Source organism: Megalobrama amblycephala, linkage group LG9 (assembly GCF_018812025.1).
Source record: "Megalobrama amblycephala isolate DHTTF-2021 linkage group LG9, ASM1881202v1, whole genome shotgun sequence".
Classification (NCBI taxonomy): Eukaryota; Metazoa; Chordata; class Actinopteri; order Cypriniformes; family Xenocyprididae; genus Megalobrama; species Megalobrama amblycephala.
Window position 1 is genome coordinate 18,469,397 of NC_063052.1, and position 72,089 is coordinate 18,541,485.

General features: G+C 35.2%; 5 protein-coding genes across 6 annotated transcripts; 3 read left to right on the forward strand and 2 right to left on the reverse strand.

Annotated features, from left to right (window-relative positions):
* Positions 1–2,319: 2,319 nt before the first annotated feature.
* Positions 2,320–5,667, forward strand: zgc:175136 (uncharacterized protein LOC100136863 homolog). The gene is made up of 5 exons (XM_048201988.1): positions 2,320–2,396; positions 2,506–2,558; positions 2,642–4,537; positions 4,631–4,787; positions 5,455–5,667. The coding sequence occupies exons 1-4, from the start codon at positions 2,374–2,376 to the stop codon at positions 4,759–4,761; spliced, it is 2,103 nt and encodes a 700-aa protein (XP_048057945.1). The 5' UTR covers positions 2,320–2,373; the 3' UTR covers positions 4,762–4,787; positions 5,455–5,667.
* A 634-nt stretch (positions 5,668–6,301) lies between these two features.
* kdf1b (keratinocyte differentiation factor 1b) lies at positions 6,302–13,946 on the forward strand. 2 transcript variants are annotated; one of them, XM_048201989.1, is made up of 4 exons: positions 6,302–6,446; positions 7,322–8,257; positions 8,888–8,956; positions 12,639–13,946. In XM_048201989.1, exons 1-4 carry the CDS (start codon positions 6,437–6,439, stop codon positions 12,716–12,718), a joined length of 1,095 nt encoding a protein of 364 aa, XP_048057946.1. In that variant the 5' UTR covers positions 6,302–6,436; the 3' UTR covers positions 12,719–13,946. The 2 variants fall into 2 exon arrangements, with proteins under 2 accessions (XP_048057946.1, XP_048057947.1); XM_048201990.1 differs by having other exon boundaries at positions 6,367–6,631.
* A 4,464-nt stretch (positions 13,947–18,410) lies between these two features.
* On the reverse strand, positions 18,411–20,037 carry nr0b2b (nuclear receptor subfamily 0, group B, member 2b). Its single transcript, XM_048200951.1, has 2 exons — positions 19,485–20,037; positions 18,411–18,781 (listed from the first exon to the last, which is right to left on the reverse strand). Exons 1-2 carry the CDS (start codon positions 19,975–19,977, stop codon positions 18,528–18,530), a joined length of 747 nt encoding a protein of 248 aa, XP_048056908.1. The 5' UTR covers positions 19,978–20,037; the 3' UTR covers positions 18,411–18,527.
* A 3,781-nt stretch (positions 20,038–23,818) lies between these two features.
* Positions 23,819–31,629, forward strand: nudc (nudC nuclear distribution protein). Its single transcript, XM_048201991.1, has 9 exons — positions 23,819–24,010; positions 24,449–24,526; positions 26,220–26,432; positions 26,611–26,697; positions 26,811–26,924; positions 29,560–29,754; positions 29,872–29,955; positions 30,143–30,261; positions 31,363–31,629. The coding sequence occupies exons 1-9, from the start codon at positions 23,936–23,938 to the stop codon at positions 31,412–31,414; spliced, it is 1,017 nt and encodes a 338-aa protein (XP_048057948.1). The 5' UTR covers positions 23,819–23,935; the 3' UTR covers positions 31,415–31,629.
* Positions 31,630–45,629: 14,000 nt separating this feature from the next.
* Positions 45,630–49,175, reverse strand: tbxta (T-box transcription factor Ta). Its single transcript, XM_048201992.1, has 8 exons — positions 48,720–49,175; positions 48,153–48,417; positions 47,829–47,963; positions 47,657–47,718; positions 47,490–47,551; positions 47,217–47,390; positions 46,659–46,782; positions 45,630–46,551 (listed from the first exon to the last, which is right to left on the reverse strand). Exons 1-8 carry the CDS (start codon positions 48,902–48,904, stop codon positions 46,287–46,289), a joined length of 1,272 nt encoding a protein of 423 aa, XP_048057949.1. The 5' UTR covers positions 48,905–49,175; the 3' UTR covers positions 45,630–46,286.
* Between the last annotated feature and the right edge of the window lie 22,914 nt (positions 49,176–72,089).

The window sequence follows — 72,089 nt, forward strand, 5'->3', positions numbered from 1 at the left end:
TCTGCAGGACTGTGGCTCTCCAGGACCGATGTTGGCCACCCCTGCTATAGACTATAGACTATATAGACTATAGACTATAGTTTGAATTGATCCCTTTTCTTTGCATGACACATTGACATTACAGTAGAGAATGGCTCTTTCTGCAATTTCCTGAACATTATATAAGCATTTGTTTCATGTGTCATTGAAAGGAAAGAGAGGTTTTCAGGAGCACCCGTAAACATCAACTACTAGGTTTACTAGGTTGGCTATAATGTTGATATTACTTTTAACACAAAATGATAAATTCTTAGCAGACTGTCCCTTTTTTCCATGAAATGACAGTAGTATCATAGTTTACAGTTTATTACAGTAGCTTTTTACTGTGAGAATTTAGTGAAAATCTCTAAAGAGAATGATGAGAAATAAAAAAAAATAAATAAATAAAAAATCCCTGGACGTATATTTGCTAATGAGATTGAGAAAAATATGTTTAGTACGATTTATTTTAGGGTGACATATGACCTAAACATGCTTAAAGATTAACTCATATATTGTCTGAAATCCAGATCTGTATAGCGAGGGTGGTGCAGAATGTAAGATTGATGAGAAAATACAATATCTAGTCCACGTTTCATAATAAGAATCCTTGAATGTCCGATGATGAATAGATTCACACTACACCTCACAATGGGACATTCTCTCCTGTATGTCACTGCTTGCTAAGGAGAATCTGCTGACGATGGAATTTGCCAAGTGTGGCTGGCCATTACTGGAGCTTATTCTCGAAAATTCCTTCGTAAATGCAGACTAAAACAAAGGATTCAGAGCAGGACTGATGGAGTGTGTTTTCCTGGATACATGTTTTCTGATTAATGAGGCTCATTGCAGTTGAAAAAAAAAAAAAAAACATTTTCATTTCTATTCATTTTTCCCCATACTGAGTCACTTTATTTGTGCCACTATGATGATTTCTGATGATGCTTGCAAAAAAAAAAAAAACTTGCTGCTTTACTAAACTTTATATGTCATTTTTCATTTGTTTCTAAACAGCTTAACAGAAATCAGGCATTCATTTCATTGATTCCTTTCAACAGAAAGCTGAAATCTGAAAGTGCCATATATTAACAGCCACCAAGTTACCTTCGTCCATTTTAACGTAAACTTGACTCTTAATCACAGCTCCATGTAAAGGTCACACAGTCGCATCACTATCAATAATGGCAGGTGAAGAGCTCATGTGGGATTCTGTTAATATATAGGAAATTATCCGTTCCAACATTCCCTCTTCACCCCTGGTTGGAGGAATAAATGAGGGACAATGTAAAGGATGAAATGACATGCCAAAGAAAAGTAGGACGGTGTGACAGATCTCCTCACCTCTTCAAGTACCTGGTATCAGGAGACGAATGCTTCTCCTTCCTGCTGACTGCAGGAGAATGACAGTAATGATCCCTATCTATCAAATGTGCACTGGTGGGAATGGGAAATTGTCAGAGCGGTGCGTGTATGCGTGTGAGTATGAGGGAAGGCTATGTATTAGACTGCATTAATGGCTTTCATACCTCCTTAAGGAATGAAACCTCATACTGTGAACACATGTCAGTGCTTCAGCTTGATGCATTAAAAGCCTCTTCCTCGAAAGCACTCGCTTCAGAATATACTGGATGTGGATCCTGACCATTACTGTATATTATACACAATGAATATTTTGCAGTCTGAACTTTGACACAAAATGTCTGTAGTTGTCCATATAAATATGATAAATGACATCAACTATGCCTTCTCCACCAAGTTCAGCTCATGGAAAATGCCTGTATTGTATTTTATTGATGTGAGCTCATAGTGATGAAAATCTAATCATGGTCAGATGAGGTTGTGCAGCAGTTTAGAAAGCATATATTCATCACACAGTCTAGAAAATGTTTTTTCAGTCATAGAAAACCTATAAATAGCAGATAAATGTATGTTTTCAAGGTCTGAAAAGGTCATTAAAATGAATATTTTTTTATTTGTGCAACTTTTTTTCTTGTAAAACCTGTTTGCAAGTTGAACTGATTTGCAAATGAGTATGAATGATTTATTAATGATTTTCTAAAATCCTTATCCAGTGATCAGAAATAACTGTTAACCATGTAAATACATTAAAGTGAATTGTGAACAAATAAATGTGGTCAGCAATTTCCTCCTGATCTGACCCTTAAACATGATTTATAAACAGAGAATTTTTTTATAAAGTGATGTGATTATTGTTAACAGCTGCAACTTGCAGGTATCTTGATTGCTGATTGGCTAAAGGTGAGGAGTGAAGTCTATAAGAGGATTCCTATTGAGGTTTGTGTTAGAAGCTTTCAAGTGGGATTGTAACAAAAATTGTGGGTGTCTTATTCAACAATGGGTTCTAGATACTGCTTAAGGTGAGCACTAAACTGACTGAAATGAAAGTTTTTTTGGTGGTTGTTGTTTGCTCAGAAGCTGAACCTGTACATTGCTCAACCAAATGGTTGACTTCTTGCTTGTTTTCAGAATTCTTTTTGCCTTGTTTCCTGCTTATGTAACCTGTTGGGGGAATTATGAAGGTAAGCCTATAACATGCTTCTGATATGTATCTGAAACATTGCTGTCTCTGGCTTTTTGTGTACTTTTTATTTGTTTCTAACAGGGAGCATGCCAACAGCTAATATGCAAAGAGCTTCATCTCACACTTTCCCAGTGATTCGCCATGAGGTTAAACAAATAGGAAGTTGGAATGACCCTGCCTACAGTTCTGTTCACCTGCCCCACAGTCAAGGCACCCATGGAAGTTATAATTATCATAAGGGGAGAGTGTTTGCGGGCTCAAATATAAAATCAGATTCAAAAGCTTGTGAGACTCAAGCTATACGTGACAATCAAGAAAATATTAACTTTAAGCCTTCTGCTTCTGTTCCAACATATTGCTTGTCAGGTTTTGGTCAACCCTCTGCTCAATATGAGTCTCGTACGGCTGCTGATGCCTTAAGTGTCCAGCCTAGTAGCCAACTGGCTTCTACTTCATCTCAGAGTGGGTCCACCTTGATAAGAAACCTAAAGGTACCCAACCCCTTAAAACACTCTAGAGGTGAATCTAGTAATGAGGTGGCTAAAACTTCTGGATCTAGCAACGTCTTTGCAGTGAAGCCTCCTAAAAACACATTTGGCCATATGGAGTTCAACTCTGAAGTTTCTAGAGACCCGCATGCAAGAGACCCAAATCTTGGATCAACTTCTATCTTAAGTCGGATGTCCCATCCACGTAGTTCATCTAAATGGAGCCAAAGCACTAACAAAGTCCAGACAGCCAGTAGCAGTTATGGCCCATTGCTGAAGGAAATGTCTATGTATTCGAGTATGATTCCAAGAAAACCCTCTAGTAGTGGACTTCAGTACACTGAGGTCAAGCCTTCGGTTGTTAGCTCAGGTCCAATCATTGTTGTTAAAGGTGGAGGAAGTGCTCAAGGTCATGGGGGCTATAGTGGGCATCCCGATTCTGTAAAATCACTTGGAGTTCCCAGTCATGTTGATTCCTATCAGGCCAGTCAGACTTCTAGAGATACTAGATTGACTACCAGTAGTCAGGGCCAGTCATGGAATGAACCTCTTCACTACTCCATGATTGGTACTCAATACAGTCCCAGTCCTGAGCTAAGAAAGCCTTCCAAAAATGACTGTAGGGACAGTGTGGATGAATCTTCAATTGTCAGCTCTGGTGGGATTCTTCTCAAAGCCCCAGAAAGTACTCATAGAAATAAGTTACCAGCTCACTATGAAGCTACTCACCCCAAATTCCAGCAGGCCTACAATGTCCACGGTCAGCCTAGTCAAATCTATAAGCCCATGTATCCCTCTCGAAGTGGGGCTCAACACGATGTTGCAAAGTCCTCAACTGCCAGTTCTGGAAAAATCCTGATAATGCAAGGTCCTACCAATTTTCAAAGTAGAACAGAATCCAATAAACCCAAAGTTCTTCCTAGCTTTCCAGAGCATAGGATAACATTTGCCTCTGGTCAGACTGCTCCTCAAAACCAGCCTTTTGAAGCAGCCAGAAATTTCAGAAATGTCTGGCCAGCCACTAGCACTTCCCGGACTAGGTATCAGACCTTCTCTTCTGTGAAGGGACCCTCATACAAACCAAATTCTAGGCCCTCAAAACCTTTTAGAAGTGAATTAGGATTCAGTGCCAATAACCCCACTACTGCTGGAGCTAATGAGATCAATACAGTCCGTGTTAGGCTTAATAAAGCACCCACAAGCAGCTTTGGTAACTTTCAGAACCAATGGGCTTCTGGTGATGTTAGCAGTGGTGCTTTCCAAAGGTCCTTAACTCGAAGTTACCTGGGCCAGAGGCCAGGTCAAAATGTACAAAAACCTGTTTGTTCTTCAGCTCCTCAATATCATGGTTCCAAAGCAGTCCAGAGCCAATTCACTGCAACTCAAGGAAATACAGATTACACTAGGCACATTACTGCCATTCCAAGTGAGTTCGGCCAAGGTGCCATCCGAAGGCTTTCTCCTACACTTTCCAGCAACTACAGACAAGGTTTGCTCTAAAGTGCACCACAATCAATCTCATTGCATGTTTTAAATATGATTTTCAGTCAGAAAATAACATTATTTGGTCCTTCTGCAACAGCTGAACAAAACCAGCCTCAAGTTAACAGATTGGATTCCTCTGCTCCTGAATGTGTGGTGGCCCAAAATAGCCCTGCAGGTCTTGGTCAGCAGGGCCTAGTCACATTCCAGGGAGTTAACCTCCCCATCTAGAATCAATTCTCAACATCTGTTATAAAGTGAGTACAACTGCTTCATTTATATCTACACAGATCTATATTTTTGGTGTTTAGCAGGAAATGATCTGCCCTCTGAAAGCAGTACTGAAGAGTCCAAAAGTGGGATGGTTATTTCAGCATTTACAGCATCCCAGCAATCTGTCTTCGCTTTACATAGTGGGCAGCCTCATTTCCTAAGTGTAATTCAGAATGTTTATTGCCATGTTCAGAATAGCATTGTAGTTTACATCAAACTATGCAGTATGTACTGACCACTTTTTTTTTTTTTTTTTTCTTAAGTTGTGTACCTGTGTATAATGTGACAAACATTTCAAACAGCTATACTCAACACTTTCATATAACAACTGGATGTCACAATTTAAACGTCACAATTTCAATTTAGTCCAGTAGCAGGCCTATTTGAAGTTTTCATACTTAATACCAATTTTAATACCGTACAATACTGATACAATATACAGTATGAGGCATACTAAAATATACTTGACTGGCAGCTGTGGTAGGTCATCGGGTGTTCAGTGTGTACAGAAAATGTGTACGGCAGAAATTGGTATACATTTTTAAACCTGGTCTACAGCATTGAAGCCTGTGAAAATAAGTTGCTTATTTTAATTGCATACTTGCATGATTCTCAAATGCCACCCATTAATTTTTTTTCAAATTCTTGCAGCCTTGATTAGGTGTGCGTTGAGGAGGCTGTCAGTCATCAGGCTCTGGTCTCTGCAAGGACTATAGGATGCTCTGACTGATCCAGTCCATTGCTGTTCAGTGATCATAGAAACTGTGGACACAGGGAACTGTCTTGGCAATTTGCAGCTCTATTCCTGATGCACCACCCTTTCAAAAACCGTACACCATGTTAATAAACTTTGAACCCACAAAATCAGTTTTATGATTTTTCTTTCTGTCCCCTAGGGGGCAGTTTCACAGCACAATTCACAATATATTAATAATTACATTTTTAAAAAAACAAGGCAACAGGCTCAAACCACTATGTCCACCTACTCCCTGCATGCCAGAATTTATCAAAGAAATAGCAGTAGGAATAAATGAATGTTTGTACCTATTCCTAACAGAGATCCTCAGGGTAAAAGCTGAAACTTAGAATAGAGTGGATGGGAGGTAACTGTTAAAGACTGAGCTTTTCTAACTACCTGGTGATTTATACAGCTCAGTATAGGAAGACTCTGCTGAACTCCTAAAATCTTACTGCTAGTGTTAACAAATCCTGTCACACTTTGGTAGCTACAAATAATGCAGAAACAGAAGTAAAGTATCTTGTGTGGTGAAATGTGCTGCAGAAATATGAGTAGTTATGCTATGAACCTGGTCCTAAACAAAAAAATGTCATCTTCTCCACTGTTACCGAGGAGCATTGACGCCATCTGTTGGTTAAACATCTCAGCGCTTCGTTCACTCACTTCATCCTATTAAAATATAGATTAACTATCCATAGCAATTCAAAATATCAAATGTTAAAACTTCTTGTTTTATCAAAATATAGGCCTACGTGTACGCTTGGTTGCAAACGTCTTCTGATATGATTTACAGTCAATGAAACAATTGGTTAGACTCTTCAAATTACGTCACCAGTGTCCATGTCCTGATGTACCTGTAGAATCAGGTAGCCCTCTAGATCTGCCTGTGTGTTTATGGAAGCAGGTACGACGAGCATTCCGGTCAAATCATTCTCCAGTTTTTTGCTTTTTAATACATTTTGAGGACAACTGAATGAGCCGCGGCGGTATTTTTGTGGACTAATAGTGAAATCTAAGTCGAACAACCTTTTTTAGCTCTCCGGACTTCCGGAAGAATCTCGTCAGATTTCGACTTTTTCCCCATATGGCGTGAGTAGAGAAACAAACAAAGTTTTTATTATTATTAATATTACTCCTGCTCTGTTAGTGTTTTCCACAGTCGTATACTAGTTAACTAGTTAATTCCTAAAGTATCGTTCGTTTGACTAGATTTTTTTATGTAAACTGTGGCATGTTTGTTTGGGGACAGTGAACTTTGTAGCTTTTCCGAAATTGTAAACAATCAATGGCGGCCTAGATATGAAAGAATATTAAAGTGCATGAATGTAATTTACAATGCATCACAATTTTTTTTTTATTGTCTAATTTAAAACTCTGATCTAAAACTGTAGAAAACATTTAAGTTGGAAATAATTATTTATTTACTTAGATTTATTGGAATAAAAATCAGTAGTCTACAGTAAAATTAAATGTATTTTATATAATTTTTTTTACTGTATATGTTATTTCACTTTCATAAGGCTTTAGATGACAAATACAATTTAGATGATTATATTGTTTTGATGGTGTTGAGGTGAAAGTTTTACTTTCACTCTCTTATTAACAATGACAACAGCCAAGAAAGCAAACACAAAACGGCTCTTAAACTGGTTGGTTTACATCACAAGGAAAATTTGGGACAACATGGTGCAGTTTTGTTACTGAGACTGACCGAAAGTGTAAGTTAAAACCTTCACCTCCTCCTAGTTTTCTCCTATTAAGTCTCTTTTTCTTTAACAGACCCTGAGGCCTCAGTCCAGCATCAGGTAACTGCAAAAGCAGCCACCAGAGGACGGTCTAGGCCGAGTGTTGTCCCTATGGAGAGCACCCCGTCCTGGACCAGTGGTCCCATTGATGAAGGGCCATACCGAGAACGCTCTGTCGATCCAGTGGAGATTGAGATCCAGCACTTTGGAGTGAGACACAAAGTCAACAAGGATGCCAATGGCAATACGACTGGGCCAGAGACTGTTAGCTTTCTCCCTGCCAAAGAAGAGCCCGTTTCAGGGACGTGTATGTGCGGACCCTGCTCGTCTGTGGGTAGCTGCAGGAAGCTTTTTTGTAGCGTGTTGACTTGTGGACTGTACCGCGTATGTCGGCGCTTACCTTGTCTCGTTTCGAGCGAGAGCTCAGCCACCAATGCGCAGGTGGAGAACCCGTCAAGACCTCCACAGGTTGAGAATGGCTTCTATCCCGACGTCTTTATTCGTGGTGTCAAGGTGGACACATCTGTCATAGAAGATGATGAGGAGTGTGTGTCATATTCCACTTCTAAAATCGATATGGACAGTCCAGTCTACTTCAGTAGCTTACCGGAAGATGACTTTATCAGTGGCAAGGAGACAGAAGATGTGGACAAACTCATCACCCAGAAGCTTATGGAGGTCTTCTCTGAGTTTGAGATCAACGAGCTGGCCAAGTGCACCTCGGACTCAATGTTCCTGCGGCGTTCCCGGGAGATCAGTCAGCTGATCTCGGATATCGTGCAGGAGCACAACATGGAGGAGCAGGAGGCCGAGTGCAGGCTGGTGCGAGAGATTATTCGCATCAGTACGCGCAAGAGTAAGAAAAGGCCGCAAATTCGTCCGCAAGAGCTACAGCGAGACAGCGGCAATGACACCTGGAACAGCAAAAAGAACAGCCAAAAGAGCAGCTATAATTCTATGAGTGATGGAAGTGAGTGACAACAACATTTCTCTTTTCCTCAACATCTAGTCCTGAACTTTGCAAAATTCTCATTCTCATTGCCTCTTGCAAATGTTAGTCACCATGAAACCAAAATGGACAATTCTTGTGTTTTATAAAATATTGCAGTTTTTGTTATAAATTATTTATCTGTGTACATCATTATTTTTTATTATTATTATTAATGTGCCCTTGTAATCTTTCGTCAAAATAATTTCAAAATAATAATCAATATCTCTTCTCTGAAGATGTGTTTACTGGTGTGAGGGTGGGACATGAGATCACAGCAATAGCAAACCACAACCATCCAATCAATTCCAGATTGGACAACTAGACAAAATCAAGTCCCACCCTACATTTTGTTGTTTGAGAAGCTGTTTCAATTAAATATACATCATGAAAAGGAAGAAAAGACTATAGCAACTTCTGTTTCATGCCATCAATTACACACTCTCACCCAGTCTTTCCAAACCTGTATGATTTTTCTTACGTGGAACACAAAAGGCTCTTTTCTATACAATGAAAAGTGAATGAATGATGAATGATTGAAATCACTGCATGCCATATGTTGCATATAATGGTTTCTGAATATGTAAATAAATCATTTTATTCTCTCTTTAGAGTTGCAGATTTCAATGGAGAGGTCTGATGACATAGAAGCAAGGAAGTTGCGCAACAACAGTAACCAGTGTAAGTAGTGAATTTGATTTTATGAACTGTTTACACAGACTTTTCTCAACACAAAAACCTGCAAATGATTACGGCAATATGAAAATATCTCTAGGACGCATTTCACTCCAGATCAATTTTAAAGACTGCTTAAATTCCCATGATGTATAAATGATAAATAATAAATAAATATACAAAGGTAGGCCTATTACAATAATACAGTAGCGTTCAAAAGTTGTTGATATTTTGTTGTTGTTGTTTTTAAAACTATTAATATGTTTATTAAGTAAATATGCTTTAAATTAATAAAAAGTGACAGTATAGAGATTTAAATGTTACAAAAGCTTTCTATTTCTAGAAATCCTGGGGGGAAAATGTACCACTGTTTTTACAAAAATATTAAGCAGCACAACTATTTTCAATATTGATAATAATAAGAAATGTTTCTTGATCTGCAAATCATCATATTAGAATGATTTCTGAAGGATCATGTGACACTGAAGAATGGAGTAATGATGCTGAATATTCAGCTTTGTCATCACAGGAATCAATTTCATTTAAAAATATATTTACATGGAAAACTAATATTTTAAGTTGTAATATTTCACAATATTACTGTTTTGCTATCAAATAATGTTGAGCATGAAAAACGTCATTAGAAAAACAATACCAGCCCCAAACTTTTGAAGTAGTAGTGCACATTACAATGTTAATAATATATTATTGTTGTTGTTTTTTCACATTACAGTAACGTGAATGAGATTTTATTTACTTATTTACTTTTATTTATTTTTATTAGTGAGAGAATTTAAATGAAATATCATGAAAATAATACTTCAATGTGAAAAATCAGTGGTCTTAAACTAGGTTTTTTATATGCAAGTTATATAATTTCTCTTCTTTCTATTGAATTTGGCGAGCAATATGACCTGAACATTCATGAGACTCTCCCACAGTTTGTTTTGCATAAAACTAAGCAAAGACCTTAGTTTAACCTCATGCTAATTTAGTTAGCAGCTGAAGCTGGTTCTGTGTGTTAGCGTAGCAGTGCTGCAGGCCTCTCTCTGCCTGAATTAAAGGCTGTTGAGTGCCTGCATCAGCTCTGGGAGAATGAGAGGGGTGTGTGGCCGAGAGTTTGAGGGGTTTGTGATGTAACCAACCACATTGTCACAAACAATGCTCTCTTGTCTGGAAGCCATCTGATCGGTTACACTCCTCTGAATTTGAATGTCTCTCTTTTCCTCATCAGTGGTGGTTTACCCCTCCCTTTCACATTGCTTGATGTTGTTTTCATGTTCTGCATTATTGGCAAGCGACAGCTGGATTTTTTTTTTGCCTTTATTCCATTATATAAACGTTTGTGGGAACATGAAGTTAAGAACATAACTTTCTGAGAGCACACATTTATTACTTCAGCATTTGTAGGTTCATGTCATCGTTTTTTTGTTTAACTGTTATTATTTTTCTCTGTGTTCCACTTATGTTTTCCTCTTCTTTTTTTTTTTTTTTTTTTGCCAGACAGTCATAATCACATAATCATAGTCACCTTCAAAAATAAACTGGCTGGGTTTTTTGTTGTTGTTGTTGTTGTTGTTTTTTGCTGCTGTGCTTTTAAAACTATGTAAATATCCTCTTCTCATGTGAAATGAGATGCAAATGCAGTGAGAAGTAAGCTTATTCACAGACTGTGGGTTTTCTGTCAGGTCAACCCTTCAATAAACTTTACTAATTTTTTTTTAAAAAGAGTATTTATGGAAATAATACACTTACAGAAAAGATTATACTTAAGTGTGAACTGAATGTTTTTTGGACACACTATATTTACAATTAAATGAAAATGTATTATAGTTTAAAGTAATAAATGCAATTAGTTGAACATGTATGTGTATGTAATTTCATAGCTACTTGTATTGTCTTTGAAATATTATTAATGCACTGACAAGCATTTATAGTAAACTACAGTGGCATGAAAAAGTATGTGAACCCCTTGCAGAATCTGTGAAAATGAGAATTATTTTAATAAAATAAGAGGGATAATAAAAAATGCATGTTATTTTTTGTTTAGTACTGTCCTGAGTAAGATATTTTACATAAAAGATGTTTGCATTTAGTTCACAAGATAAAAAAAATAGCTGAATTTATTAAAATAACCCCATTCATAAGTATGTGAACCACTGATTCTCAATACTGTGTGTGGTTACCTGATGATCCACGACTGTTTTTATGTTTTGTGATGGTTGTTCATGAGTCTCTTGTTTGTCCTGAGCAGTTAAACTGAGCTCTGTTCTTCAGAAAAATCCTCCAGCTCCTGCAGATTCATCAGTTTTCAAGCATTTTTGCATATTTGAACCCTTTCCAGCAGTGACTGTAGGATTTTGAGGTCTGTGTTTTCATATTGAGGACAACTGAGGGACTCAAACTCAACTATTAAAAAAGGTTCAAACATTCACTGATGCTCCAGAAGGAAACACGATGCATTAAGAGTCGGGGGGTGAAAACTTTTGAACAGGAAGATGTCACAATTTTTCTTATTTTGTTTAAATATAATTGTTTTTCATTTAGTACAGAAGATACTTGCATGTTTCCCGGCAGAAAAATTAAGTACAATTTACCTTGATATTTGAATTCAAAAGTTTTCACCCCTCGGCTCTTAATGCATCGTGTTTCCTTCTGGAGCATCAGTGAATGTTTGAACCTTTTTTAATAGTTGAGTTTGAGTCCCTCAATTGTCCTCAGTATGAAAAGATGAATCTCAAAATCCTACAGTCACTGCTGGAAAGGGTTCAAATATGCAAAAATGCTTGAAACTGATGAATCCGCAGGACCTGGAGGAATTTTCTGAAGAACAGAGCTCAGTTTAACTGCTCAGGACAAACAAGAGACTCATGAACAACCATCACAAAACAAAAAAACGTAGATCATCATGTAACCACACACAGTATTGAGAATCAGTGGTTCACATACTTATGAATGGGGTTATTTTAATAAATTCCGCTATTGTTTTGTCTTGTGAACTAAATGCAAACATCTTTTATGTAAAATATCTTACTCAGGACAGTACTAAACAAAAAATAACATGCATTTTTTATTATCCCTCTTATTTTATTAAAATAATTCTCATTTTCACAGATTCTGCAAGGGGTTCACATACTTTTTCATGCCACTGTACATTATACCTTGTGTGTGATGTATTTAAATATATTTTAATTACTTGTATGTAATTAACTTTAAATGTAATATTGAACAACACACTACAGTTAAACTTATAATCAAGTATTATTACGTGTGCTTTAGTATGTTAGTCAACACATCAAAATGTGTACATCTTTAAAGCATGACAAAAGATTATAAAAGGGTCATTTATTCACCATCAAGTAGTTCCAAACCTGTATGAATTTCTTTGTTCTGCTGAACACAAAGGAAGATATTTGGAAGAATGTCAGTAACCAAGCAGTAGCTACCATAGTATTATGTGTTCAGCAGAACAAAGAAATTTATACAGGTTTGGAACTACTTGCAGGTGAGTAAATTTTCAAAAGAATTTTCATTTTCACAAGAGAAATTTTAAAAGTTACATGGATTTAAAAGATCAATGATAAGTCTATTTTTCATGATACTACTCCTATAAAGAGTAGATCAAATTGCATGTTTATTTGCTTTAATTTAAATAAAGCCTTTTCTCTTTCTCTCTCATTCCATACAGCATTCTCTCCAAGTTTCCAGGAAACTGGTGTGCCGATCACGTCGGACACTCCTTTAATACCCAGAAGCACACAGGCGTGAGAGTTTCTCTTTAGATCATTTATCTTTTTCATTTCCAAACATCCTTAAACAATGAATACTTAATCTCTGTGAAGAATACGTCCTCTGGCTTGGAATCAGTGGATGATTTTGAAGTATACCCCTGAAAATTGTGATTTCATGGGCAGTTTTTTTTTTAACATATCTGAAGATGTAGTTGTATTTATGCTTCTGTTTCACATTTTTGTTCTTTGGTCTCTTGTGATGGATGTGTGAAGTATTTCAATGTTGCTGTCCAGAAGACAAAAGCCAACAAATGAATTTGCTTGACTTCCTGAGAATGAAGAATGGAAAACAGTCTGACCTCTTTATAGCCAACAGATGGACATAAACTGTAGCATGATTTAACTTTCCACTCAGTTCTGCCTTTTAAAGGGTACGTTTGTTCAAAGATTCTGTCATAATTTATTCGCCCTCATGCCAGTTTTCCTTCTTTCATGAAACACATCTCCGAGTTGACAAAAAGCAATGGTGTTGTAGATGAAGAAAAAAAGGCTTTTGAAGACTTGTAAGATAGCAAATGAGTCATATGAGTCCCCAAATATTGGACAGAATATTCTTCAAGAATTCACCTTTTGTGCTGCACTGAAGAAAGGAAGGGTGTGCAGCAACATGAGGGTTAATAAATAATGACATTTTCCATCTTTATTAATAGTGAACTATTGCTTTATTGATAAGTTGATGAATGTATTAGTCAATGCGCTTCAGTGAAAGTTTGGCTGTGTGAAGTTTGTTGTACCAAACAAAATGCTTTGAGCCGGAATGAATGTTAAAGAGTGGTAAATGGACCTGCTTATTTAAATGTACAAAGAAACAATATGCACTTCACTTGCCATACGCAGTCTAGCATAGCGTTTAATTGATTGCTTGTTTAAATTTAAATGTATATTTTAATGTGAATTTCACTGTTGCAAGAGTAATTTGTTAGGAAAAAATCATTCTCTTATGTAAGACCCTTAAGGTTGCTTTAACATGGATTTTTTAAGAAATTGATTTCTTGGTACATAGGATGCTTGTTTTGCTCAAAGAACTGGTAAAAGTTGTATGCTAACTAAATTAAAATATTTTGCATGTGCCTTCAGTGAAGACAGCTGACATCATCAGAATTGAGTAAATGCATTGTGTTCAACACAGAAATCAGTTGTACTAACATTCACACACTACTGTAATGCATGTAAAGTATGCAAATAAAAAAAAATCCCTTATGCAAGACTGCGCAACAAGTGATGCCGGAAACGCGCTGTTATAGTGCAAGAACTCATTTAAACTATGGTTCATAGGACGCAATGTCACATTCAATTTGGAAATGCCGGAGCTAAGCTGCTATTCAGCACGTTTCGTATATCGAAGCCTTAAAACCCCCAGAGAATACCAGGAAATTATAAAGCAGAAAGTGATATTTGTTTAAGGAGAAAGGGCATAGGAATAGTGTTTCATCAAATACTTGAAACTTATTCTTTGTATTATGTTTGACATACATTGCATATGCAATGAATCACTTTTAGTTTCTGCCTTAAGGTGAAATGGCAGTAAAAAAAAAAAAAAAAAAAGTCATGTTTTGACATTTAGGAAACACACTGCCTGTGATCCAATGGATTAGTATTTCTGAACCCTTCAGGCATTCAGTTATAAATGGTTAAATGTTTTAAAGGGGTTTTGCGTGGCAGCATACATTATGTGTAATTATGGTTTACTGCAAGAAGCCAATTCATATTTGAACTATCAGTCAATGTGACGGAAGAGTTGTTTTAATACGTCATCCACCTTGTTTGATATACCAATGTTTATCTAAGAATTTATCATAAGGCAAAGCCAGCTTTGAAATATGCTGTTGTATGTATATATACACAATATTTTGGGGTTTTTTTTCCATCTTGACTGATTTCATACTAACTATACTAATGTTATCGATATTTGTAGTCACAATTTTCCTTTTGATTAGTGCACAAATCATAGGTAGCCTATAATTCTAACCCACACAGACCACAGCAGTGTTTATAGAGCTTTCACCACAATCCATTTGCTTTCTTGACTCTTAACCTAGATCAACCAGCCCATAAACCACAGCTACATGACCTTACATAACCCTGCAGTCAGTGGGTTATAGATCTGTCTGTATAGACCACAGTCTTGGTTATGTGGTTGTAGTTTAATTATGTCTTATGTGAGCACAGAGTCAAACATTCATAAATGATTGTGTTTGATTCTATCATTGGCTCAATATCAAATAAGTCCAGGCATGATTAAGCATAATACCCTCATTGGCGTGGACATGTTTCCTTATAACTGTATTTGCACTGAAACTGTCGCTGCTGTATCAGTTTAACAACAATCCACCCTTGTTTACTGAAGACTCCTCAGGGGGTTTTGGTGTCTGGCAGGGGAAAATAGGGTCATTTGAGTGTTTGTCCAACATACCTACACCCAGGATGTTCCTGTTGATGTTCTATGAATCATCAGGTATATGATTCATCAATGGTTTAGCTACCATCGAAACTACTGAAGCTTGTCATACCTGATAGTGCAGGTTCAATACTGAGACATATGGTGCTTTTAGTGTGTATTTATACACATATCTGAGGAAAATGATGTACGTGAATAATATAAGAAGTAATGGACATTTTAATTAGTTGAATTAAGGTGTGTTTGTGCAGTACTATAAGCCTGAAGATATGATTTTATATGTCTCCTATAAAACTGCTCTGGCTACAGCAAACAAACGCAACAGGTTTGACAAGCTCTTTTCATAGATGGATAATAACAACGCTACCTTCATATTGGTGCTAAACAGAAAGGAGGTGCTGCACTGAGTCATATATCATTTCCACATTGGCAGAAAAAAGAGAAGGCCCCGTTCAAACTAAAGACGATAAAGATATAGCTCTAAAAATCATTCTAAAGGTAAAAGAATAGCACACCACAACTATAACGATAATGGAGAAACGGCAATGTTGGAATCACTTTCAGAAGGATTTTTTTTCTGTGTTCACACCATGTCGTTATAACCATAATCACGGAATGACAACACGTGACAATCTACTCGGAATTATGCGCTTCTATGTTAACGCTATCAATGCCAAATTGAGGCTGCATCCCAAAACTTGTAGGCCTCTGACTTATCAGGCAATGACTTTGTAGGCAGTGTTTACGCACAGAGGTACCTGCTGAAACATGATTTTGGACCGACTTCTGAGGCGGTGTAATGGTTTAATGATCTACAGCATAATAGAGAGAGCTTTAGTTATAACCAAGTGAATATTTATTTACTACAATAGTAATTTCTCACTAGAAATGACATCAAAAGTTGAAAACGTTGGTCAAAAATGTACATTTACACACAAACTGACCACGAACCACAACTTTCAGTTGCCATATATATTTTTAAGCTCAGCTGTCACTGAGTGGGACACACAGGATTGTGGGATATCAAAGGCTGCGAAGGATACATCTATGCTGCCTTCAAAAATTGATCAGATGAAGGTATCTCAGGTGACAGGAAGCAAAACTAACATTGGTTTTGGACGTGCCTTAATGCTCACCTACCTTGAAATGCATCCTCCGAAGGCAGCATTTTTCACCTTTCAAACGCAGCCTGAAAGCGCGTTCATGCCATGTTGTATTTACCGTAACAACTGGAAAAGCGCGTTCATGCCATGTTGTATTTACCGTAACAACTGGAAAAAGTCTTTATGTACTTGTAGAACTTGTAATGACAACATGTAAAGTTGTAATTTTCTAAGAGCTACGAGCTACTGGACCACCTGACCACTGCAGATTTAAGATGTGTTTGACTTGAAGCAGCGCTGTGCAGACTGATCGATGACATCAAAGTACCGCAAGAGCGATTCAAAAACAATACAGAGCTTTGTTTACGGTAATTACGACATGGCGTGAACGCAGCATGAACCTGCAGCAGTCAAGTGGTACAGAGGTCACGGTACAAGTTGGAGTTCTCAGAAAATTCCTAGTTTACAAGCTGTAATTACGAATATAAGCCTAAATTCAATCTGTTCATCTTATAAAGTGATCAAGTCTCTTCAGAAAATTTGGATTTGGATTCATATGGATTTGTTTTACGATCTCTTTATGAATTTTTTGAAGCATCAAAGTTTCAGTTGCATCGCTGTCTATGGAGGGAAAGAAAGCTAGCAGATTTCATCAAAAAGATCTTCATTTATGTTCCGAAGATGGAAAATTATAAAAGTAAGGTTTAACCACTGTAGTCACCTGGACTATTTTAATAATGTCTTTAGTACTTTTATGGACTTTGAAAGTGGTAATGAAATTGCTGTCTATGGAGGAGTCAGTACCTCTCGGATTTCATCAAAAATATCTTCATTTGTGTTCCGAAGATGAACGAAGGTCTTACGGGTTTGGATCAACATGAGGGTGAGTAATTAATGACAGAATTTTCATTTTTGGGTGAACTAACCCTTTAAGAATATCAGTTCAGGTAAGTTGAGTGATACTTATTTTGCCTATAAATTACTCCAGTACCGTATGTGATGTAAGGGATAATGTATTGTTTACATTTTATTTCCCAGGTTGATTTTTGTTAAAACTAACAGATTTCAATTTATCGCATTGTTATATGAAGGTAACATTAGAAGTGTAAACCTTTTCTTCTGTTCACGTTAATTAAACAGTAGAGCATGATGCAAACAACAATTAGGTCAAGGTTAGCCTATAAGTTTTGCTTTACCCTTGTTCCAGACCTAGACGTTCCATGAAAATCCATCTTAAATATATTAATTATTACATTCTTCCCCAGAGAAGAATAGTTGAAATCTGTTACATATGGAGGTTTTCACACTCACTGTAAACCATGAGTTTTATCAGTTTTGTTATCACAGTCCATCAGACTTTTGTGACAGTTTGAAGATTTGTGCTCTAATCACAACAAGATATGCACAGAAAAGCATAATGACTATTTTTACTATTTATTTTTATTTTTACTACAACTATATTCTTGAACTGTACATAATTATGTAAATTTTCTGTATTCCCTGATGACAAACTACATTATGGTAATTGAACGCTCTTAATTCAAACATGCTGGTCATGTGACAACAGTTATATAGTATAAAACTGTTTATTGTATGTGCATACTGTTTTGTCAGGATTATGTACTTTGTCATGTCTCTTATTTTGAAATTGGCCATTCATGAGTTCATGCTCTTTTGTAGTTCTTTTCATGGTCTTTGTAGTTCTTTTGTTCATGCTAATTAGTTTCAGGTGTTATCCTGTTGTTTTCTCTGTTATTTAACCATACGGCCAGTCTTGCCCTGTGGATTATTGTCCATTTGTGCGATCCTTTCATGGTTCATGGTGTTACTGGTCAAAGCCACGAGCTACGTTTCATGTCATGTGTTCCACGGTCAAGTCATGTATCAGGTTTTGTGCTATTAAACACCTTTTTATCTGCATTTAGATCCAGACTCATGCTTGATCTTGGAGGCAACGTTACACTTTCACTTACTTCTCAAATAGTAGATTCCATCTCAAACGCAGCCATAGACCTTTGACCTGTGTATATGTCAACTTGTGCCATGAAGGGAACCACCAATAGGTGGAGACAAATATACAAAATATGAGAATGGATTGCTGTCAAAATGCTAAAAGTTGAATGCATTTTAGTTTTATATGATTTTAACAGGCAAAAACAACAACTCTCTTTGTATGACTTTGTGCTTTTATTATATAAAAAATAATAATAATAATATAAAAGGTTAATAATACATCTTTTCAAAAATGGCACACAAGTGTTGTACTCGATTGTATACTTATAATCCTACATTATTCTATTGGTGACAATGATCTCATTTAGGAGTTCCTGGAGATCCGTCTGGCCAGTGATGGGTCTGAAAAACAGTTCTGTCACCAGGCTTCGGGCCTCCATCTGTAGAGTGCTAGCCATAAACAGCAGGTTCGTGAATGTATGGTGATCTCTGGGGTGATGATGGGAGAGAATAAGCATGTGCAGAGCTCTCTGGGCCTCCTCCTGCAGTCCTGCTATCACTGCCAAACTCTTCAGGCCAGGAATATCTGAAACAGAGGGAAGTCAGTGAAGTGACAGAATTCCAAGAATATACTGAATATACAATCTGTGATAATCACTTTCACATTTCAAACATTAGCTTTATACAATGTAAAGAGAACCAGAAACACTTTACAGAATACATGCTACATGTGACATATTTATATTATGTATTATAGATAATATACACCTAACAGAGTAATATAATGGGTGAAGTTCATCACGTCATACTCGCACACAGAGATAGTTGTAGGCTAGTTGTGGTTATTTTTAGAGTGTATAGGCCTACATTTATTAATATTTGTAATGACGTTGCAATTTTGTAATTTTATAGAGTTAAAATAATATAAAAGTAATATATAAAATAAGTACTGTCCTTTATGTTAATCAATATACTAAAATAAGTGTACTTTTTTAAAGCATGACAAATTATTGAGAAGAAAGCTGAAAGATTATTAAAACATAATGATTTAAAATGTACTTAAAATTAAACCTTTTGACATTATTACAAAATGCAACTTTTTAAAAGTGTTTTAAGAAACAGTCATGAATGGATATACTTAAGTGGCTTTTTATCTACAAGTACAGTTCATTAAAAATACTTTTGAGATTCGAAGTACACTACACATGCACATTCAATATAATTAAGCGCACTTGTTTTTCACAAGCAATGTCAAACCATGCTCTTGCATTTCTTTTAAAAAATCTCACCTTGACTGAACAGTATTGCACACTTGAGATATGCATACTCATTTAGACTCAGGTCCAGACTCCATACTTTGTTCAGGAACATCTTAAGTTTGTACACTTCTGCCAGGGTAGGTGGACAGACATCTGATTTCTGCTGACCATTCAACAATATGTTTCTAAGGATGCTGACAGCAGGGAAGTCCCACACCTCAAAAGTGATGTGCTCCTGCGCAAGTCCCAGGAGGAAAATAGGCACCCAGCGGTTCTGAAGAAGGATGAGTCGGTCATTGAGCGGCAGATTTTGGAAGGAAGGTAAGCTCTTCATGAAGTGAATCGTTTTTACCAAGACACCAAAGGCAGCATGACAGGTGGTATGTTGGTTTTTTAAGCACACTAATCGCTCACAGTGACAGCTGTGTGTCTTTGGATAACTGAAGTGTGCAAAGTCACACTTACGGCTTAGGATGCTGAAGAGAATTCCATGAGGATGTTGTTTGCTAAAGTATTTTTTCATTTTCTCTGATGTAATGTCTATCTAATGTGAAGCTGTTGTCGTTGTATGAATGGCTCCAGTTTGAATCCTCAAAGGCTTATTTATAGCAGCTCCTTTAGTAGCCTATGACTAATCTTTAGCCTTGACCTTTCTGAACCCTTACACATCAGACAGACCAAACTATTGAATTTCAAGGAAAAGGTTTGCTCCACGTGGAGACGGTAAGGTTCACGCTCTGGGAGCTGAACCATGGTCTGCACAAGGAAAGGGGTTAATGACATTTATCATGTTTAACTGTCATTAACTCAGCCTGTACCAAGTCACCAAGGACTAATAGAGTCATGTTATCTTGGCTTGAGTTTGGGCCCAACGTTCAGTATGTCACTACATAAGAACTGATAATATAATCATAACAGATACGTGTTTTGCTTTTCTTTTTCTTGGAGGTTTATATTATATTAGTGTTCATTATTCTTCAACATCTACATTGATTTTAAATGAAGGAACTTGTGGCTACATTCCTTCAAGTGTATTTTATATACAAACCCGATTCCAAAAAAGTTGGGACACTGTACAAATTGTGAATAAAAAAGGAATGCAATAATTTACAAATCTCATAAACTTATATTTTATTCACAATAGAATATAGATAACATATCAAATGTTGAAAGTGAGACATTTTGAAATGTCATGCCAAATATTGGCTCATTTTGGATTTCATGAGAGCTATAAAAAGAGCCTCTCAGAGTGGCAGTGTCTCTCAGAAGTCAAGATGGGCAGAGGATCACCAATTCCCCCAATGCTGTGGTGAAAAATAGTGGAGCAATATCAGAAAGGAGTTTCTCAGAGAAAAATTGCAAAGAGTTTGAAGTTATTATCATCTACAGTGCATAATATCATCCAAAGATTCAGAGAATCTGGAGCAATCTCTGTGCATAAGGGTCAAGGCCGGAAAACCATACTGGATGCCCGTGATCTTCGGGCCCTTAGACGGCACTGCATCACATACAGGAATGCTACTGTAATGGAAATCACAACATGGGCTCAGGAATACTTCCAGAAAACATTGTCGGTAAACACAATCCACCGTGCCATTCGCCGTTGCCGACTAAAACTCTATAGGTCAAAAAAGAAGCCATATCTAAAGAAGCGCAGGCGTTTTCTCTGGGCCAAGGCTCATTTAAAATGGACTGTGGCAAAGTGGAAAACTGTTCTGTGGTCAGATGAATCAAAATTTGAAGTTCTTTTTGGAAAACTGGGACGCCATGTCATCCGGACTAAAGAGGAGAAGGACAACCCAAGTTGTTATCAGCGCTCAGTTCAGAAGCCTGCATCTCTGATGGTATGGGGTTGCATGAGTGTGTGTGGCATGGGCAGCTTACACATCTGGAAAGGCACCATCAATGCTGAAAGGTATATCCAAGTTCTAGAACAACATATGCTCCCATCCAGACGTCGTCTCTTTCGGGGAAGACCTTGCATTTTCCAAAATGACAATGCCAGACCACATACTGCATCAATTACAACATCATGGCTGCGTAGAAGAAGGATCCGGGTACTGAAATGGCCAGCCTGCAGTCCAGATCTTTCACCCATAGAAAACATTTGGCGCATCATAAAGAGGAAGATGCGATAAAGAAGACCTAAGGCAGTTGAGCAACTAGAAGCCTGTATTAGACAAGAATGGGACAACATTCCTATTCCTAAACTTGAGCAACTTGTCTTCTCAGTCCCCAGATGTTTGCAGACTGTTATAAAAAGAAGAGGGGATGCCACACAGTGGTAAAAATGGCCTTGTCCCAACTTTTTTGAGATGTGTTGATGCCATGAAATTTAAAATCAACTTATTTTTCCCTTAAAATTACACATTTTCTCAGTTTAAACATTTGATATGTCATCTATGTTGTATTCTGAATAAAATACTGAAATTTGAAACTTACACATCATTGCATTCTGTTTTTATTCACAATTTGTACAGTGTCCCAACTTTTTTGGAATTGGGTTTGTATATAAATCAGTTAGAGTATCTACTGTTTGAAAAGTTTGAAAACTATCAATATACATGATTATTATTTCAATGTGTATTATACCCTTTGAGAGTCTGAGATAACAGACTCCATGATTTGTTATCTTAATCACAGGTTGCACTCTTGGTCATTCACCTCACATTATTATCATATTAATCAGCATTTGTGTTCAGAAGCAGACAAGCCAAGTGAATATATGATAAGTAACAACCTCAGCTCAGATTTGAAAAAAAAGAAAAAAGAAAAATGGTTACACTTTACAGTAAGGTTAACTAACATAACCATGAGCAATACATTTGTTACTGTATTTGTTAATCTTTATTTTTTTTTTGTTAGATCTTTGTTAGAAAATCATATCATGTTTGAAAATAATGCTTTTGTTGTTTTTATCCAAATATATAAATTAAATAGGCCTAATTATCAGTGTTTGTATGGTATTCATATATTATTATGCTATATATTACACTGTTTATTATTCATACATACATTATTACAGATGACAGCACATCATCATCATCTTGACCATGTTATTAATTAACACTTATATAATTATGGTAATTCATTATTATATATTATTTATACAGAATAAATGTGACCCTGGACCACAAAACCAGTCATAAGTCGCACGGGTATATTTGTAGCAATAGCCAACAATACATTGTATGGGTCAAAATTATCGATTTTTCTTTTTATGCCAAAAACCATTAGGATATTAAGTAAAGATCATGTTCTATGAAGATATTTTGTACATTTCCTACCGTAAATATATCAAAAATTAATTTTTGTGAGTGGATATGCATTGCTAAGGACTTCATTTGGACAACTGTAAAGGGTTAGTTCACCCAAAAATGAAAATTCTGTCATTTATTACTCACCCTCATGGCGTTCCACACCCGTAAGACCATCTTCGGAACACAAATTAAGATATTTTTTGTAGAAATCCGATGACTCAGTGAGGCCTGCATAGGGAGCAATGTCATTTCCTCTCTCAAGATCCATTAATGTACTAAAAACATATTTAAGTTCATGTGAGTACAGTGGATCAATATTAATATTATAAAGGGACAAGAATATTTTTGGTGCGCCAAAAAAAACAAAATAACGACTTATTTAGTGATGGCCGATTTCAAAACACTGCTTCAGGAAGATTCAGAGCATAATGAATCAGTGTATTGAATCATGATTCGGATCGCATGTCAAACCGCCAAACTGTTGAAATCACGTGACTTTGGTGCTCCGAACTGCTGATTTGATACGCTGATTCATTATGCTCCAAAGCTTCCTGAAGCAGTGTTTTGAAATTGGCCATCACTAAATAAGTCGTTAATTTTTTTTTTTTTTTTTTTGGCAATTAACCCTTTAAAGGCGATTTTCTCAATATTTAGATTTTTTTACAGCCTCAGATTCCAGATTTTCAAATAGTTATATCGGCCAAAATTTGTCATATCCTAACAAACCATAAATCAATTTATTTCAGATGACATATAAATCTCAATTTAAAAAAAAAACTGACCTAAATGGCTGGTTTTGTGGTCCAGGGTCACAAATGTAGGCTAACTGACAATGTGTTCAAGTTTGTGTTATTGTGCGTTTATGGTTTTCGTTTTAAAAACCATTTCTTGAGCTTAATATAAAGACAATCTCACAACCGTATGTATTACTCTATCTGTCCGTATATCAGTCTGTCAGGGGTCTCTAGAAAGTTCTGCCATAGAAAGGTCCTCAGGCCTCATCTGTTCGCTGTAAGAACCGCCTCACCCACTACAGCTTCATAAAACTGTCACCTGATTGGTTTGCGCGTTTGTCCTTCAAATATATGTGATCTGATTGGTCCTAAAGATTATGTGGGCTGTCCTTGTATCTAGGAAGTCAAGGCAACACACGGGTGTTAAGCGTGACTCTTAGCATCACACATCAAATTGTAGTTCTTTAATCTGTTATCGCTAGTGAAAATGGGTGATGATGAGGAGAAATTCGATGGTATGTTGCTCGCCATGGCGCAGCAGCATGAAGGAGGAGTGCAGGAGGTAACATGTCAACACATGCAGCTGCATGCTAGCAGCCGAGCTAACTGATGCACGATGACTGGCTCTAATATAAAGTATATCTGTATGTACATTAGTTACGGAGTACTTGGCTGTTTATTAGTGTTGGCTTGGCAAAACAGCACATTAATATGCTGTTATCATTTACATGCACAACTTTTATGGGGTATTAGAATGTTGTTATATGTGGAGAACATGGTTTTGGTCTTTTTAGACAGTCCTTAAATGTGCAAAAATGCTCACTAGGTTTTTGTAACAGCCATTGTATATTAATATGTTACTTTGGTGTATGTCTTATAAGATTGAATAAAAATGACCATCCAACCCATAAACCTGCTTTCTATGATATGCCATTCCAGTGAACATAGTATCACTTCTGGTGTCTTCTCATTTCTTCTTCTTCATTATTATTGTTGACAGCTGGTGAACACATTCTTCAGTTTTCTAAGGAGGAAAACAGATTTCTTCACGGGAGGAGAGCCCGGAGCCCCAGAGAAGGTTTTGATTTTGATTGAATTGACTGTTAGTTGTACTAACCAAGATTTAAATTAAGTCATGTCTTCTCTATGTATATTTGAGAATCATTGAATGTTTGTATTTTTGCATCTTAAAGTCAGCATTAAACAGAAGTTGCAATAGTATTTTGTTTCCTATTGTGACGTTTATCCGAGAGAAACCGCTTCACAAGTTCTCAGTGACAGGTTTCATGTGAGTGACAGGTTGTCCCATCCTTTTGCCGAAAAACATATCATCAGAGAAGAGATGTCATTGCAAACAGGAGAGGAAGTTATTTTGATTAAAGATTACAAGTATATAAATATTAAAATTATATGATTAAATTATTTATGATAAACCTGCAATATTCCAATAAAAAAAGAATGGTCAATTTTGATTTAATGGTGACTTTAAACCCAACAGTTACACATTTCACATCATTTACTATATATATATATATATATATATATATATTAGCATACAGTACAGTCCAAAAGTTATTAGTTATTACAATTTATAGTTTTATAGTTATTTTTATCTTTATAGTTATTACAATTTAAAATAACTGTGTACTATTTAAATATATTTGACAAAGTAATTTATTCCTGTGATGCAAAGCTGAATTTTCAGCATCGTTACTCCAGTCTTCAGTGTCACATGATCCTTCAGAAATCATTCTAATATGCTGATTTGCAGCTCAATAAACATTTATGATTATTTTCAATGTTGAAAACAGTTGTGTACTTTTTTTTTCAGGATTCCTTGATGAATAGAAAGTTCAAAAGAACAGCATTTATCTGAAATACAAAGCTTCTGTAGCATTATACAATACCGTTCAAAAGTTTGGGGTCAGTAAGAATTTTTATTTTTATTTTTTTGAAAAGAAATTAAAGAAATTAATACTTTTATTCAGCAAGGATGCATTAAATCAATCAAAAGTGGCAGTAAAGACATTTATAATGTTACAAAAGATTAGATTTCAGATAAACACTGTTCTTTTGAACTTTCTATTCATCAAATAATCCTGAAAAAAAATATTGTACACAAATATTTTGTACAATTGTACACATTAAATGTTTCTCGAGCAGCAGATCAGTATATTAGAATGATTTCTGAAGGATCATGTGACACTGAAGACTGGAGTAATGATGCTGAAAATTCAGCTTTGCCATCACAGGAATAAATTACTTTGTGAAATATATTTAAATAGTACATAGTTATTTTAAATTGTAATAATATTTCACAATATAACTGTTTTTTACTGTATTTTTAATTAAATAAATGTAGCCTTGGTGAGCAGACGAAACTTCTTTTAAAAACATTAAAAATCTTAGTGGTTCCAAACTTTTGGACTGTACTGTATATATTAGCAGGATGTTGGAGCTGCTCTTTTACATATAATTAAAATATGTGGCAATTCAGGTTATCAAGCTCCATAAAGATCATAAGAAGCTTCATAACAGTAGTACATACATCTAGTTTTTTTTTAAAGCCATTTTAAATTTGAGAAATGGTTTGAAATTATGTTATTCACATTTTTAATTAGAATTAGAAACCAATGCCATTTTAGAATTTTTCAATATATATATATATTTAATAATTTGTTGTTTACGGAATGTACCTTTATTCTGCATATAAATTTGTGAGCATTTGTTATCCCAATTATTGATCTGCTTTCTTTTCATTTGTCCTATAGCTGGTTAAAGAGGTATTTGCTCATCACAATCAGCTTGCCCTCAAAGTTCAGAAAGACAAACAGTCCAGACAAGAGAAAGAGAAGAAGGAGAAGGCTGACAGAGCTGCCAAACTGAAGGAAGAGGAGAAAAAGAGGAAGCAGGATGCAGAGGAGCCCAGAATCAAAGAACTCACTGATGAGGAGGCCGAGAGACTCCAGTCACAGTTAAATCAAGTGAGAGCATATTACAGTTCATAAAACACTTTTATGCCCTGTTTATGTACTAAATGATCTAATACAGTTTATGTAATAACAAATATGCATAAACGGGATACTTCATCTGGTTGAACTATACCTTTATTACCATGTAAGCATCAAATGTGATTTATGAGTAACTTTCACCATTTCTCAGACAAAACAAAAAGAAGAAAAGAAAAGTTCTGGAGTAGCTGAGAAGATAGACGTAGATACATCAGAAAAAGCGAAAGACAAAAAAGGGGTAAGTGGGGTTTTTATCATTATTAAATGTACTAGTTTAAACCAAAATGATGATGATGTAGTTTTGAGCAGCTCTAAATAAATGTCTAATGCTCATTTATGTGTGTATGTCAGTCGGACTCAGAAGGAGAAGAAGATGAAAAGGACAAAGACAAGATAAAGCCTAATGCTGGAAACGGAGCAGACCTTTCAAATTACCGGTGGACTCAGACCCTGTCTGAAGTGGATGTGAGTCATATTTTTTCTGTATTCACTAATTGAACAGAGATTCAGTCAGTAAGTCACATAGACTGCACATAGGATTACACAGCCATATTTATAATGGACTATATGCACGGAGCGTTCTTTAGAACTTCCGCAATAATATAAGCCAGCTCGAAAACTTCTGGTGAGATGTCATTTGCTGGTGTGTTGAGCATCAGTAGTGTAATACTTAGTTTATAATCAGAATACAGTCACTTAAATAGTCAGGCATAGCATTAATTTAGTTATTCAAATGTAAGACCGCATAAAAAATAAATAAATAAAGACGTACCTCATTGTTCCTCCTCGGCTAAATTCAATTTGACCATCAGTTTTCACACTTTTATGTGAAAAAAAGCTTCAAAAATGAAAAATGTATTTTGCACTTTAGTTAGATTTAATTGAATAAAATGTGTGTTTTTACAAGTGTGCTGAAATTGATGTGCTGCACTGACTGACAGCTGCTGTGATTACAAAGGGAAAGCGCAGTGCTCGCTTTCTGTGTCATTCATTCACATGAAAAGTTATTGTTTTTCTTAAGATTTTTTGAGCATTTCATACTTCACATTGACAAAATGTATTTTTAAACCTAGTTATTTTATAATGTTTAATATTTAGTCAAAAACGAAGTGAAAAACGATTAGAGGAAATGGCTGATATATGCGCAAATAAATGCTACTTTTCCGCCACCTGCTGGTTAAAGTGGTAATTATTGTCTTTTTTAATTTTTCCTACGTTTTTAAATGTTCGGTTTTACAATGGGGACAATCTCAGAAGGATGAACAAATGTAAATGTCCCAATAGCTTCTTTATTGCAATCAATAAAACTGGTTTATTGGCAAATTAGGTAAATGTGATAACTGCATTAAAATATGAATACAACATTAAAAAGTCAACCATTGATGGTTTTGTGTCGATGTACAGCGAGTACAGATTGAACAGCTAACAGTTCACCGGAAATGCCCGAGCTGGCTTAACGACAACCAGTAACCGTGCATATAGCCTATTGGTGATTATTTTTCAGAAACTGAAATGAAATATTTTCATTTAGCCAAAATCCAAACCAGAATTTTGGTTATTAAGTTTAGGTAATTGAGTAATTGTACTCAGTATTCTGTTCAGGGTGTCTTGTTCTCAGATGTAAAGTGAAATCAGTCAATTTCTTTGGGCAACGAGCCGCTTCTTGACATTTCATCCGAACAGTGCTCCCACACTGCTGACATGTTTGTCTGTTGTAGTGTATCCTTGTTATGTACACAAGATTCATGCTAAAAATGTCACCAGAGTAGTTGTGACATTTGTGTACACTAGGTGTATCATCTACTTTACATGTACCTGGCACTGGCAGTCCTTTCACAAACTTGTCCATAGTGCAGAACCACGCATAATTCATTCATATTTTTTCATGGCTCCCTGCAATACTCAATTCTGATTCTTCAATCGCACCATCTAGTGGTGTGCTATACCACAACAACAAACACTATACAGCTAATAACAGACCACTGAAGCGGGTACTGTGAGTCATCTTGAGGTAAAAAAAATATGTCTCATTAATATTTTGTGTTTAGTTTTTTACTCATGTGATAAGTAGTCGCGTAATAAGCAGGATAATTTGGCAGTGCGCTATTACACTATTCCTTAGCCTTGCCAAGCCCCCTTTTTATAACTCCGGGCCCCTCCAAGGGGTGCACCCCCCCAGTTTGGGTACCGCTGCACTAAATAATGTCACTGTTTTGGTCAATGATTTCAGCCCTCCAAAACGATTTGATTTCAAATCAATATTTTTTTTGTTGTTGTTATTTCAGCCACATTATTATCACTATTTTTAATGATGCACACAAGGTAAAGATCAAAATGTTTATGAATAAATAACTCATAGACTCATATACAACTCATAGACCAAAATCAAAAGGAAAAAATATACACAGATTTTACAAGGATGAAATAAATTTGCATTGTGTAAAATTTTCATGATAATTAAAGGGTTAGTTCACCCGAAAATGAAATTTCTGTCATTAATTACTCACCCTCATGTCGTTCCACACCTTCGTTTATCTTCAGAATACAAATTAAGATATTTTTGATGAAATCCAAGGGTTTTTTTTATCCCCAAGAGAAAGCAATTACCACATTCAAGGTCCAGAAAGGTACTAAAGACATCATTAAAATAGTCCATGTGATTACAGTGGTTCAACTTTAATGTTATGAAGCGATGAGAATACTTTTTGTGCGCAAAAACAAAACAAAAATAACTACTTTATTCAACAATTTCTTCCCTTCCCTGACAGTCTCCTACACTGTTTACATTGTATAGACAGTGCAGTGCTTCTCTGTTCTACATCAGAATGGCGACTCATTATTGGCCAGCTCCTGCGTCAGCATCACATGCGTACGTTGTGCTGCTCACATGAACAGCGTCGGCCAATACTGAGCCGGCGTTCTGACGTAGAACCCGGAAGCGCCAACACAAACCAATTTTGGGTGAACTATCCCTTTAAGGTAATGGGAATTGTGGGAAAAAATCTATTAAAATAATTTATCAAGATAATATAACGATAAAAAAGCTTAAATCTTAAAATGACCCTCTCCCCAATATTTCAACTGTCAAATCCTCTCGCAGCTGGTTGTGCCTTTCGATGTGAACTTCCGTCTGAAGGGGAAGGATGTGGTGGTGGACATACAGCGGCGTTCCCTGAAGGTCGGATTGAAGGGTCATCCGCCTGTGATTGACGGGCAGCTGTACAATGAGGTGAAAGTGGAGGAGAGCTCTTGGCTCATAGAGGATGGGAAAGTGGTCACAATCCATTTTGAGAAGGTATGGATGAGAGCATGCGTAGATGCCATTTATGCGAGCTTGTGATGTATAACAATGATACATGATACAATGATACATTGTTATACCGGGATGACTACTGATACACGTTTATTTCAGATAAACAAAATGGAGTGGTGGAACAAGTTTGTGTCCACAGACCCTGAGATCAACACCAAAAAAATTTGCCCAGAGAATTCCAAGGTAAGAGCAAACGGTTTCCTAGTCAGGAATATGAGGTTTTTGATCAAGGGTTGATTTCAAATGGCATGTTCAAGGTTGATGAAACTTTGGGATCATTGTGTAGTCTAATAAATATTGCATTATTATAAGACAAAATGATGGATTGCACCTTCATCCCATGCTGTGTTTTTAAATGGAATCTGCTCAGCTGTCAGATTTGGACGGTGAGACGCGCAGTATGGTGGAGAAGATGATGTATGATCAGAGGCAGAAGTCCATGGGGCTGCCCACCTCGGAAGAGCAGAAGAAGCAGGATATCCTGAAGAAGTAAGAACAAAAGAAAAAAAAAAAACATAAAACCAGAGATGATGTCATAAAGAGACCCTCATAATTGTCTTTTAAAATAACAGATGAATTTTTATTTTTTTTAATTTATTTTTTTTTTAATGACAGTTCAGGTTGTAAAATGTTGTGCTGCGACACTGCCAAAATATATTAATTAATAAATAATTCATGTTAATTTTTTGGTTAAATATATTTTGCCTTGAAATAAAAGTTCTTACAATACACTACAGTTACAAAGTTTTGTCAGTAAGACTTTTTTTAAGCAATTAATACTTTTATTCAGCAACTCATTGATTTGATCAAAAGTGACTGTTTCAAATAAATTCTGTTCTTTTGAACTTCAAAGAATCCTGAAAAAATAGCAGGGTTTCCATAAGAAATATTAAGCAGCACAATTCTTGCGCTGTTGTGATGTTTCTCAATTCACCCTTTGCCGTGAGTTTGATTGACAGGCGATCTGACCAATCATAATGCCAAATCCACCATTTTGTCTGACAAACAAAACAGATTTTATTGATCTGTCTGCATTAACACCATTGTATAAGACCTGTACTGAGCTGGATGACAACATCACTGTTTTCTCCAGAGCTGCTGTATAGATAAATAACTTAATAACTTTTTTTTTTTTACAACGGAAATGACTCAACACTATTGGACAGTGACACTATTTTCTTCTAGAGCTACTGTACAGCCAAAACAAACTTTAAACAAACTGTAAAGCTGCTTTGAAACAATCTGTATTGTAAAAAGCGCTATATAAATAAAGGCGACTTGACAGACAAGAGAGTTAGTAGACTAACGTCAGTGGATTTGAAATTGAAAAATGTGTATTGACATCTTTTCTTTGAAACATACCTTCAATGTTCATGTTTATTTCGTGCTATAGCTAGTAGGAAGAGATGATCGGTTCACGTGCCGCTTGAACTGAGGCAGTTAGTATGAGTTATTTATTGTGTAAAATTATATATATAATATATACTACGAGCTCAAACCTTTTGAACGTGCTGAAAATAAGTCCATTCTGTATGTTTAAAGTTGAAGCTACTCTTCTGAATTCATTAATGTTCTTCCATGTGTTTGCAGGTTCATGGCTCAGCATCCCGAGATGGACTTCTCTAAAGCCAAGTTCAGCTGAGAGCCGTTTGTGCTGCATGAATGATCATCACTGTACATGTGACCCAAGGTTACCCTCCTGTTCTGCTCACCTGATCAGTTAGACGAGTTTGTGTTTGGGTTTAAAAGTGTTTAACTAACAATTTCACTGTTGTGATGATGAAAGTACCATAGACCATGTCTTGCTTTTTTTTGTCTTTTTGTCTTTTTTTTTTAAATAAATCATTTCAAAACTTACCTATTTGTGTAACTTCAACTCTTAAAGTCTCGACAGTCACGGTTTTATAAATGTCCAGTTGCACTTTATTTTACAGTATGTGCACTTGTGTGTACTTACAGTGTACTTTCCTAAGGAAGTACTGGGTAATATAAGGTAGCTACAGGGGTTAAGGTTAGGTTTAGGGTTAGTACCTAGTTATTACCCAGTTATTGCAATTACTATAATAAGTTCTTAGTATATACATGGGGAACAGGACTGTAAATTAAAGTGCTACCAAATTTTCTAAGTCAAGTCACATGCATACAAATTGCTGGTTAGAGCGCCACATTTTTTCCAGTGGTAACCTGGAATAAGTTGATCCTGTTTCATAGATTTTTTTTTTTTTTTTTTTTAGAGTTAATGTCTAATGAAATAACTTTCTGATTAGTGAATTTGAATAGTTAATCAAGTGTGATTAGGATGAGCCTGATGAAAACTTTTCTTGCTTTAACAGTTATGAATTTATCAGAAAATGTCTGTATACAAGTTGACCAGATTATTGGAAATTTAACACTATATTTCTTAAATTACAAACTAGAGTGATTAGACAAGTGCTCTCTGTCCTTAAGAAATATGAAGGCTGCAAAAAAAAAAAAAATTACAGTATGAATTTTAAGTAGTTTTCTGAATTTTTCTTCTAATTAAACATTTGATTACCTTAAATTTGAATTTTAAAACTTTTTTTATATATATATATATATATTAAGTTTTTACCGATATACTGATATGTAAAACATTGTCATGGTTGTCTAATTCACCTCAACCAACACAAGGGGGCAGTGTTGGCAAATGATCATTGAGACTGGTTTAAAATACGGGGAAACTGCAAATTGTTTTTCCTCTCCTGACCATTAGGTGGCGGCATTGAATGCTCACGTTTTCAACCCACCTTACAAATTTAACCATGGTAATTATGGTCACTGTTACTTACTGTTAATTATAATTTTTACTACTGTAAAATATTTTTTTAAATTAATTTTAATAGTGGTGGCTAATAATAAACCACAGTTTAATAACAATAATACCACAATTTTACTGTAGTAATGAGAACTGTGGTAGAAACTGGCCTTAGAGACCCTTAGGCTAAAAATAATAGTAATTTCCAAATTAATCTATTATTTTCGCATCATTTTCTTTAAACTATTTACATGCAGATATTAATGAAGCTTTAACCACCCTTTTTTTACACCACAAAAAGGACAAGCATTATTATCAACACTAACAGTCTTTCTGTTTGGGATCACTTTGGCCCTGGCAAGAGCAAATCACCAATCTGAGAATCTTAATCTGAAATATGACATATTTTCCATATTTCGTGTTTAGGACCACCTTCTTCTTCTTTTTTCTTTTTCTTTTCTTCTTCTTTACTTCTTCTTCTTTAGAAACAATTTGTTCTTTAGAAAAGCCAGATGGGGGTTAACATTTTCACAATATTTTGGGAGTGTTGTCACTTTTTTAATGTCATATATTTTGCATGCATTTATTTATATATATATATATATATATATATATATATATATATATATATATATATATATATATAATTTCAAAAGTAGGTGCTGATAATGTATTTCAACAATTGATTCCTTTAGAGCAAAATAACAGATCAGACCTTCCTCTGACATCCTCGCTATCACGTTTGTAGTAGTTATTCCTCACCCAGGCTTGATTGTATATTTTGTATCACTGCTAATGGTTGGGAGCAGAGTGTGCAGTTTGTTAACAACTCTCTTGGACATCGTGTGGCTGTCTATAGCTTTAGTGGCGGCCTTCATCATGATGGTGAGAGTGTCAGTTACCATCTTACTCGTGCCTGTCACTTGCATTAGCTCGTGCAAACTAGCAAGTGTTTGTTGTATGTGAAATGGCACATATGTTTCCTAAAACTTAATAGTAACTTTGCCTCTTGTAGGCAGTTTCACAGCTCAGTCGTCAAAATGGTAGACAAACATTTCATGATGTTTAGCACAACCACAACATTTTATTTTATTTTTTATTTGAAGCAGACAAATCATTTAGTGAACTGCTAATCTGGACAGCTTTGAAAACTCTTTCATAATTCTCTCTTGTCTATAAACTGAAAAAAGTAACACTTTTCAGTAATGTTAACAATTTCTTAACAATAGTTATTGCATAAAGTATCTTTATAATTTGTAATAGGTTAATGTTGTAAATGCTGTTGTTATATTTATAAATCAACTATTGTTCATAGTTAATTCATTTTTGATAATAATACATTAACAAAATGTTAATTTGTACAATGTGAAATGTGAAATTAATTAGTAACATTTTAAATCATTGTTTTAATCATTTTTTGTCATACTTTAAAGAAGCACACTTATTTTGATGTGTTGACTAACATACTAAAGCACATGTAAAGTACTTGATTATAATTTTAACTTCAACATGTTATTCAATATTACATTTCAAGTTAATATATCTTAAATGTGCTGAATTGCAACTTCATTATTACAAATGTAAAATATATTCAAATAAATGACAGTATAGAAAAGACATTCAATTATATTTTAGTTTTCCATAAATGCTTGTTAGTACATTCGGCAGTACACGTATTTGAAACCACGGTCCCACTTTATATTAAGTTGCCTTAACTACTATGTACTTACATCAAAAAATAAGTACAATGCACTTATTGGGTTCATATTGAATTGCAAAACACTTTTTCTGCTAATGAGGTGGGATACGGGTAAGGTTAGGGAAAGCTTTGGTGGTATGGGTAGGTTTAAGGGTAGGGGTAAGGTGTCAGGAATGGGTCAACAGTGTAATTATAAATGTAATTACAGAAATTAATTACAGATGTAATTACATGCAGGTGTTTTTAAAATATAAGTACAATGTAAAAAACATGTATGTACACAATAAGTGCATTGTATCAAATGATTAATTTAAATGTAAGTACATAGTAGTTAAGGCCACTTAATATAAAGTGGGACTGAAACCACAATATTAGAATGGAAGTAATTATAAAATTACATACAAAATATTGTAATGTTCAGCTAACTGCATTTAATATGAATTTACTTTAATACTTTTCCATTTAATTGCAGTTAGCTTGCTATTACAACTGAAAAATTACATGCAATATGTAGTATATGTAGAAGTATTCTTTTAACCCTCTGGTGCAGTTTGGTCATTTTTGACCGAAAAGTTTTACTTTTTTTTTTTTTTTTTTTTTTTACTTCTTCAGAAACTTGTATCATTTTTGGCACTTGCTATGTGAACACCCCCACCCTCCCAAAAAAAAAAAAAAAAAAAAAATCATGGACAGGATTCGAAAAGGTTAAATGGTCATGGGAAAAAAGTCCCACTTGTATTGTAAGCTTATTTTTTGGGATATCATCCTCAAATCTGGAACACAACTTGTTTAGATTCATTGCTTTGATTTATTCTGTTTGTATTGGAAAATATATGTTTCATATAAAATTTAAAAATAGTATTTTTGTGCGTTTTTCATAATAATAAACTTAAATTTCTATAACATTTTTTTTTTTTTTTTCTATAACTAATAATCCAAGTGTTTTCTTTAAAAAGAGACCAAACTTAAGTCTTGGAAATTTCATTTTCCAGTCTATGCTCAAAAAGTGGTTAACAGGTAATAAATTGGTCATAACTATTCCATAAATATAATTTAGTATATAAAATTCCCTGAAAATACAAAATATTAAATAAAAAACATTATCAAACTAAAATTATTGCACATTAATTTCACTGAAATTAAAAAAGGGCACTGCCACGTGAGCAGCACCAGAGGGTTAAGTATATTATTTCTGTAATAAAAGTATGTTGCAGTGTACTTTTTCCACAGGGGTTGTCTTGATAATTTAATAAGAAGTGTTTGAGTTTATAAGATCTTTTGATTACAGATTGTTCTGAGGCAAAACAAAATAAGCAGCCTCAAGCAAAGGTTCCCATTTGCTCTCCATTTAATCTCATTGTTGTCCAGGAGGATTGACAGAGATATTAAGGTGATCTGATTTATGATTTTTCATCAGTTATTTTGAGAGAAGCATTGCCATCTACTGCATGATGCAGCTGTAATGTTTTCTTCCAGAATGCTCCGTCTCTGTTGGTGGGCGTAGTTGTGAGCTGGCCGGGGTGAAGAGTCGGGACAGAGAGCTGGAGGTTGCTCAGCTGACAGCTATGTCTCACCCAGGTACGAGAATTTCTTCATTAACGAAGGCACACAGACATCAGAGGGCGAAGTGGGTTTGTGTGGGGGTGAAAGGCAAGAGAGATGATGGGCAAACACAGCACCACGACGGGCCGCTCCAGACTTGATGACTTGTTTTTGGCAGCAGGGACCCATAACTCATCCACAAGTCCTCGCATTCAGACTCACCATTATAACCCAAGTGTTTACCCAGTCATGCACTCACTCTGTACTGACTGCACCGATACCGGGAAATAGAAGATGCATTGGCATTGTTGATGGAAAACGAGGTCCCTATGGATAGACTGGAACATATGCTGTCATCCTGTCCCTTGGGAAAATCATGTAATATTATATTTAGAACATGGACTGAAACTCATCACAAGCGGATTATATTTCCATTATATATTTACTTAAAATACTATTTCAATATATTTCTTAAGGCCCTAGTTTATTTGAAACATGATTGCCCTGTGTCTCCAAGTGCTATTGTCAATTCATGAACAAATGAAATGTCTCAATTTAGATTTGTTTTGTAAATTCGCTTTTGTCTTAAACCATTCATTTTTCTCAGCAGTTCATGTTTTCTGTCACCTGTATTTTGTTTTAATCACTCTGTTAGTACATACTAACAGCCGCTATGACATGTTCGATGTCACATTTTAAGGTTAATTGAACTAGAAAAACCTAAAAAGTCTCAAGTCTCAGTTTTGATTTGGGATTTCGTTTGACATTTCTGTCCCCATTTCTGTTCATGTTTGCTGCCCCCAGTATTGCTTTCCACCATGTTAGTATATACTAATGACAGCTTTAATAAATATATTTCCTTTTCGTTTTTGGGGGGATCGTTTGACGATTCGATTTTATCATCATATTTTTGTCCCACTCATTCAAATTTAATGTGGTGTGAATTCATTTACAAACCTTTTAAAGTGAAAAATTTAGAATAAAACTTCAATATCAGTTAATCAGCTTCAATTAAATCACAGTCCTCTTAGGATCCTCCCTGTTGAATGGTTTTCATTGGGAAAATACACTTTTTTTTTCAACCTTCATAATGCATTCTGCACAAGTCCCCAATAGTCAATAATTGTATCCCTTAAAACTCATCTTTGATCACCAAAATGACATATTTAAAACGATTTTCCTTTGAAAAGAAAAAAAGTCTTTATGCATTAAAATAGTTTGAATGTAACTCTCTATATCCTTGCTTCATTTAGTATACTATAACCATGAATATGCAAATTAGCCCCGCCTCCAATCACTCACGCCAGCTCAGAGATCCACTCGGTCAACTTTACTGTAGGCTAGTAAACGCTGCACAATGGCAAGTGAAAATACTGGTTTAATTCAGCCATACAGTATGTTTGAACCAGAAACTGATTCAGAAGAAGTGGAAGAGTGAATTATACAGGCTTGTCTACTAAGTTGATGTATCAGAATGGGTTTATGTATCGCTCTTTACAACTTCGGAAACATAACGCTAATTAATATGATTAGTCTTCTGCTTGACTACGTTATCAAACAGCTAAAAATGTGTTGCTAATGTTACACAAAGCATGTTCCCGTTCGGCATCTCACAGTCAGACAGTTGCCTTCTAAAAAATCAGCATCCTTAGAAATGCTTTGAACCTGGCTCCTCTTGAGACTCCCCTGTTTCGCAGCATAGTAATGATGTGATTGGTTACAAGGTAGTTTGTGACATAAGAAACACTGGCACTTTCAAATGGTGTTTTTGAGTCTGTCTTTGGCTCACTGCAGTTTTAAAGAGAAAATACTCAGCAATGGTGTTGGCTTACAGTGCTCAGTGTAAATGAGTAACACCCCCTTTGAAAAGTAACATTTTAAACAATATCTCAATGAACACAAAAACAATTTCCAAAATGTTGATAAGACTAAGTTTAATATAATAATAATATCTGTTTAACTTATAACATGAAAGTAAGGTTAATAATATAACTTAGATTACACATTTTTCAGTTTTACTCAAATTAGGATGATGCAAAAATGAGTACACCCCACAACAAAAACTACTACATCTAGTACTTTGTTTGGCCTCCATGATTTTTAATGACAGCACCAAGTCTTCTGGGCATGGAATGAACAAGTTGGCATCATTTTGCAACATCTATCTTTGTCCATTCTTCAAGAATGACCTCTTTTAGAGACTGGATGCTGGATGGAGAGTGATGCTCAACTTGTCTCTTCAGAATTCCCCATAGGTGTTCGATTGGGTTCAGATCAGGAGCCACTGAATCACTTTCAACCTGTTCTTCAGAAATCCAACAGTGGCCTTAGATGTGTTGGAAATGGATATGTGGATATGTTGGAAAAGTGCACAACAACCAAGGGCACGGAGTGATGGTAGCGTCTTCTCATCATGAATTCATCTGTGAATTCATGATGCCATCAATGAAATGCAGCTCCCCGACACCAGCGGCCCACATAAGGACACTGCCACCACCATGTTTCACTGTAGGCACCGTGCATTTTTCTTTGTATTCCTCACCTTTGCGACACCATATAGTTTTAAAGCCATCAGTTCCAACAACATTTATCTTGGTCTCATCACTTCAGAGTATAGAGTCTCAGTAGTCTTCATCTTTGTCAGCATGGGCCCTGGCAAACTCTAAGTGGGCTTATTTGTGCCTGGGCTTTAGTAGAGGTTTCTTTCATGGACGGCACCCATGCATGCCATTCCTCTGCAGTGTATGCCGTATTGTGTCACTGGAAATAGTCACTCCAGTTTGGCTTTCTACTTCTTTAGATAATTGCAGTAAACTTGCATGCTGATTTTCTTCAACCCTTCCCATCAGAAGACGCTCCTGTCGAGGTGTTAACTTCTATGGACGACCTGGACGTCTCTGTTAGATGTTTGCAGTTCCATCTTTTTTTAATTTTTGTACCACTTTTGCTACAGTATTCTGACTGATAAGTAAAGCTTTGCTGATCTTCTTGTAGCCTTCACCTTTCTGGTGTAAAGAAATTATTTTCTTTCTCAGGTCTTGTGACATTTTTCTTCCATGTGGTGCCATTGCTGACAGCATGAAGAACATATAATCTGAGAATTACCAGTATTAACAGCAATGAAATCAATGTTTTTTCAAGCTGCAATTGTTAATCAGTAGACATGCATATCATACAGATGTGTGTGTGTGTGAGATATTAGAAGGATGTTAAAAATATTATATAAAAGTAATTTTGAGGCAAATCTAACCAAAGTCCCTTTCAAGAAAAGTCTGTTCACTCGGCAGCCATATTTGCAACACCTCCAGGCAGCTATTTCGGGCATCCAAGTCCTATCTATTTTAATGGGGGAATCCTGAAATCTCTAAAACTGCTTGGCGAACTTACAATTAAATAACATATTTCAAATCAGCAACAAAATCGTGACATGAACTGTCCCATAAATGTTGTTTCTTATGCTCAAATAGCGTTTAAAAAGCTTATTTTTCAGGCTGGATGAGCCAGTGTGCATGTGCAGTCCTAAGCACGAATCTCAGGTTTCTATATGGGAACCAGAGCCTCTAATGCCAGCTGCAGTGACGCAATGACTTTATCAATCAGCGATTGGCTCTTTTACTTAGAAGGCGGGATGTATTCCGCCATATTGCGCGTTGCAGTTTCTCGCATTCATAAGTAATAGGAGTGGACCATCTTTCTATATCTATAGTCTTTGATCTATTTCATAGTTTAAAAAAAGTTTGCATAACGTGTAACTTTCTTTTAAAAAAAAAAGCGGTAATGTCTTTTAAATAATCTAAAATAACTAACTAACTAATTAAATAAATAATGTGTAATTTAATAGTCTTGGCTTATTTTCACGGCTTGCTTCCTGTACTAAAAACTATGCTTTTTAAAAAAAAAAAAAAAAAGTTATATATCTCTTTTGAGTCAAAACTGTCATTCATACAATTTACAACTAACTAAATATGTATCTACATGTGATGTATTTACTTTTATATTCAAGCCTTCAACTCTGCCACATTCCACTATCATTTATTATCTGATTAAATTAAGAACTCTTAAATTCAACCAGTTTAACAGTTTACAATAAATGTACAGTATCTGTCTGCTGATGTTAAAAAATAGTTTTAAACGGCACCACCTACAAAAAAATAAAAAATAACCCACATCAATAGCCATCTCAGAGAATGACTAGTGCCTAATGTATCATAAACGCATAATTCTCAATACCCACCTTCTCAGTAACATGCAATGTTAGCAGTGTTAACAAGCAAACTCAAGACTGGTGAGGTCCATATGGGTAAAGCGGGCAGCAATGGAAAACAACAAATAGCACACTTCAGAACACAATTATCTCATTTGTCCTCACAGTGAGGGGTCCTATAGGCCTTCCTTTCCTCACCTGTGTGCCGAGCACACTTTGAAGAGCGTATTTAAAAGACACACTTGCCAGGAAGACAGAGACCCAATGAAGCTGTTATTAACGAGGATCAACACAGGCAGGCTGCCATATGTGTGTTTGAGTGTTTGTGTGTGTTTAGGATGTTATGAGTGTGCAGACAAACCACACAGACAAAGAGCTCAGTCAGAGAGCTAGAAATACTCTGAGAAGGCTCATCCCTAATCAGTGCAAGTGGCATTTAAAGAAACACCTCTATAAGACACCTGTGTGAACTTGATGAGAAATGACTTCATAAATCCACTAAAAATCACATGGATGCCAGTTAAAAGCTTAGCAAAAATTGATTTGGAAAATTAAGTTGTGAGATGCTAGCAGCATTTGAAGGCATATGATGTTAGCTTGATATTTTTTGTTTTATAATAAAGTGGAGCCACTGTATTTCATATTTACATTCATAATGCACATAAATGTGACTTCCTTCCTCACTGGAACAATGGTGACATCTCATTTATCGCATCTTCTGGCAATCAAGTCTACATATTTTTTTGTTATCAAGCCAGATCTTTTTCGCCTAAGCCCACCTCATCCATCATTGTACATTTTTGACGTTTTAAAGTCTAAATTAATAGATGTGTGATGCTCATGATGTTTTTAAACCCTCCTAATGCATTCAGGTCCTTGTTGACCCGGAAGAGATACATAACATTTTTTTTTTTAAGCCATAGTTTTACTAAATGAAACTTTGGATATGTGATAAGACTTTTAAAATACCCATCATTTATTTGTTTATTTCAGATTTCTTTTTTTTTTTTTTTTTTTTATAAAAAATGCAAGAGATATAACCATTCAAACTACATTATCAGAATTTCTTCATACATTGAAAAACCAGTGCATTATGTAAAAGTGCTTATACAACAGTCTGTAGCTTATACAATTTACAAAGTGCTTTTCAGGGCTGCATTCTGTGAGAGTTTCCACCTCCACACAGTACAGACAGAGATCTGTTTAGAAACTTTCATGGGTTGTCCTCTTTACTCTGGGAACACACACCATGGCTGCTCTTCCAGCTGCCTGTCACATTGCTCCTTCATTATTGTTTGCCTGTGGCCCTGTGACCCTCCAGGCTTCATTTACGCCCAAGTGTTGAGTGCTCAATCACGGCCCCAGACCGCCAATCTCCAGTGCTGTCAATGAGCAGTGACATCACCAACAGTCACGCCACAGCTCATGCGGAGAACGTTTATGACATGTTTCATTTCAGTTTATGAGAGATTTTAATCCTGATAAAACAAAGCTTTAAAAATTAAGAATAAAATACTAAAACCAGTACACTACTATTACCTCCGCTATACTACTACTAATAATAATAATAATAGTTATTATTATTGTTGTTGTTGTTGTTATTGTTATTATTGGTAATATCATAATTTAAACAAAGCTTTAAATAATAATAATAATAAAATATTAATTACAATACACTAACATTACCACTACTAGTAGTAGTATTACTACTACTACTTATAATAATAATTATTATTATTATTATTCTTAATGTAATTATTTGTTATTATTGCTATTATTATAATTTAAACAAAGCTTTTAAAAAATAATAATAAAATACTACTTCTACTACTTATATTAATAATAATAATTATTATTCTTATTATTATTAACACAGCATTAATACTAATAGACACTATACTAATAGTACGTAATAAAAAAAATATTATTATTAACACAGTGTTAATACTAATAAACACTATATTAATAGTACAAATATACTACTATTTATTTATTTATTTATTTGTTTGTTTGTTCATTTGTTTATGCAAGCTTTGTTTTTATTAGGTCAGTCCCTGAATTAAAATATATCTGAGAGACTTCCAAGAATATACATAAAAGAAGTACATGACACATGACATGCAAGAAAAAAAAATTAAATCGTGTGCACGATTTACTAATTCGTTCTCTCGATTTACTAAATTGTGCGCACGACTTACTAATCTGTTCCCTTGATTTACTAAATTGTGCGCATGACTTAATAATTTGTTCCCTCGATTTACTAAATTGTGCGCACGACTTACTAATTCGTTCCTTCGATTTACTAAATTGTGCGCATGACTTACTAATTTGTTCCCTCGATTTACTAAATTGTGCGCATGACTTACTAATTTGTTCCCTCGATTTACTAAATTGTGCGCATGACTTACTAATTCGTTCCCTCGATTTACTAAATTGTGCGCACGATTTAGCAATTTGTTCCCTCGATTTATTAAATTGTGCGCACGACTTAATTCATTCCCTTGATTTACTAAATTGTGCGCATGACTTAATAATTCGTTCCCTCGATTTACTAAATTGTGCGCACGACTTACTAATTCGTTTCTTCGATTTACTAAATTGTGCGCACGACTTACTAATTCGTTCCTTCGATTTACTAAATTGTGCGCATGACTTACTAATTTGTTCCCTCGATTTACTAAATTGTGCGCATGACTTACTAATTCGTTCCCTCGATTTACTAAATTGTGCGCACGATTTACCAATTTGTTCCCTCGATTTACTAAATTATGCGCACGACTTAATTCATTCCCTTGATTTACTAAATTGTGCGCATGACTTACTAATTCGTTCCCTCGATTTACTAAATTGTGCGCATGACTTACTAATTCGTTCCCTCGATTTACTAAATTGTGCGCATGATTTACCAATTTGTTCCCTCGATTTACTAAATTGTGCGCACGACTTACTAATTCGTTCCTTAGATTTACTAAATTGTGCGCATGACTTACTAATTTGTTCCCTCGATTTACTAAATTGTGCGCATGACTTACTAATTCGTTCCCTCGATTTACTAAATTGTGCGCACGATTTACCAATTTGTTCCCTCGATTTACTAAATTGTGCGCACGACTTCATTCATTCCCTTGATTTACTAAATTGTGCGCATGACTTAATAATTCGTTCCCTCGATTTACTAAATTGTGCGCACGACTTACTAATTCGTTCCCTCTCGATTTACTAAATTGTGCGCATGACTTACTAATTTGTTCCCTCGATTTACTAAATTGTGCGCATGACTTACTAATTCGTTCCCTCAATTTACTAAATTGTGCGCACGATTTACCAATTTGTTCCCTCGATTTACTAAATTGTGCGCACGACTTAATTCATTCCCTTGATTTACTAAATTGTGCGCATGACTTACTAATTCGTTCCCTCGATTTACTAAATTGTGCGCATGACTTACTAATTCGTTCCCTCGATTTACTAAATTGTGCGCATGATTTACCAATTTGTTCCCTCGATTTACTAAATTGTGCGCACGATTTACTAATCGTTCCCTCGATTTACTAAATTGCGCTTGACTTAATAATTCGTTCCCTCGATTTACTAAATTGTGCGCACGACTTACTAATTCGTTCCCTCGATTTACTAAATTGTGCGCATGACTTAATAATTCGTTCCCTCAATTTACTAAATTGTGTGCACGACTTACTAATTTGTTCCCTCGATTTATTAAATTGTGCGCACGACTTAATTCGTTCCCTCGATTTACTAAATTGTGCGCACGACTTAATAATTTGTTCCCTTGATTTACTAAATTGTGCGCACGACTTACTAATTCGTTCCCTCGATTTACTAAATTGTGCACATGACTTACTAATTCGTTCCCTCGATTTACCAAATCATGCACACGATTTACTAAAACATGCACCCGATTTATTATTTCGTTATTTAGATTTAGCCTACTATTTTTTTCCTGCATGTCATGTCCAGGGCTCCGTAGAACACAAATTATGTTCAGAAGTAAATGAATCTTTAACAAAGTGTGCAACATTAATGTTGATCCAAAAAGAGAGAATGTGTGTGTCTCTTCCCATTTAAAATATTAAAGGGTTAGTTCACCCAAAAATGAAAATTCTGTCATTTATTACTCATTGTCATTCCACACCCAAAAGACCTTCATTCAGCTTCGGAACACAAATTAAGATATTTTTAATGAAATCTGAGCGCTCTCAGACAGCAATTTAACCACCACTGTCAAGGCCCAGAAAGGTATACTAAAGAATTTTATGAAGCGACAAAAATACTTTTGTGCGCAAAAACAAAACAAAATGTCAAATTCACATGCGTCATCTACAGCATCGGCCAATAGTGAGTTGGCATTCAGACGTAAACACAGAAGCACTGCACTGTGCTTACTGCGTCATCTGCATAGGAGACTGACATGGAAGAGAAGAGATTGTTGATTAAAGTCATTATTTTAGTTTTGTTTTTGTGCACAAAAAATATTCTTGTCACTTCGTAACATTAAGGTTGAACCACTGTAGACTATTTTAACAATGTCTTTAGTACCTTTCTGGACCTTGAATGTGGTAATTAAATTGCTGTCTGAGGAGTCAGAGAGCTCTCGGATTTCATCAAAAATATCTTAATTTGTGTTACAGAGATGAACGAAGGTCTTACAGGTTTGGAACAACATGAAGGTGACTAATCCTTTAAATTCTTGTTTTTAGGTTTTGCCATTTTAATTTTCTCATTTGTGTCAGGATCAGTCAATTTTTTTTTCTTTTCTTTTTTGAAATGTGTTGACCATGTGTCACACAGATCTGCAGATTCTAACAAAGCGCTGTGAGAGATTGTGAAGCCCATCACATGCTCTGTATCTCACCGCCTGACATCTCTCTATTACAGCATTCACTGAGCCCAGACTTCATTTCACACAAACCTGCTGCTGCATTATCATCAGCGCTCATCTAAACTCACAACCTTTCCCTGAATTTAAGGATCATCTTCCACCTGCTTCAAACTGCCTCACTGATGTGGCTCCAGATCAAAATGTTTAACGATACACATGAAATAATAGAACAGTACGACTTTAAGTGATTAGACAAAGACCTGAAAAACCTTGTATGTTATCAGATTATTCATGTATAATGCCTAATTTATGATAAATGCTCGAATTTGTTTTAAACAAGCAAATATTTAAAACCTCTCCATCAATACTCATCTGTTTCATAGGAAACAACCATTAAAACCAATTAGCAGTTAGGACATTATTACTGCAATTTCATGATTTGTTATCATAACATTTTTTCTTTTGTTAAATCAACTTAGATAATTAATGTAGTTCAGCTAACATAATATTTTGAGTTTCTGTTGATTAAACCAATCGTCTTCATAGTATTAACTCAAATTTTTAATTTCAGTGAACTCAAAATTTTAAGGCAACCAGGTAACTTACTTTTTTTAAGTTAAACCAACAATCTTTTTTACAGTGACACCCTTTTAAAATGATCAATTGATATTCTAATAATTATAGCAGTGTGTTATTATTTGTTCCTTACAATGTCAAGATTTGTGCATAAAAGTCCCTTGAATAAACCAAATGTTAATAATATGACAAATAGGTAAGTAAAGACCACTGGCAAGTGTTTGACAGGGGAAAAAAAAGAAATTTAATTTATTATTAAAATGACATAAATAAAACTCACAAAGAGTCCAACAAATACAAATAGATAGATATGTACAAATGATTTCTCTATAGGACGGATTGCAGACATAACTACAGGGTCACTTTTTTTTTAAACCATTTTCACCATTTTAAACTAAACAGCAAATTCTGCCTTTCTCTTGTTGTACAGAAAGCACAGGTCAGACTGTTACAGTTACATACTGTAATACAATGAAAATGGTCGTTAATTTCTATTTATTTACACACATATACATTTTAGTGAGTCAACAGCACGATTTGGTCTTATTAATCTTTTAGATAATATTATTAAGAATAAACACCATAATTGGCCCCATTTTTTGGCAGATGATGGTTTTTGTAAATATAGATACTCTATGATTAAGCGATTGTCTCTTATCAGATATTGATTGTGTTATCGCATGCCACAATATCATACACACGTGATTTTTTTTAAAAATAGACCCGTTTTCTGATTGTCGAAACGGCGAGAAGCTCTTCTACGTTCCCTCTGGAAGTAGGCCAGCCTTTGTAGGATCTTGACCTCAGATCAAGTCCCATACTGCACCATCAGTCACAGAGTCTCAGTTGGAATTAAAGCAGGCGCTTCATCTGGAACTCAGTAGCTCTGTGCCACAGGCGCCCAGGATGCTGTAAGCCTGGCGATGGAGCTCTCAAACTGGGCATCTCCCACGCCAACCTCGCTCAGGCCTGGATCATACATAGAGGAGGGAGAAGACACGGGCAGAGAAGAGGTCAGCCCAGAGTAGGACACCGAAGAACCGCGCAGGAACTGAGACGTCAGGCCGCCCGTGATGGACCCCGATGCTGAGCCCGACGGGGTGAGGGTCGTCCCCGCAACGGACCACAAGCTTGGGTACTGGCTATAAACATAGAAAGTACATGGTTAGTTAGCAAATCCATTGGTCAGTCGTTGTTATTTATACAAAAAAATAAGAAAGATCATTGTTTATGTGTGGAAAGTACTGACCTGGTGTTTGAGGTAGTGTTGGTGGTGTGGGCCAGGGTGCCCATGCCACTGGAGTTGGGTATCTGCAGGGCTGACCAGCTATCGTGAGAAGCAAGACTTCCTGAAGAGTTGTCCATGTAGTTATCTAAAAGCAAAATACAAGTAAAGTAAATAAATGGAAAGGAATAGATTGAAATACACAATAAAAACGCTTTCTGAGTGAGAGAAACTGCTGTGAATGGCAATGTTACTGTGCTAAAATGGACTGAGTTTTAACTATAAAGGTTTCAAGTCTGCCAATTTCATTTTTTCGGCTGCACACCCTCAGAAACCAACTACTGCCTTGATCAATATTATAAAAAAACATCCGTCCCACTTTATATTAAGTCTACAATGCACTTATTGTGTACATCCATGTTTTTACATTGTACTTATATTTTAAAAAAATACCTGCATGTAATTAAATACTTCATTTTAATACAAAGTATATTTCTTTTTCTTGTCATTACTTGTTTAGTGTATAAGGCTTTGCCAGTAAAGTACTTTAAGCTGAATTGAACTGAATGAATTTGCTCTTACTGGTGGTAGTGCTGCGGTGGGGGTAATGGCTGGGATACGGAGCGGCTCTGTGGTTCCTCAGGCTGGAGTATCTCTCACAGTATGAGCCGGAGGAGTGAACAGGAGCCCCACTGAACTGAGGAGGGCTGCTGCTGGGGCCCATAGGGCCGTTACTGGGCAGGAACCAGCCACCAACTGTTGGAGGAAGATGCAAATGTTAAATATGCTATAAGACACTGTTTGAGGGGAAGATTTAGTTGTTTATAAAGTTCTTTTGAGTGTTGGTTCACTTACGTTGTGAGTATCCAGATTGCTGATTGTCAGTGCTGTGGTCTGGGACTTCCTTGTGGTCACTTCTGTTAACATGACAACAAAAAATGTTCAGTTGTAATCATGAACATCAACAGTAACGGAATGGCTTTTAAAGAGAAATTGTCTCATAATTGTATTTTTTCTTGTACCTTTCTTTGGCATCTAGGAATGCTTTGGCAAATGGATTGTGCTTAATCTTCAGAGCTGTGATCTGAAAAATAATTCAGGATTAGAGCAAATGAATATAAAGGAAAATGTTCAATGAATACAACATTTTGAAGGTTGAGGACACATCTCAGGAGTCATTTAACAAACACTCACCTCTTCATTCTGATAAGCTGTGACTGCAATAAACTGGGTCTCAGGAAAAGACTGACTGCTGATCATTTTCTGAATCCCACCGACTTTCACTATGTGAATTCTGGGTTCGTATTTGTGCAAAGAGTTCAACATAATCTAAAAGAGAAGAAGAAATGATTGTTTTCATTAGTAATTTCATGAATGTTGAATATAATTTCAATTTTAAGTATAATTTAAACAAAATAATATGTAAAATATTTAACTCCTAACAAAAACGGTATACTTTTACTGTAAACTTTTTTATTTTTATTAATTTTACCATTGAGAACTAAAGATTTCCTTTACCTGTCCTCCTCCATTGAGTTTATTGGAGAGTTTGACTTTGCTGAAAGAGACGGGAGCTTTCATCCAGTGCGCGCCGAAGTTGGGTGAGTCTGGGTGGATGTAGACGCAGCTCGGACTCTGAGGTTCGGGTTTCCCGCCGGGAACCCATTCGCCGTTCACATATTTCCACCGGTTATTATCGGCCGCCACGAAGTCCAGCAGGACCGAGTACATTGCGTTGGGGTCGAGACCGGTGACACTGGCTCTGAGCACGGGAAACATTCGCCTAGAAGACGAGACAAAGATTTGTCAGAACATTTTAATAGTATTCAAACTTGATGAACTCGACAAGTATTATCGCGATAAAACTAGAACGCTAATGAACAACCGATTCGTAACCATAGCAACGCTAGTGAAACTTTATTTTAGCGACGAATGACTACTGAGAATGTCTAGCGTAACTTCAGGAACCATTTTCATTACTTTTTTTTTTACGTTAGATTAGGGGCAGTAACGTTATAAAAAAAAACATATAGGGAGCGTTTTAATGCAGTGAATTCTATCAACTGTTGTCAAATCTCAACATACCTTCCAGTCTTAGTGACAATCATTTCATTGGTAAGTTCTTTAAATTTGGTCCACAACTCCGCGTCTTCAAGGGAAAGTTTAATATCCCGCTCGGACGCGTCGCCTTTCTCGCTGCCCTTCTGAAATTCGCTCTCCACGGCGCTCAGGAGGTGATCCAAGCGCTGATCGGGACTTGAGGAAGACATATTTCCGATAAAATAAACCTTGGGTTAAGTCCGAAATCACCAAATCCCGTTGGGTCACGATGCTTTGACAGCACGACTCAATCTGCCCTTTTAACGCGCCGGGAGCCTTTTTAAAGGCCCGATACTGAGCTCCTGCTGTTACGGGGCGTGACCCGGAGCGCGAGACCAGGCCCATCTCGCCCTAATAGCGCCCGATAATTTGTCGCCACAAAACGGAAAGTATTCATAGTGGCACGTTACAAAGTGTTAAAGTGCTTGAAGAAAGTCTACAGTCACTGAAAAATGTTTAAGATACATAGGCCTTTGTGAAAATAATAATAATAATAATAATGAAATAAAAAAATGTAAAAAATGACATCATTAACAAACTAAGCACAATTTAAGCTATTACACTGGACAATAATAATGTTTTTGAATTTGAAACTGATTCTGAAAATACTTTACACACTTTTAGGCTACTTGTTCTGTCTTTTATTGTGACTATTAGCTATTAGCATATTATTAAATAGCCTAGTTTAAATACATTCTTATATATATATATATATATATATATATATATATATATATATATATATATATATAGGTAGCCTATTCTTATTATTAGAATTATTTTAATGTAAACATTGACCAAAATGCTCGTTTTATAAGAACATCGGAGTATATAGCCTATATATGGTGGAATGATTGGCTAAATCCAAACTTGTTTTCATTTTCGCGAACTCGCCTTTGAAACAAAAGAAGGAAGAGAGACAGTGTCTGCTCCCTCGGTGCCTTTGAACTCAGCTGTATATTTGCGAATAATGCTAATCTTTTGTTGTCCCAGATACACATGTGAGAAAGCTCGTGTTTACTGGGACGGGCCATTAGGATGCGGCCATTGACGCGTCCTGCGCCAGTGCTCGACTGAAGTGTGGATGGCCCAAAGGTGATTTGTGTGAATTCCCTTAATCCAGCATGACTCCAGCCAGATAAGTGTCCTACAGCAATATCTGGGATATTTATGTGCTGCTTTTCGGCCTGAATTTTAACACGTACCTCAAATATAGTCTATACAGCTTGGAACTTTTTTTCTTTGTTTAAAATAATAAATAAACATAAAATTACTTACTTCTTATGAGTAGGCTATTTAAATAGGCTACTTAAATTAAGCTATAAATGTAACAATATTTTTGTTGTTTTAAAAATTGGATTGGCCTATTGTTTACTTCGTGGCAGTTTTCATTTAAAGTAATGAATGGTACAGTCAATAAATGTAGCTCGGATTATATTAGGGTTCTTGACACGAGAAGTTGAGCAATGGCTTGCATTGTGACATGTTATACTTCATCTAAACCTAGTGTAAACAACTGAAACATTTCTAATTCATTTGTAATTGTAAGTTGTGTTTATATATAAATCTTCTAAAATCTATATGAAGTTTTTGAAGACACTTTATGGAATACTTTTTACACTGTAAAAAACTGTTGATTTAACTTAAAATTTTGTTCATTGAAATTAAAAAATTGAGTTAATACAATGAAGGCGATTGATTTAATCAACAGAAACTCAAAATATTATGTTATATGAACTTTTAAGTATCTAAGTTGATTTGACAAAAAAAAAAGTTATGATAACAAATCATGAAAATATTTTTTAATAGTCTTAAAATTAATACGTCATGCAATGGGACCATTATACTTCAATAAAAAGGCATCTAAAATATATATTTAACCTAATATCTTCATGTTTGGAAAAAAAAACATGCAACAACAATGAAAACCAGCTTTAATTCACTGAGGCAGTTACTTAGAATTATTGATTAAGTATTTTATAAACACGACCAGCCTCCCTTATTTAGCCTATATTGTCTCACAATTGACAGCGCATTATATTTTTCTTACATGATCTAAGATGGTAGGCATTGATGTGGACTGTTTTAAGTTTAAAAGAGCTCTGTGAATCGGTGTCTCTCTGACGCACTTGGAGTTGATGATAGAGGATGTTGATGTAGTCCGCACTTCTCAGGGGCCATAAATGTGAAGGGCCCTCACACCTTTCCACTGCTTAGATTCAGCTGATTTACAGACTAACAAACAGCCTGTCATCAGTCACATCAAGCTCACTCTCCTGTCCTGAGCTTCTGTTTCATTCTCTTTCTCACACACACACACACGTTTGTTTTTGTGAATTGTGGGGACATTCCATAGGCATAATGATTTTTATACTGTACAAACCGTATTTTTTGTCGCCTTACACCTATCACAGGAAACATTTTTACTTTCTCACAAAAACTCATTCTGTATGATTTATAAGCCTTTTGAAAAATGGGGACATGGGGTAATGTCCTCATAAGTCACACTCTCCTTAGTCATACCTATGTCATTATACAAATTTGTGTCCTGATATGTCACAAAAACGTGTGCACACACACACACGCATTATACTTTGTTTCCTTCGATACACTTGGGGAAATGACAAGCTCACTCAACCTCTGATATTCGACAACCATGATTATTATATTTGGGCTAGAATTACTGACTTAAAATATTACATATGAGCTTATTTTTAAATGAAACCTAACTTTTGTTAAACATATTGCAGATTTAAATACAATTTCATCTTTCAGCAGAAATAGAAATACATAATAATAATAAGTGAACCTGTAGTTGCTATATACCCGATCTGACCCATAAACCAGTGTATTATTCGATTGTAAAGTTAATCACATGAAAGTACACAGCTTTTTAATGTTGATGTAGGTTTTGTGCGAGCGGTTCTGCTCGGCGATGTAGGGGTTAAGAGATGCTGCCTTTCCCTGGCACAAGGACACTCTCACCTCAGTGAGAAATATTACAGAGGACTGGTGCTCCACAAAAGGACAGTTATAAGAGAAGATGCATATTTTCCACACTTCTCCTCTCTGGCCTAAATCAGTAAACAGGGGAGTCAGATGAGTCAGTCTTTGAAAAATAAAAGAGACAAGACACACACATAGACATACGCGCACACACACACGTTTCCATGTTTTATGGGGACATTCCATAGACAATGATTTTTATACTGTTCAAACTGTATATTCTATTCCCGAAACCTACTCATCACTGAAAACTTTCTGAATTTTTACATTTTCAAAAAACATCATTCTGTATGATTTATAAGCTGTTTTTTTTCTCATGGGGACTCCAAATTGCTCCAAAATTGAATCATTTTTTATTGTGTTAATAAATAATGTTATTTTTGAGTCTTTCATTAATAGGCAGTTAAAAAGATCAGCATTTATTTAAAATATAAATATTTTGTAACTTTATAAATGTCACTTTTAATCAATTTAACGCATCCTTGCTGAATAAAAGTATTCATTTCTTTAAAAATAACTGTTAGTGACCTCAAACTTTTGATGTAGCATTTTATATTACCTATTAGTATACACTGTATACATACATTACATAGTACAGTACATTTATTTCTTTTTCTTTTGTCTCACTGTTTAAGACTAGACACACACACACACACACACCAACATGGTGTTTAATCAAAAGTTGTTGTTGTTGCTGCTGTCCATCGTTCATAAATTTGTCATAAAGTTTTCAGCTGTTTTGTGGAGACAGTCAAGCTCCAAAATTAACTGTTATGTTTATTATGTTGATTGATAATCATTATTTAATCATATTTTAGCCTGAATGATTTGTTAATAAACTAAATGTTTTTGCTGTAAACGCATGCAAAACGCAAGTAATTATGTCAGCCATTTTGAATTCAATTTCAGTTTATAAGTGCAATTGACGCGAGTGCACGCAAGCATCAATGAAATCAGAATTTTAAAATCACAAGCCAGTTTTTTCAGCACAGCTGTCATTGCATTTGAAGTGGTTTTATAACCGAAGACAGACTGAAGCAGTGGAGGACGGTGCATGTGTATGTGGAGGGACACTAGATCGAGTGGGTTTACAGTACTGCCGTCCACACAGACACACTCCCCCCGCTCTCAGCCAGATGTGGATTGAGTCTTGAGATGCGTCTGTCACTGCTGCGTTTCCACTTCAAGTTCAGGAAATCTAAACTTTCCTCTCCTAATCACCCTGCCCTTTGAAAAGGATAAAAAAGACTGGAGGGACAGTAATTGTTCCCCTCTCCCTCTCTCTCGGCCCCCCTCCCCGCAATAGACGTCAGACCTTTTGGATGCTAATGAGAGAGGGAGAGAAGATGGTATTGCTTCAGAAGCTTCTGATGAACTTTATCCTGTAGGGACACAGTGAGGTGAGAGCTGAAGAAAGTCAACAGCCAGCGGAGAAAGCTGTGAGAGAAAATCATAGAGGGAAGTTTCTTTAAACTGGTCTAATCAGGAGTGGGTTTTTTCGTTTGTTTTTTTCATTTTGTCATTACCAAAAACTCTTGATGGAGGTGATTTCAATTTCAAGAGTACTCAAATATACTTTAGAAGGTTTCTTCTGTCTTCTAAGTATGAAAATAAAATGGTATATTTAAACTATTTCTTTTTGCTTTTGCTTGCAAACAATAAAAACCAAAGGTAAAAATAGAAAGTAATATTTACACACTACTTTTCAGAAGTATGGGGTCAGTAAGATTTTAAAATGTTTTTTTAAATATATGTCTCATATGCTCACCATAGCTACATATTTGATTAAAATTATAATAAAAAGTAATATTGTGAAATATTATTGCAATTTAAAATAACTGTGTTCTATTTGAATATATTTTCCTGTGATGGTAAAGCTGAATTTTCAACATCATTACTCCAGTTTTCAGTGTCACATGATCCTTCAGAAATGCTGATTTGCTGCTCAAGAAACATTTCTTATTACTATCAATGTTGAAAACAGCTTAATATTTTGTGTGGAAACTATTAAGATGCACTTTTTTCAAGATTCTTTGATGAATAGAAAGTTGAAGCATTTATTTGAAATGTTTATAAATGTCTTTACTGTCACTTTGGACCAATTTAATGCGCCTTTGCTGAATAAAACTATCAATTTCTTTCAAAAAAATTCAGTAACACTTTAGTATAGGGAACACATATTCACTATTAACTATGACTTTTCCCTCAATAAACTCCTAATTTACGTCTTAATAATAGTAAGTTTTATAGTTTTAAATAGTTTTAAATAGTAGGTATTGGGTAGGATTTAATATGTGCTTAATATGTACTAATAAACAGCCAATATTCTAGTAATATGCATGCCCTTAAAATAAAGTGTTACCAAAAATTCTTACGGACCCCAAACTCTGTATGTAGTACATCTTGTATACACTATATAGGGTGAATTCAGGATGATTGGGACACTTTTTGCCATTGAGATGAAAAGGTGTCCCAATCAACCTGAATTCACCCTACATACAATTTTATACATCCATATAATGCAGTATACATTAGTAATTTCTTAATTCTTAAACTCTATTGTATTATTTATCAGTTTTTTTCTATGATGTATTTTAAAAGCAACCCAGACCCTCATCAGTTTTGTATCCGTTTGTTTTTCTGTGGTCATACAGAATGACAAGCTTTTTCACACCATGATGATAATAATAATACTATGTGATCAAATTATTGATATTTTCACTATGACATTAACATATGAAATATGATCTATGTAATGAGGGCACGTCCTGGGTCAGCATATTTTGTTGATCCTGGAACAACATTCCTGTCCGAAAATGTAATCCTAACCATATCCCTATCCCTAAACCTAACCCATAAGTTATCCCTAAAATCACAGAGAAATGATAGGTGAATAACACTGATGTAGAAGCACCTAACCCTGGTTGTGAGCCTAAACTTGACGTACTTGTACTTAAAATCTGATTGGTTGATTGGAATGTTGTTCCAGGATCAACAAAGATGTTGAACAGTTTTCTTTATGTCTACTATTAAAAATAAAGCATGTTGGCATGGATACATGGCTCTCCATCTCACTTCAGTGTTAGCTGGTTTGAGCACACAGGTCAGGCAGAGAGGGTGACAACGCACTGATTTACAGCACACTCCAAGGTCAGGTTGCCCAGCAACAAAGACACAGTGATAACAACTCATTAGATCTTTTTACTCCTTTGAAATGTTTTGCATTCTGATGGTTGTTTTAAACATGATGGTTGTTTTCATTGTTTTTCTGCTTCACAATATTTATAAATGACCTCTTTATCAAAATGTACTGAGAAATTTTGTCACTAAATGCAAATAAATATGTAACAACAGCGTTTATATACACTCTCTGAAGTGAAGGTTCTTTATAGATACTTAAAGGGATAGTTCACCCAAAAATGAAAATTTGATGTTTATCTGCTTACCCCCAGCACATCCAAGATGTAGGTGACAGTTTCTTCAGTAGAACACAAATTATGATTTTTAACTCCAAACGTTGCCGTCTGTCAGTCAAATAATGGGAGTGAATGGGAACTCGGACAATAAGAGTCGAAAAAACATGAACAGACAAATCCAAATTAAACCCTGCGGCTCGTGACGACACATTGATGTCCTAAGACAGGAACCGATCGGTTTGTGCGAGAAACCGAACAGTATTTATATCATTTTTTACCTCTAATACACCATTATGTCCAACTGCGTTCAGTACTCGCTTAGTGACGGCAGTGATGTCTCGCGCTTATACTTCAATGAGCGTGAGACATCACTGCCGTTGTCAGAGCGTGATCAGACCTCACTAAGCGAGTGCTGAACGCAGTTGGACATTGTGATTTGTCTGTGCATGTTTTTTTTACTCTTATTGTTCGAGTTCCCATTCACTCCCATCATTTGACTGACAGACGGCAACGGTTGCAGTTAAAAATCATCATTTGTGTTCTACTGAAGAAACAAAGTCACCAAAGTCAAAGTCATTTTCATTTTTCATTTTTCATTATCACTACAAAAAAATCAAAATAACCTGTTAAACATTAAAGTATTATACAATCATGTAAGACATTTCTCATTATATAGAACCTTTTTGGCATAAAGCTTGAGTCAACAACCCTAGGGTTTTATATAGAAGCCCACTGAACCTTTTTTTGTTTGTTTGTTTGTTTGTTTCCCATTGGAACTTCCATATCTGTGCCTCAGGAATCAAAAACTTCTATAAGGGGAAATAAATATGTCCCAAGTGTTGCCGTTTACATTAGTCTTATAGCCTTTAGGCCTACACAATATTACGACTATAATTGTTTTAATAGCTGACATGTTCATGTGTTATAAGGGTCTCTCACAGAGTGAAAATATGTTTGATTATGTTTAAACTTGTCTTTAAAGAAATGCGCGTAACCACATAGGGTGCAGAGATGCTTCCTTTAGCAGATTTTTCATGTTTTGTGGTGTCTCACTGAGGTCAACACTCACCAGTGTGTGAAAAAAACATAATTAAAACATTCACTGCAGTCACAAGCAGACTCACACACACAAATTCTCAAGGTAGTGTGCAAATTGATTATTTAAAGGAAACATTGGTCACTGTTAAAGATTTCAATTGCATCCAAATATAAAGAAGTTTTACTTCCTCTTCCCATGATTGTTCCTTTATCAGATTGGTTTTGAATGTAAGCAATTTGAATTACAGTGATGTTTTACTTGAATGCAAGTGGAAACACAGTGTATGCAGAAACATATAAGCAGCGAATATGCATGCAGCAGGGTGATGGTGTAGGTGTAAACCTGATGCTTCATTTCCTTTTAACCCTGGGGATGATGTCTTCATAATGATGCCACTTGTAGCTACAGGCTAAAAACGCCTCTGACTTCATCAAAACCCAGTGATATTATTGAAGTTTTATGTCTTACCACAAATGTAGGAATGCAGTTTTTTTTTTAGAAAGGTACATTTAATTAGTGCAGTTATTTAGAGATGCACCGATACTAAATTTCTCCACCGATACGATAGCCGACTATAACAGAGGGATATCTGCCAATACCAATAATGATACAGATAGTTTGGGGGTTCTGCCTTTTATACCTTCTTTTAAATTAATGACATTTCATTATAATTAATGATTAATCATATTTTTAATTATTAAATTTAAAAGAAATGCAAATAAAAATGTTATTCTCTCCATTTCATCAACTTGTTTCAGAGTAACTGGTATCTGTTATAAACATAAACACATTACTCAAATTAATATTAACAAAATATTAACTAAATTCTAAAGATTAAATGAATATTTCTTAAATTTCTGAATGTTATTAATTCATAAAATTACTATTATTGAACATCAAACTGGTTTCTTAGCATTTTCTTTACACAAATTACAATTTCAGTGCATTTCCCTCTTTTGATTGACAGGATATATCGTCCTTGAATATCGGCAAATAGCCAATAGTGTGAAAATTTGCTTTTATCGGCCGAATACCGATTATTGGGAATATCGGCTATTTATAAACTACCAGCCGATAGTGTGAAAATTTGCTTTTACTGGGCGAATACCGAATATTGGGAATATTGGCTGTTTTTAAACTACCAGCTGATAGCCGATAGTGTGGAAATTTGCTTTTACTGGCCGAATACTGAATATTGAGAATATCGGCTGTTTTTAAACTACCAGCCGATAACCGATAGTGTGGAAATTTGCTTTTACTGGCCGAATACCGAATATTGGGAATATTGGCTGTTTTTAAACTACCAGCCGATAGCCGATAGTGTGGAAATTTGCTTTTACTGGCCGAATACCGAATATTGTGAATATCAGCTGTTTTTAAACTATCGGCCGATAGCCAATAGTGTGAAAATTTGCTTTTATCGGCCGAATACCGATTATTGGGAATATCGGCTGTTTTTAAACTATCGGCCGATAGCCAATAGTGTGAAAATTTGCTTTTATCGGCTGAATACCGATTACTGGGAATATCGTCTGTTTTTAAACTACTAGCCGATAGCCGATAGTGTGAAAATTTGCTTTTACTGGCCGAATACTGAATATTGGGAATATCAGCTGTTTTTAAACTACCAGCCGATAGCCGATAGTGTGAAAATTTGCTTTTACTGGCCGAATACCGATTATTGGGAATATCAGCTGTTTTTAAACTATCGGCCGATAGCCAATAGTGTGAAAATTTGCTTTTATCAGCCGAATACCGATTATTGGGAATATCTGCTGTTTTTAAACTATCGGCCGATAGTGTGAAAATTTGCTTTTATCGGCCGAATACCAATTATTGTGAATATTGGCTGTTTTTAAACTACCAGCCGATAGCCGATAGTGTGGAAATTTGCTTTTACTTGCCGAATACCGAATATTGGGAATATCAGCTGTTTTTAAACTATCGGCCGATAGCCAATAGTGTGAAAATTTGCTTTATCGGCCGAATACAGATTATTGGGAATATCAGCTGTTTTTAAACTATCGACCAAATACCATTTATTGGCCGATATATTGGTGCATCTCTAGTAGGGCAGCACAATTAAATGAATTTCTAATCGCGATTATGATTATGGATGCCACAATTTCGTAATCATTCAAAGGCGCGATTACAAGGAAAAATATCCACTTAAATTATTCTGTGTCTTTAAGAGGTGTGTTTAGAGCAAGTTACGTTGTGAGAGGCAAATCACAACTACTTCAGAATGTAAAAGGTCTAACCTAACACAAAAGGAAATACCAATACCAGTCAAACGCACGTGAAACACCAACACCCATCATTTTTAAAAAGCTGTGTACACAGCCTATATATTTACTCCACGAACTAACTTTACAAACATGAAAAACAGTGATAGGACCTCTCAACCTTATGCTAATGAGAAAATCCAGCGCGACTTTGAGCAGACCAAGCAAAACATGAAGTTAGTGACACTGGGCATCAACCACATGGCAAAAGCTAATACTTTATTCATATACTGTCTACTTTCTTTGTATAACAGTTCTATCTAATAACATATTACAGGACGGTTAAACAGATCGTAAACTAATGAAGACGAAGAATGTGAGCACTGTGTGCTTAGGATCTGTCTGAACTGTTAAAAATAAAAAAATAAAAATAACAACAACAAGCGCAGTTTACGTCACTTCAGGCCCTAGGGGAACATTAGTTCTCGGGGAACCACATTGGTGGCTAGTTCCTATATCTAAGTTCCAAGAACAACCTGATGCAAAAGCCCCTATTATTATATGGGCTTGCCCCGCCACCATTAAGAGACTTTATACATAAAAAAACTAACATTAAAGTAAACACTAGAGCATTAACCAGAGGAGACTGTAATGTACAATGGCGCAGAACTAAATTTAGCCAAATGGTGGTGTCTATCAGAGGCACACAATCATGGAATACATTACCAGCTCAAGTTAGGAATTGTGACAATTACTTAACCTTTAAAAAAAACCTTAAACAATGGCTGAAATCAAACCAGCGATGTACCCATATGTAAATAATTTTCTCATTGGATGTCTGTTCATAGTGGCCTTTTAACTTCTATGTGATTGCTGTTTACTGTACTTAGTCTTTGTTGTTCTGTGTAATATGTCTACATGCATGTTGTTATGTTTGTAAGTAATCTGTATTTTGTGTTTTATGATACCTGCCTTAGGACAACGGATGAAATTTAGCTATTGTGCTAATTCCGGCATATTTACACTGATACTTATTGCTGATTTGTTGATCAATGTGCACTGTCCTAATTAAAATAAAATAAAATAAATAATAATAATAAAAAATAATAATAAATATAATATGCATATGTTGACTTTTATTATTATTATTATTATTTAAAGAAGAAACCAAACCAATGTATAGTTGGCATTTGAGGTTTAATGCTATAGAAAAACAATTTTTTTTAGCTTCAAACAATGGTATAAAGCTATTCAATACATCATTCAGTGTGAACTGTGATAATCATAATTAATAATCGCAATTACAATTTCAAGGAAATAATCGACAATTATGATTTTTGTCATAATCGTGCAGCCCTAATCCCTAGCAGTAATGCTACTTCTGATTGGGGTCAATCTGCATTAACATCAGAAAATCAAATGAGAGTTTTGCTTACATTTTCACTCTCTGCCTGTAACATTTTAACTTTTAATTTCCAATGGATAATACAATACAGAACAACTCCCAAGTTGACTTTGGTGTCGTTATTTTTGAAATGGTCAATAATTATGTTAAAAGAAAGTGCTGAACAAATGACTTAAAAAATTATCCAGGGACCATCTGCATAAACAGCCATTATGTTGAGACAGCATCTTAAGATCTCGTATGACCCACTAGCAGTTAGTGAAGGGGCAGTGAGTCTTACATTTTGGTATCAAATTAGGCCAATGTATGTTTTTATGTAACTCACTGAAAAAAACTTAATGACAGTCTTAAATAAAAAAAATGTAAAAAAAGATGGCTAACAAATTTTACTCCAAAAATAAAAAAATATAATAATAATAAAAATAAATAAATAATATATTAAATATATTTATATATATAATAATATTTATTATATATAAATTGACCTTACTCGCCACTCACAGGCATAATACAGCACTGCTTGATGACAGACAGATCTAATACAGTAGCTCTTCCTGCAATAGTTTATGGAAGCTAGAGCCCTACGTCTGTGTAGTCTGGAGCTCCATATAGGTTCTGGGGGCCAGCAGACCATAAAACCAGAGCAAACAAAGGGGGCAGGGCCCTTAGCAGGACTCTTTTTACTGCATTCCCACGCCAGCAACAGTGGCTCACTGGGAAGTGTTACCTGCACGATGCTGGATATCCCCCATAACCCCCTATCCACATCATCCACAGCCCCCACACACCACCCACCAGCAGCAGCTCACCACAGCCAGTCCTACTCAAGGGCCGCAGTGACCCAGGTGTACAAACACTAAACGCTGTGCCCAGATCAAAGCCACTCATTAAAGAACAATAGATACAGCCCCCTAATCCTAGATCTTTTACCAAAGCCGTGGGCCGGAGTGTTCCGCCTCCCTGTGGACACCTGAGTTGTCGCCCCCTACAGGACGGTTTTGCTATTTTAACATCCAGTGAGGTTCAATCAGTCGTTCTGGAATTCTGACACCAGTGGTTTGTCATGAATCGCTGCTCCAACAAGTAATAGGAATAGATGAAGATCTACTGACATGGCATAGATTCGCAGGGATTCTTTAATCATTTTCAGTGTTGTTATTTTTAACAACACAAAAAACAAAACAAACTTAAAACTTTTTCAAACAAATCAAAATGTCAAAATGTCAGTAGTTAGACACTATTATAAACAAAAACAAAAAACAAACAAAAAATAAATAAATAAATAAAAACATTTTAAAGCTTTTTCAAATAAACCAAAATGTCAAAATATCAGTAGTTAGACACTAATATAAACAAAACAAACAAACAAAAACAGCAAAAAACCCAAACAAACCAAACTATAGTGTCTAAATACTGACATTTTAGTTTGTATGAAAAAGCTTTAAAAATGTTTTGTTTTGTTTACAGTATACTGTAAACAAAACAAAACAAGGCAAAACAAAACAAAACATTATAAAGTGAAAATAAAACAAATTAAAAGTTCTTTCAAATAAAACAAAATACAATAAAAATAGATATATATTTATAAACCTTTTTATAAACATAAATTTTCTCTATGAAGCGACCATTATTTGTCACAATGGAAAAGAAAAGCACAATTCTATAAAAAAATCCCTTTGTGCTAGCAGTTGTGATTGCTAATAATATTTATCTCCTGTGTATTTTCACACTCTAGTGTCTAATATGAAAATATATGGCGTTTCATCAGCGTAGGCGAGCGGATGGAGAGGATATACTTCATAATAGATGGAATGTCAGCATGAGTCAGATGACTGGACGTGCTTAGGAGCTTTATTGCATGTACATGCGACTCACTGTGTGTGTGTGTTTGTACAGAGTGTAGAATGACTAAGTAATTTTAGAGTCAACAATATCAATTACCTCAAATAACACAGAGACACAAAAGAATCATTCTGATGTACGTTTTTAAGCTTATAGAAAAGGAAAGCATTTGTTGAAAATTTTCTTTACGCCATTATTGAAGTGACTCAACAAAACTTTAGAGATTTTGAGTTTGCATTTAAATATTTACTCCTGAAATCATCCACACATAAAAGCTTCTTTATTAGCAGTGGTGGTTCTATGAAGAACCTTTCCATTTCACAAAAGGTTCGTTATAGTCAAAAAAGGTTCTTTTAGATGTTTTGAATGTTCTTCACTCTAAGAAAATAATGGTTCTTTTAAGAACTGTTCACTAAAAGGTTGTTTGGGGAACCCAAAATGGTAGGCATCGCTGCAAAAAACGCCTTTTGGAACCTTTATTTTAAAGAGTGTACCAAAATTGATCTGCTATTTGATTATTTGTCCTTTATGTTACATTAATACTAAACACAATGAGTTAAAAAATTGAAATCTGGGTCTCTGAGACACTCAACATCATCTGACATCCCATCATTCCCTGGGAAAAGTGTGCTGTAACCTGTCCGAGGTGCTCTGGTGGTGGCTGCGGCCGTCTTTGATGAAGACTGGCTCTTTGTAGTTGGCGTGGAGATGTCTTGTTAGTCAGTAAAAGTGAGGGCTAAATGGCTCCATGACAGGAAGCTGTTTACATGGGGACGCTCAACCTGCTCGCAGCCCCCATTGTCTACTGGCCTCTCTCCTACTTCATTAGCATTTCCATAAGAAAGGGCCAGTAATTACCCCCTTTCTTCTGACATCCCTTCATCTTTGACCTCTCTCTATCTCTCTGTCCTCTGTTTTCCTTTCTCTTGCTTACTTACTTCTCTGTTTCTGGTCGCTCATAACTTTCCGCAACACGAAGCATGCAGTCAAAGTGACAGACTGAAAAAGTAAATGTGAATGTGTTTAATTTCAAATATGATTTGGTAGTATAGAGTCATAATTATTGTATTGTAAGGTATTTTGAAATTCAATTCTCACTCTCTCTCTCTACTACCATCTTTAATTTTAACTTTAGAAATATTTGCACTTTAGAAACATTTGTTCCTGCAACCCAACTATTTGAGCACAGCATAAGCGGTGCAGTTCTTTGACGCTGTCAGCTCAGGTTAATTGGTTTTAACCCAGTGTCAGAAAGAGCTATGAGAGGGAGCAGAACTGTAATTGTCTGCTTGACCTCCTCTCGGTTTGAGCGCACTCTCATTTTGCTGGACCTCTTGTGAAATTTGACAGAATCACCCAAGCTTTTTTGGCAGAGAGCTGAGTGACCTTCCGTGAAAAACAGTCTGCTTTATCATACACGGCATGAAAAAAAGAGCCGTCTGTTCTAGCTTATATTTAAAACCAGGGTTAATTATATTTATATATTCTAGAAGAGAGGTCACTTTCTCTAATATGGTATGAATATTAATAATGGAGACAGAAATGGCTGTAGCACAATGTACTTCAGGCCTGTGAGAAAATTAAATTGGACTATTTTTGATGATATTGCATCACCCTTGTGAAAATGAAATATGGGGGGAAACAACTTTAAAAGAATAAGTGTGAAGTGAATGTAATTATTTCAGACACTTAATTGCATGTTAAATGCAATTAAATGAAAATGTATAGTTTAAATTTATATTAAATGTAATAAGTTGACTTTAGAGTGCTGTTTAACCAACTTAAGTAGGACTTAAAGGGTTAGTTCACCCAAAATGAAAATTCTGTCATTTATTACTCACTCTCATGTCGTTCCACACCCGTAAGATCTTCGTTTATCTTCAGAACACAAATTAAGATATTTTTGATGAAATACGATGGCTCAGTGAGACCTCCATTGACAGCAAGTTAATCAAACTCCCAGAAAGGTACTAAAGACATATTTATGTGTCTACAGTGGTTCAACCTTAATGTTATGAAGCGACGAGAATACTTTTTGTGCGCCAAAAAAACTAAAACTTCGAAGCTTTACGAATCTTTTGTTTTCAAATCAGTGGTTCGGATCTCCAAAGTCACGTGATTTCAGTAAACGAGGCTTCGTTACATCATAAGTGTTTCGAAATGTCAATGGTTCACGTGACTTTGGCAGTTTGATACACGCTCAGAAATACTGATTCGAAACAAAAGATTCGTAAAGCTTCGAAGCTTCATGAAGCAGTGTTTTGAAATCGATATTGTTGAATAAAGTTGTTATTTAGTTTTTTGGGCAAAAAAAAAGTATTCTTGTCACCTCATAACATTAAGTTTGAACCACTGCAGTCACATGAACTGTTTTAAATATGTCTTTAGTAGCTTTCTGGGCGTTTGAAAGTGTAAATTAACTTGCTGTCAATAGAGGCCTCACTGAGCCATCGGTTTTTAACAAAAAGTTCTTAAATTGTGTTCTGAAGATGAATGGGTGTGGAACGACATGAAGGTGAGTAATAAATGACAGAATTTTCATTTTTGGGTGAACTAACCCTTTAAGTACATATTTATTATGTATATTCAAATATTTTTTATATAATGAAGTTGGATGAAATTAGTACATTTAAAATATATGAACTTGTAATACTACATAACACTCCAGTTAATAATTAACTAATAAGAATTTAATAATTATTTATTGAATAATGAAATACTGAGCCAGCGTTCGGACATAAACACGGAAGCGCTGCACTACGTTCACTGCATCAACTGCATAGTAGACTGACAGGGTAGAGAAAAAATTGTTGAATAAATTCATTATTTTTGTTTTGTTTTTGCGCACAAAAAGTATTCTCAACGCTTCATAACATTAAGGCTGAACCACTGTAGTCACATGGACTATTTTAACGATGTCTTCTCTTTTTCTTTTCTGGACCTCGAATGTGGTAATTGCGCTGCTTTCTATGGGAGATAAAAAAAACACCTTTGGATTTCATCAAAAATATATTAATTTGTGTTCCAAAGATGAACAAAGGTCTTATGGGTTTGGAACGACACAAAGGTGAGTATACTTAATGACAGAAATTTCATTTTTTGTGGTAAATTAACCCTTTGAGGTAATAAGCATATTAAACACAAAAAATTGTTTGCTTCCTAACCAGAGGGCGTACAATAAGTTAAGCCTTATCTGATCAATGCTCACATTGATATCAAGTGAGCATGTCATTTTAGAATCAAAAAGTTTGTAACCTAAAATTTTCTTTATGCAGCAACATCTAAATTAAATGGTTTTAATCAATCAATGGTTCTGAATCAATCTTTCTGTGTTGAGTCGGGACATTTTTAAGGGCAAGACATGGTAGAAACAGCTCTTGAAGATAAGAACTGTACAGTAACCTGTGGTGTCGTCACTCAACAAAACCACTAACAAGATGTTCTTCAGTTTCAGTATAAATCTCTCCAGATTAATGATCTAAATCTGCAGATTAATCATTTAAACCATAAAACTGAGAGCAGTTATTAAGGAGGTAATTCTGCCTCTCAAGGGCATTCATTAAGAGATACGGCATGTTAAGATCAGTAGATAATACTGCTAGGAAGAGAGCAGGAAGCCAGAGATCACTTCCCCTCCCCTCCAACGCCTGCGTCTCTTTCTCTTTGAACTGGGAGCGTGAGAAGGGCCGAGCGGAGGGGATGTTGGGCTATGCGGAGAGAACGATCAGCCACCTCTTAATCTCGTCAGGTTCACCGCATGCACACATGCAAACACACCAAGCCAGAGCACATTGGGTCTCGTGCTCCGTAGGGTACCTGCCACCCGGCCTGATGGGCAAACACATCCCTATCACACCCTGACGGGGCTCTTTTCCTGTTCGGAGGATATGCTGCATCATATACTAAAATATCAGTTTGTCACTTCCTAAACTAAGTGTTATGTTGGTGTTTAGGACATCTTACACAGTGAAATGTTCTATATCATGGTATTCTCATTGTCATTGTCATTTTAAAAATTTACATTTTATGCATTTGACAAATGCCTTTATCAAAAGCAACTTACAGTGCAGTCAGTGTGGCTACATCATGATTTTACATTTTGATTTTTTATTAAATTAAAACTTTTAACCTAGAATGCATGAACCAAAAAACCTACACAAATGCATACATGGGGTCAAAATGACCCGTATTGGAATTAATGGTTTTCTTCAAAAATGCGCATTCGATTAATTAAACAATTAAAATAATTGATAATACACAAAATGTTTTAATATATCAAATATGTTTATTTATTTAACTTGTATTTATAGATTCAGTAGATTATAGAACGTGGAATTATAAAGTCAAAACCTAATAAAACCTGGGTAACACTTTACAATTAGTTAACATTTGTTAACATGAAATCTGCATCTGAGAAGGTTCTACATTTGAGAACTTCATCATATCTGTTAAAAAAGTATGTATAGTATGAATGCAACCTGAATGTTCTACATACATGTTGTGTCAGTTCCCTGCCATTCAAGACTTCTCTGCCATGGACATTGTCCATTGGATGTGAACTTCAGAATCTTGGCAGAAGGTCATTCGGATACTTTTTTTGCCTACAGTTTTATGAAAACTGTCAATTCAGACATACATGCTGCTTTCCACCTTAGATATGAGCATTCAGACACGGGGTTGGTGTCTGAGGCAAATTCTTGTCTCAGACTAAAAAAAGCCAGATTTTTAAGTAATTCATAAAGTTTCAGGAAAATAAATATTATTATTTTTGACAAAAATGTATCCAAAAATACTGTCAAAAATCCATAGGAAATGAATACAGGTTAATTTGACCCATTTATGCAAAGTTGCATCAGTCATATTAAATAATATTTTACTTATTTTTTGTGTAATTCAATATTTTAGCATGTTAATTCAGATATTATTATTTAAAAAACATTTTCTGTTATCCAGAATAAATTATTTTGGGTCAGTGTCAAATATCAGTTTTCTATTCCAAATTGGAATTGTCTTTATAACACATTTGATGTATCTCACATTAATTTCATATTGGATGGTTTATGTATTTTGCTTTGGGTAAATCAAGAAACCAGTCAAGAACATGACTGGAATCATATTTTACTTCAAAATCAAGAAATTATATTTGTATGTAGAAAGTCTATAGGAATTTTTTTTTTTTTTTTTTTTTTTGCATGTGATATTATTTTCATTTTCATTAAACACATAAAATTAAATTAAAAAAAAAAAAAAAAAAAAAAAAAATATATATATATATATATATATATATATATATATATATACACAGTCAAACCAAAAATTTATTCAGACACCTTGAACATTTTATTCATTAATACAGTTTATTCACTATAGTTTAAAAAAAGGGTAATGAAATATGACAAGATCTCTAAACTGTGTCAGAAAAAAATTATATTATGTCAGATAACACTTAAGCAAAACATGGTCAGGTGTCTTAATAATTTTTGTCTGAATGTCTGAACAATTTTTGGTTCCAAATTGTTATCAATTTTACTGGTAGTCCACTGTATGAAGAATTTTTGGGAATAATATGTCACAGTTTACTTTATTTTGCTATTCTCACTTACATAAATGAATTATAGTGTCCTGCACCCACTAGTAAAAATATCAAAGATATCAAAAATGTCTGAATAATTTTTGGTTTGATATATATATATATATATATATATATATATATATATATATATATATATATATATATATATATATATATATTGTCATGAAAATAATGTCAAACAAAAAAACTTAATTGTAGGAAGTTGTGAGTAGCAGTATTTCTCTGTTGGCTTTATGGATTTCCACTTCCTGTTTGTTCTCTCTCACCCGTCTCCCCGGCCCTGCTGATGTGTCCTGACTCGAGTTTGTGTGTGTATGAGTGAGTACATAGGACCCCCTAGAGAGATTTTAGCTGTTTTACCTATTACCCCTGGCCCCACGTGGATGGCTACAATAGCTGCAGGCTAGAGGCCGCGTCTGCTCTATTGTTGAGGGGGGAGCCAGAGGGACTGAGACTGGCTGGAGCTCAATGCTGTGGACCCTTACTGCTCTCCTCCCACTATCATCATCATCTGTCTGTTTGCTCTGCTGATGGGATTGTGTTATACGATGCTCCTGGCAGCTGAGGATGTGGCCATCATGTAATGTTACGAGTGATTCTGATCTTACATCATTGTTATTGTCATCTGGTGAAGGGTTTGAAGAAAAACTGAACGATTGTGGTTTTGTATCCTGGAGACAGTTTTCAGACTTTCATTGTTAAAGGGTTAGTTCACCCAAAAATGAAAATAATGCCATTAATTACTCACCATCATGTCGTTCCATACCCTTAAGACCTTCATTAATCTTCGGAACGCAAATTAAGATATTTTTGTTGAAATCTGATGACTCAGTGAGGCTTGCATAGCCAGCAATGACATTTCCTCTCTCAAGATCCATTAATGTACTAAAAACATATTTAAATCAGTTCATGCGAGTATTCAACACGCTGATTCATAATGCTCCGAAGCTTCCTGAAGCAGTGTTTTGAAATCGGCCATCACTATATAAGTCGTAATTTTGTTTTTTTGGCGCACCAAAAATATTCTCGTCACTTTATTGAACCACTGTACTCACATGAACTGATTTAAATATGTTTTTAGTACATTAATGGATCTTGAGAGAGGAAATGTCATTGCTCCCTATGGAGGCTTCACTGAGCCATCGGATTTCAACAAAAATATCTTGTGTTCCGAAGATTAATGAAGGTCTTACGGGTGTGGAATGGCATGAAGGTGTGTAATAAATGACATTATTTTCATTTTTGGGTGAACTAACCCTTTAAGGTCTTTGGTGTTAACTGAGAAAAAAATTATTCAGTCAATATCTAATAAAACTTAATACAAAAATACAGAGTCAGCTATTTTTTTTTTTTTTTTTAAATGTTTTAGAACTATACAGTACAGTATTATACAGTCAATACAGAACTGTTAAGGGTGAACATGTTATAGAACTCACAATTATAGATTCAATATATTATAGAATCTGGAATTATAGAGTCTAAATTTTATTAAACTTGGAATTACAGTGTGAAATTGTATTTATAGATTCAATTGATTATAGAACATGGAATTATAAAGTCAAAACCTAATAAAACTTGGGTAACACTTTACAATAAGGTTTCATTAGTTAACATTAGTTAACTACTTTAGTTAATATGAATTAAGAATGAATAATAATTCTATAGCTTTTATTAATCTAAGTTAATGTAAATTTCAACATTTACTAATACATTATTAAAATCAAAAGTTGAATTTATTAACATTAGTTAATGCACTGTGAACTAACATGAACAAACTATGAACAACTGTTTTTTTATTAATTAACATTTAACAAAGATTAACAAATACAGTAACAAATGTTTTGTTCATTGTTAGTTCAAGGTTAGTTAATACAATAACTAATGTTAATGAAACCTTACCAAAACTTGTGAGTATAGATTCAATATATTTTAGAATGTGGAATGTATTATATTATTATGGAGTCAAACTGTTATAGAACTTACAGGTTCATTATATTTTAAAATGTGGAATTATAGATATTACCAAACTTTGAATTATGAAAATGCTCTAGAACTTGATATAACATGGGTTCATTATATTACAGAATGTGTAAAAGTAAAGAGTCCAAAAATTACAGAACATAGAATAATACAGTCCAAATTACACTATTGCAAAACCTGGAATTAAGGAACCAATATGTTGTAGAATTCGGAATTTTACACATAACTATTTGTTTCCATTGAAAAAGAGTAAGAATCTTGAATCTTCTGGAATCACAAAATGAATCTTAGTTAATAATTTTTCATATATCAACACATATATACATTTCTGTTAATAAAAAATAAGTTTGAAAGAAAGTGGCATTGTCATAAATACAGCAAATTTTATACCAGAGGGATTATCTTAGCCAATATGGGTTGATTATTGTGTTGGACAACGGGGGGTCTACAAGTCAAAAAGTCCCACTGGTATATATCTTCCATCTCAAAGAAGAACTGTAAAAAGCTTTTGACACTGTTTGTGTGAATGCTACTCATCCAAAGAATTTGTGAACAATTTTCAGACTCAAAACTGTGACCAACTCCTAAATGTGTATGAGGAAACCATTAGGAAAGGCAGAACACTACACCTCTCTGGTTCTACATTTCAGACACACAGCTGTGGATCTGTTCATGGTTGGGTGACACTTCTACAGATCCCTCCCGCTCACCCTGTTCAAACTGTCCCTCAGTGTTTATCACTGAAAAAAGCATGCCGTGCACATCTGTACAAATGGGAGAGAGATTAGAGGTTTTAATGGGCTCGGCCTTCCATGAATCTTGACTAAATCTGAGTAATGTGTGTACACACTACTGGAAACAAATAAAATTGAAAGGACTTGTGTTAGTGCTTTGAAGCCTTTGTTGCACATCTAAAGAAGGTTTTAAACACTCTCTTTGAAGGCTTTACAGTGCTCAAACTGATACGGCTGATACATCAGTTTGTTGTAACCTTGTGTTACCATGTGTTATTGTAGAATTTAATTAGTACCTCTACCAAACCGATCACATGATAAAATGTAACTACATGGTTTGGTGAATTAGTGGCGAATTTGAATGAAAAACTTATAAATTAAAACAAAAAAGAATGAAGGCCCACCCATTGTGTAAATAATTGTACAAATTTATACAAATTAGCCACCAATTAATCAAAATCAATCAATCAATCAATCAATCAATCAATCAATCAATCAATCAATCATCTATCTATCTATCTATCTATCTATCTATCTATCTATCTATCTATCTATCTATCTATCTATCTATCTATCTATCTATCGCCCTTATCTGTATATCATTTTGTTGTCCCAATTGGTGTTCCAATTATTATACTGAATGTCACTTTTAATAGCTTAAATGACAAAGAATCGTCAATTAATCAGGTGAATAAACTTAGTAATAATGATAGCTGAAAGAAACAAACGTACAGCTCATTTTGACCAGTTGTATATATTGTATATTACATCCTGCAGATAATAAGTAGGCTGCACTTTGCACAAATGATGCACTAGCTTCCTCTGCTGGACAAACTGTACCATTACAAGTCCTAGTCAATTTCATTTCTCAAAGCTTTATATTGCCATTATTGATTTACATATAAAATTGATAAAGCATCAGTACACATAGATAGATAGATAGATAGATAGATAGATAGATAGATAGATAGATAGATAGATAGATAGATAGATAGATAGATAGATAGATAGATAGATAGATAGATAGATAGATAGATAGATAGATAGATAGATAGATAGATCAGCAGAAAGGGGCACTGGTTTTAAAATGTGAATTCAAATGATTGTGTATGAAAACTATCTTCAATAGACCTCTATTGTTTTTATACAGCTAGCTATAAATACTATAACCTAACCCTACCTATACCATAACAAAAAACTTTCTGCTTTTTCTTTTCTTTACAAAACACACACACACACACACGTTTATTTCAATATATTAATGAGGACATGCATAGACTTCCCCTGATTTTATATCAGATTAAAGGGTTAGTTCACCCAAAAATGAAAATTCTGTCATTAATTACTCACCCTCATAGTTCCAAACCCGTAAGACCTTCGTTCATCTTCAGAACACAAATTAAGATATTTTTGATGAAATCCGAGAGGCATATGTCTCCAATTTAACCACTACTTTCAAGGTCCAGAAAGTTACTAAAGACATTGTTAAAACAGTTGACGTGACTGCAGAGGTTCAACCTTAATTTTATGAAGCGACGAGAATGCTTTTTGTGCGCAAAAACAAAACAAAAATAACGACTTTATTCAACAATATCTTCTATGTCATTCTTGTACACCGTTTACGTTCAGCACTTCCAGGTTCTACGGCTCAGTATTGGCTGGCTTCTGTGTCAGCATCACACGCATGCGTCATGCTGCTCACGTGAATAACGTCAGCCAATACTGAACTACCTCTCGGATTTTATCAAAAATATCTTAATTTGTGTTCTGAAGATGAACGAAGGTCTTAGGGGTGTGGAATGAAATGAATGACAAAATTTTAATTTTTTTGTGTGAACTGACCCTTTAATGATATTTTCTATCGCCTAACAGAAATGTGTGCAAAACTAGTTTCACAGTTTGTAAAAAATGTTTTGAGGCTAGATTGAATAGACTAAATAACACTTGAAAACAGGCTGTGTGGTGTGCGGTTTGCGGTTTGATGCATATGAAAATCCAATGCACCTGTCTGACAGTCAGAAATACAAACAGGGAGATTAAGCTTAACATAGCTGGTCATGAATGAATGAATCCAAACTCAGAACTGCTCTATTTAATTCATGAACATTATATCCC

What these genes read in the sequence shown, in the direction of transcription:
- zgc:175136 (XM_048201988.1), top strand. Translation starts at nt 2,374, where the DNA reads ATGGGTTCTAGATACTGCTTAAG. An exon ending in CTGTTGGGGGAATTATGAAG is followed by an intron (nt 2,559 to 2,641) that starts GTAAGCCTATAA and finishes TGTTTCTAACAG; the next exon opens with GGAGCATGCCAACAGCTAAT. An exon ending in TTCCAGCAACTACAGACAAG is followed by an intron (nt 4,538 to 4,630) that starts GTTTGCTCTAAA and finishes CTTCTGCAACAG; the next exon opens with CTGAACAAAACCAGCCTCAA.
- kdf1b (XM_048201989.1), top strand. An exon ending in TAATTCTATGAGTGATGGAA is followed by an intron (nt 8,258 to 8,887) that starts GTGAGTGACAAC and finishes TTCTCTCTTTAG; the next exon opens with AGTTGCAGATTTCAATGGAG. An exon ending in GCGCAACAACAGTAACCAGT is followed by an intron (nt 8,957 to 12,638) that starts GTAAGTAGTGAA and finishes CATTCCATACAG; the next exon opens with CATTCTCTCCAAGTTTCCAG.
- nr0b2b (XM_048200951.1), bottom strand. Translation starts at nt 19,977, where the DNA reads ATGAAAAAATACTTTAGCAAACAACATCCTCATGGAATTCTCTTCAGC. An exon ending in TGCAATACTGTTCAGTCAAG is followed by an intron (nt 18,782 to 19,484) that starts GTGAGATTTTTT and finishes CCTCTGTTTCAG; the next exon opens with ATATTCCTGGCCTGAAGAGT.
- nudc (XM_048201991.1), top strand. Translation starts at nt 23,936, where the DNA reads ATGGGTGATGATGAGGAGAAATTCGATGGTATGTTGCTCGCCATGGCG. An exon ending in TCCAGTCACAGTTAAATCAA is followed by an intron (nt 26,433 to 26,610) that starts GTGAGAGCATAT and finishes ACCATTTCTCAG; the next exon opens with ACAAAACAAAAAGAAGAAAA. An exon ending in AAGCGAAAGACAAAAAAGGG is followed by an intron (nt 26,698 to 26,810) that starts GTAAGTGGGGTT and finishes TGTGTATGTCAG; the next exon opens with TCGGACTCAGAAGGAGAAGA.
- tbxta (XM_048201992.1), bottom strand. Translation starts at nt 48,904, where the DNA reads ATGTCTTCCTCAAGTCCCGATCAGCGCTTGGATCACCTCCTGAGCGCC. An exon ending in CCACCGCAGCACTACCACCA is followed by an intron (nt 46,783 to 47,216) that starts GTAAGAGCAAAT and finishes TTTTGCTTTTAG; the next exon opens with ATAACTACATGGACAACTCT. An exon ending in AACACTACCTCAAACACCAG is followed by an intron (nt 46,552 to 46,658) that starts GTCAGTACTTTC and finishes CTATGTTTATAG; the next exon opens with CCAGTACCCAAGCTTGTGGT.